At 35.8% G+C, this 72089-nt stretch overlaps 3 protein-coding genes across 10 annotated transcripts; 1 reads left to right on the forward strand and 2 right to left on the reverse strand.

The window, feature by feature from the left end:
- Positions 1–371: 371 nt before the first annotated feature.
- On the forward strand, positions 372–6714 carry LOC121878338. 2 transcript variants are annotated; one of them, XM_042384498.1, is made up of 6 exons: positions 372–465; positions 1907–1990; positions 4105–4288; positions 4760–4910; positions 5657–5803; positions 6302–6714. In XM_042384498.1, exons 2-6 carry the CDS (start codon positions 1930–1932, stop codon positions 6488–6490), a joined length of 732 nt encoding a protein of 243 aa, XP_042240432.1. In that variant the 5' UTR covers positions 372–465; positions 1907–1929; the 3' UTR covers positions 6491–6714. The 2 variants fall into 2 exon arrangements, with proteins under 2 accessions (XP_042240432.1, XP_042240431.1); XM_042384497.1 differs by having other exon boundaries at positions 377–425.
- Positions 3225–33146, reverse strand: LOC121878339. 5 transcript variants are annotated; one of them, XM_042384504.1, is made up of 6 exons: positions 32871–32982; positions 32313–32337; positions 28461–28793; positions 27830–28039; positions 26906–26982; positions 3225–5340 (listed from the first exon to the last, which is right to left on the reverse strand). In XM_042384504.1, exons 3-6 carry the CDS (start codon positions 28725–28727, stop codon positions 5319–5321), a joined length of 576 nt encoding a protein of 191 aa, XP_042240438.1. In that variant the 5' UTR covers positions 28728–28793; positions 32313–32337; positions 32871–32982; the 3' UTR covers positions 3225–5318. The 5 variants fall into 5 exon arrangements, with proteins under 5 accessions (XP_042240438.1, XP_042240435.1, XP_042240437.1 ...); XM_042384501.1 differs by lacking the exons at positions 3225–5340; positions 32871–32982 and adding an exon at positions 33030–33146 and having other exon boundaries at positions 23508–26982; XM_042384503.1 differs by lacking the exons at positions 3225–5340; positions 32871–32982 and adding an exon at positions 33030–33097 and having other exon boundaries at positions 23508–26982; positions 32297–32337.
- An 8390-nt stretch (positions 33147–41536) lies between these two features.
- On the reverse strand, positions 41537–62124 carry LOC121878392 (diacylglycerol kinase epsilon-like). 3 transcript variants are annotated; one of them, XM_042384600.1, is made up of 11 exons: positions 61999–62124; positions 60248–60407; positions 57113–57284; positions 51286–51437; positions 50660–50801; positions 48457–48677; positions 47299–47479; positions 46826–46959; positions 44983–45160; positions 43544–43680; positions 41537–43040 (listed from the first exon to the last, which is right to left on the reverse strand). In XM_042384600.1, exons 2-11 carry the CDS (start codon positions 60401–60403, stop codon positions 42927–42929), a joined length of 1587 nt encoding a protein of 528 aa, XP_042240534.1. In that variant the 5' UTR covers positions 60404–60407; positions 61999–62124; the 3' UTR covers positions 41537–42926. The 3 variants fall into 3 exon arrangements, with proteins under 3 accessions (XP_042240534.1, XP_042240535.1, XP_042240533.1); XM_042384601.1 differs by having other exon boundaries at positions 51286–51416; positions 60248–60404; positions 61999–62118; XM_042384599.1 differs by having other exon boundaries at positions 60248–60404; positions 61999–62118.
- Positions 62125–72089: the final 9965 nt, after the last annotated feature.

Raw genomic sequence — 72089 nt, forward strand, 5'->3', positions numbered from 1 at the left:
GAACGATGTAAGTTGTCAATAATAAATCAAAATAATTAAACATATGTACATACATATTAACCGTAGATAATTACCTTTTAAAGACGAAAGGTATCGCAAACTGATCATTGAGAATACAAACTTACAAAATGTAATTGTTTATTACCCGAGTTTATATACTGTAAACACATTTATTTTGTTACTGTAGTCCCTCACCGCTGTACATCAGATCAGGGTTACATAATGGTAAACGATGTATAAAGTAGTTTTCAGTTAATGAGAATTTATATTGTTAAGACATAAATAAACACTAATATAATAATATTTTCATTGAATTAATGTATTTTATAGAAATTTAGTAATTGTATATAAGAACATAAAATATAGCAACACTTTATAAATGTTTGTTTATATGGTACAACTACAACACCCAGGACAGACTCCCGGTGAGGCCGTCTGTGTGGAGTAACCCCCAAAATGCTTGAGGTATATCAAGATCTAAGTCTCCCATATAATCTTTAAGACACATGGTACTTTTAGTGCAATGGAATTCTAGATATCCATTCACTGTTTATTTTGAATAGCCATTGTGAATGAAGTTACTAGGCCTGTTTATCCAGATCTTATTATTTACCTTATCTAAAATACTCGCTGGCCATCCCACCTAAGATCTCATTGTTCTTGTCAAGGGTTAGTGAAAGCAAATTTTCATTCTTGCTCCTATGGCTTGTGTTGGTACACTCCCTTATGTCTACCACCCTCTGGACAACCCGAGCAACTTTGTAGTAAGTGCTGGACCGCTGGAAATTTTTAAAAGGAGGCTAGATAGATTCATGGATGATAGAGAGTGGTAGTAACTCTCGACAGGAGCTGCCATGCACAGGTCAACCGGCCTATTGCAGACTCCTTATTTTCTTATGTTGGACGAAGAAGTACTGGTAATGGTTTACAATAGTTGCAGGCCGGAATCTGCAACTGGAAGACATTTCTCCATTTAATTAAATGCTTCCATACGTCATGAGAAGACTAAACAGTGGACAAGGAAATTGTTTTCTAATTCTGTGCGAGTTTTAATGATTTTATCCAAGTTCTGACATTGCAAACGATCATTTGTTTATATCCAATGTGGTAATACTTGACAAGTGTAGCCTGGCCTTAGCAGCAACCTGAGGATATTTCTCCTGAGAAGACAAACTGTTTCTTACTTGGAGAAACATACATACAAAAAATGCAAGACGAATTCTTTTTGTGGACTTAGTTCTCTACAGAAGAAAAATTGGTAATCCTGGAGCAGGTGGCTAACACCAAAATGCATTGCTCCGGTATTACCAAAAATATTCTAACATCAAGAAAACTGCATATATATATATATATATATATATATATATATATATATATATATATATATATATATATATATATATATATATATATATATATATATATATATATATATATATATATATATATATATATATTCATTCATTATAAATGATGGACATGTATCTGCTGCATCAATCCACTGCCATTTTTTTGCTTGATCTTTTGTTGATATACAAACACTTAACAGTAACTGAACACTTCCAGCAAATGCTACATTATATCACTAATCCAAGATAAGATGAACCTAACTTAATGTTAGTAGAATAACTTTTATAAACGGTATCATAAGTAGGTTTGGTTGGTTCATATTGGGTACTGTAATACAAATCTTGATGTGTGAATAGGTTTTACCTCCTCTTCACATGGGAAGAAATAGGCTTCTCAGTTTTCAAATACTGCAGTTTTGTGATTCCTTCCTGAAAGTATAGACTATATCAAAGTATAGACTATATGAAGTTCTCAAGTGTTAAGTGTAAAAATAATTATAGTGCTTTTTTTCCCTTGTAAATATACAGTGTATATACTATATGTTTTTTTTTTTTAGATTTGTCCAAACTTTTAAGGACTATGGCACACCTAGGACCAATGATCAGAGTAGCATCATCAACCCGCATTGCTGCCCGTTTAGGTGAGAAAAGAAATGAATATGAAGAATGGCATCACCTGAAGAATAGGCACCTCAGCTAAATTCACCTGTTGCTTAGACACATAAATGCTGATGGGGTGGGGGTAGTAAATTGGGTTAGTGTTAGGGATTTTAATCATCTGATAAAATAAGCTGGGGTTCCTAATCGTCAGGTGATCACAAATATGATCATTAATGTAGTACATATATGCCCATGACAATTACAAAACTTTCACTTAACCCTTCTATATCAGGCTTCCTATGTCCTGTCATTATTTTTATTCAGAATAAGGCTTCACATAAAACATTATACAAATTGACCAATACTTTTACTGTATTGACTATTGCTGTATTTAGCTAGAGTTTTTGGTTTGATAATACTGTATTCCAAACATTTTCTACAGAACTCTATTTTACTTTATTTTTCTGTACAAAATCAGAGGCTGCCTTGTATAGGAGGTATCTGTTCTTGAGATAGTGTCACTGCCCTGTCAGATTAGTGTGAATGCTGCATTAACAGATGTATGCCAATCTAAACCAGGGTTGATAAAACAATCACTGAGGTTGTACAGGTACTAGAAAAAACTTGAACTTAAGTTGTTCATTTGACTTAACTCTTTAATCATTTTCCAACCCCTTGACCTACTGTACTGTCAAGAAATGTTGCCTTTGTTTTCTGGTGCTCCAAACTTACCAATACTGTAAATAAATGCATTCTTTTTTTATGAACTAAGGGGTGTTTAGTGGCTGATATGCAATCTAGTTTATTCACTGTGCGAGTGACTTAATTATTTTATTTGTATACGATCTTAGCAGATTTATGATGGTGTTTCACTTGCTGAACTGACTTTTCATAGATGTAGCCAATGTGTGGATTTTCAATTTCTATTTAAAATTTAATAAACATTGGGTTCCCTCACTGTAAATAGAGCACTTTTTTAGTGCCAACTTCATTGTGCATAACCTTGGCCTGTTGAGAAGCTCTGGACATAATATTGTATGGGCTAATAAATTTTGCTTTTAGAATGTAAAGTACCGGGTATGTGACTTTTGGCAAACAAAAATAATTCAAGGAAATGTTTAGATCTTCCACCACTGGTGTCACTTGAATTGTCAAAGGACACATCTAGGAGTAATCTGACCTCAACCTGCTAGACCTAACTCCCACCAGTGTGAACCTTGCCTTGGCATCAGTTTCACATATGCCTTGCACCCTGAGGAATAATAAATCCAAATATGGGTTTCATACATTTATAAAGCTCCTCATTTGACTTGGTTTTTATATAAATTGAGCAGTGGATAGTGTTCCTGACTTATAATTTACTGGATATGGCTTCTGTCCAATTATGAGTGTATGAGAGTTTGTTTTTCTGGTGAAATTCATACTTGATTACAGTAGTTCAGGGTTCACCCAGGTTTACCTGCTGGCTCACGAGCTTTTGAAGCAACAACTGACCCACAGTCAGAGTTTGCTTTTTAAACCCCTGATTTGGTTGGCTGAGTGATATTTACCCTGTTTGACAGAACAAATTCCATTCCTGAAAAATACAGACAGATCCTTGAACAAGGTAGGCTCTGGCAAGAGCAGTTCTGGTAGGATAGTCTTTTAATCAATTGTCCCATCTTCTTGACCAAAAAATGAGATATTGTACTCAAATCTTTTGCTATTTTTCTGAGTACTGTATTTAACAAACCATTCATGTATGTGAAAACATTTCAGTTTGTAAAAAAACAGTCAAATTACTAATACTGTACAATACTGTATAGTCTTAAGGAAACATTTAAAACTGACTAATATGTTTTCACGCCTTTACCTTTTAATATACAATTCTTCATATGGTCTTTCCTTTTAACTTCTCTTACATTCACATAAATTCATTTTGAAGAAATATTTTTTTAATACAGCTGTATCAGTATGCAATTTGCTCATGTGACCAAATTGTTGAAAATTTTGAAATTTAGATTTGTTAACATAACGGTATATACTGTACAGTGCTGTAATATCATAGGGAACTGCAGCTCAAGTACAGTACCATATCTTGAAATTCTCTCATCATTTGGCAGGAACAAATTAGTATTTTGTGTAAATTTTATATCTTCTTTGTATTTCTGACTAGGAATAACTGTAAATGCCTTGAAGATCTCACAAAATGGAAATTCACCTAAGTCAAAAGATACAGATGACCTAAGTGCAAGCTTTCGACGACTTGGAATATCTCCAGTGGAGGCTCATATGTCTGCTGCCTCCTCAGTGTCAATCACCACATTCATAGGGTCACTACACAGCACTCAGGAATACAGGTGAGAGGGATAAGTAAAATGTGTACAGTATTTGAAGTTATCCCAAAGTTGCATTATCACTAAAAAAACTAAAGATACATACTGTACCTGTGATTGTTCTTAAGCTATAATATCAAGCTCAGAAATTTCACAAGATCAACAAGATAAACATCGGATCCAAATCAGACCAAAATCGATCAAGTGTTGCAATGATAATGGTTCACAATATCATAACACATACAATTTAAAGAAAGTGATGGCATGAAAGTCTCCAGCAATGACAACATTAATTTACAGAAACAGCATTATTATTTTTATATATACGTTGCTATGGTAATGATTTGCAGGCGGGGTTTACATTTGTAAGTACAAAATATTACTTTGAAAATATGATGGATATTTGTTTAAACTTGACTACCCATTCACATTACTGAACAGTCATAGTTATGAAAGCAATACGCCTTGACCTTGGTTTTATTTATAACATTCTAGACTACCATCCTTGGCAAAGCCTGTGCGTATCACTGTTCCAACCTTACACAATGGAGCAATATTAGAGAAAGATCTTCCACCTATTCTTGATATTGTGGAGAAAACTGAACCACTCATCAAGAGGGAGATTCATGAAGCCCCATCAGATCAGGTACTGTATGCAAGTTTAGATATGGTTGTTAAATGAAATGCAACATTATTTTAGTGATGAGGACCATATAAAAATGTTTACTGCATTATTAAATGATCCATAATGTTCAATCAGATTATCACTTTAATAACTTAGGTAATGTGTGACATATATATAAATTACAAAGAATACTCAGCAGTAAATTTTAAGTCAAATTGCATATTGTCAAATAATATTATACAAACTAAATATGAAGAAACAAAAGCACTTACTGCAGCATTTTATACTAGTCCAGATAACAGTTGAACTTATTTTTCATCAGTGATAGAGCGGAGAGGCATACATTTTCTCTTGGTGCAGATGTAATTGAATCATGTCCAGACCTATGGTATTCTGATCCCTTATACTTTAAATGGCAAGTTTCACTTCTCAAGAATCCTTAAGGACTCGGCTGTGGAAGGAAAGCCCGACTATAGTACAGTATTTAATGATTTACCATTATATCTTCCCAGCTAATGTTTAAGAGTGTACCTACCTAGATTTTCATATTTAGATCCTGTCCTCAGGTTAAGAAGAAATCTTAATACCCTATGGTACTTGTGCTTCTGTGTACATGCAGTGATTTAAACATATATCCTGCATAGCATTATAGAAATGTGAATTGGTTTCGCTAGTTATTATTTGAAACAGGTGCCAACTGCTAGGATTAAGAATTTTATTCATTATCAATAATTTTATATTATATTTTTCATTATTCTATGATGCAGGTAATTGAAAAGCATGCTGCACGCCTCATTGTTATAAGAAGACGGAAGATGAAGAGGCATAAGCTGAGAAAGTTACGCAAGAAGATGAAGTTTGTGTGGCTGAAGGCCAGGCAGAAGAGAGAGTATCAGAAAGAAAAACTTTTTCAGGTACATTACTGTGCAGTACAGTAGACCCCCACCAACCACAGATTTTGGGTATCCACAGGTTTTACTGTGTACTAATTCACCAACTACGGCATTGAATTTTGAGTATCCGCAGATTAGAGTTGCATTTTTATCCCATCACAAATTAAATGAATTTGAAGCTCCCTCTATCTTCCCTTCAACAATACTTCTCCAGGGCAAATGCTTTGAGGGGGTCAGTATGTCACCCCAACCACCATCCATCACACATGTCATCCACCACCACAATCTCTAATTTTTAAATCATGACACTGTAGACATTATTTGGGAAATAGGACAAAGTTACCTCAGGAGCTTTAGGTAATTATTTCCATATTAATCAAGTGTTCATATAATGCAATTTTCTACAATGCAACTTTGTATAAGAATGTAACACTCATGTGGAATAGATATATTTGCAATTGTTTCTGACTCCATCTTTGCAGATATTTGCATAAATTAACCTATAACCTTCCTTTTCAGGCTGAGCAAATGGCAAAAGTTCGTGACTTTGAAGCTTTTGATGCAGCCAATTATGTAACAGATGTGCTACGACGTACTAAAGAGAAGCCTATTCCAAGGTTCTGGAAGGGTAAGAGACTTCCCCAGCCTATTATTCAGCAGCTCATGGAGGAAGAGGAAATAAAAAAGAAGAGGAGGCAGCAAAAGTAACATTATGTTAGAAATTGTTGTCATTGCCGCAGTTGAAGTGTTGTTGTGGCCATTAAGATCACTGTCACTACTTTAGAACTTTGTATTTATGAAACATTTTAAAATATGGAAAGATTTACTCCTATACATCTTTCATGTCAATGAAAAGCTTTTTGCTGTCATGTTTTGTTTTGCAAGTTCAACTGTATATATTGTACAGTAGTCATATAAAAATTATGGTGAATCTAGAAACTATTATTTTTCACTCGGCATTTAATTTTGAATATTATCCTTTTATTACATAGCAGTTGTACTATTTGACACAAGTGTACTAACGGCACGCACTGCGAGAAGCTGGGTATGGGCTACCCTACCTCCTAAGAATAAAGTTAGAGTTGATTACTTGATAAACTTTTCCCAATAGTATTAACAGTTAGTCGAGCTTTACACAATAACACATCTTGGATAAACCTCATCGGTTACGATACTGTCACAGTCAAAACTGAGGAGGATGCAGTAAATACTACTGACAGGTATAGGAGAAATCCCAACACCAGCAGACATTTGTAACAAGAGAGACTGAGAAAAAATAAGTTTCCCCAAATTATTCCTTCCGGATGTTCATACTCTCCTAGCATACGAAAACCCTGAGCAATTGAAAACCTCAAGAGAGTTAAGCTTAGGCAATTTCTTCAATTTTAGTCTTGGTAGAGCCTATTAACATTTTAAGATACTGTACTGTACTCCCTAGGGGGTTGAACATGGCACAAGGAATCTTCACTAAAGTTTCAAGTCTAAGGTTGAGACAGTGAGTTTTCTGTCTGGTGTATTTTGGCTCTGTTACTAAGGGCAGTTAAGGAAATAAATGAATAAGTTACCAACTAACTTAAGCTGGATATTTAACAAGTAAGGAGAAGTTGAGGCTCTCCTGTAGATGTGTTTTCTAACAGGTAGATTTTCAGTGTACACGAGAGATACTCGATAAGGATTACAGCTATATCACCTCCATGAGACGCGCATTTTCTTCTCTAAAGAACAAATTTCTGCCTTGATAATGGGAAGCAGTGAACAATTTTATATAAATATTAAATATTTAAAAAAAAATACAAGTGTATGAAGATGATGCATCATCAAACTATGGATTATCAAACTAGAATAAAACATGAGTTTTACTTCACATGGGAATGTGAAAATTTTATTTGATGGATATGTACCAAATTAAACTCTACATTTCACAGTATATTAAAAAAATGTGTGTGCATTCCTGACCACAAAACAATCATTAAACTCAGATTTATAATCTGAGTTAATTCTAATTCACATGAAACTGGTGGCCTTTGGCCAAAGATAACCTTTCTGGTGACAAACTAATAAAAATTACAACATGTTAGTGTTATGAAACTAGAAAACAAATATTCTGCAATGGCTTAACCCTCTCAGCCTCGCACGAAGCCATTGTGGCGTCGAACATAAAAGGCAAAAAAAATTAAGCTCAGCCTCGCGACTCCAACGTGGCGTCCAATGAGCTATATTTTCAAATAACTAAAAAACTATTCAGTGAAACTGACAACTTTGGACGCCATTTGACAGACGGCTTTTTCTTTGTGTGAGCCTTATTACCTTCCCCGAAATGGTCTTGGTCATCGTGTCCATGGCAGTGCAGCATGAAGCCAGTGTCGCTCTGGCCATTAGAGTGAGAGGAGGGTGTTCCGCTCGGCCTTTTAATTATTTCATGAGTTTTTGTGTTATACAGTATTATTTTCCTTTTACCACGATATTCTACATGTTTTGTTATTTTTTGGGTACCCTATATTGTACATATCAATGAACACCATAATACAAGGAAAATTTGAATGGAAATTGAGATGTTACTGAATATTTAACTAGTTTTTCAGCTTAAACTAAAAAAAGTGGCTTAAATGTCAAGAAATTTTCAATTTTTTATGGTTTCATACAATTTTACGCTAGAAGAGACCCCATTACAATTAATAAAACAATTCCATAGCAGTAAAATGAGCCCTAAAAATTTATATAAATTTTTTTCAAAGATTTTTCTGCAAAAACTTCCGAGGCTGAGCGTAGGTTTTCATGCCTGTATGTGTCTCAGGCTCTGAGGGTTAATAATCCATTATTTATATGACAGAACCTTATTTTATGGTTTTAGAATGGGAACTCTCACTCATTGACACACTCTTAATAAATGCATAATTACAAAAGTTACAAATGGAGCTAATACACAAAAGTACAGTCATTAAGAGGAAAGTGATGAATCCCAAGTGAAGTTACAAGTGTGGATTACTTAAATACACTAACACAGTTTGCACTTACAAAAATTCAACAGTTCAGTGATATATGAACACTTAGGTCCTACTGGACAACTGACTGCTGGAGTCCAGCTTCACTCACAATGCTGCTGCCACAGCACTCCATGTACAGTACACTGGTGTTCTTGATACACATTTGTCTTTCTCTGACTTTGGAGGATAAACATTGGTTTATTCAACTGGACTCGAGTTACAGAAGAACTCCTTATTTACAGCACTACCAACAGAGACTCCTGTTTAAACTTACACTATCGAAAGTGAAACAAAGAAAAAAAATCATTCATACATAGTTTATGAATTTTCCATAAGAATCATTCTCTTTGGCTCCATTAAATCGTGCTTTGATATCTACAGATACTTCAGCTACCATTATTTTCAGATATACAGTAATTCTCATACCTCTTGAAACACTTTGTGGAAGGCATATATAGTACTGTACATATCTCTCTATTCCTAATGAATTAGCTATTGTAAAGTATTGTACAGTATACTGAACCCTCTACCGAACCCCTCCTCAACTATATCAAATATAATACAGTACTGTACTGTAATACAATTCTTAAATGTGACTTAGAAATAAAGAAAATATAAAACTATAAAATAAGAAAAATTAATCGTGAGAAGTTAATTGTGTGTGTGGAGAAGATGAGAAAGGCAGGTTGCTGGCTGGACTGAGCAGAATCCCCAGTCCTACGACCCCCTTAAAATGACAGTACAGTATGTAGTTTCACCATAATTCCTATATATATTACTATATTTAGGTTCATTAGGTGCAGTTAATAAAACATTATTGCAAAACAATCAGTGCCCCCTCCAAATAAAAATCCCACACTCAATCCCAGATGAGTTTCTGTATCATATTAAATCCTGGTGTTATACTTACATAGACAAACAGCTGACCAGCCAGCAGCCAGGAAGGGAGCTGTTTATGTGTTACTGTATTTTTTATGTACAGTACTAATATTATGTATGGTATTTATTGTACTGTTTCTTAAAGTTTAGTGTTACCAAAGTATAATTTATACAGTATACTGTACTGAACCCATCATCACATATCTCAAATATAATACTGTACAGGTATCCCTCAATATACGAATGTGATAGGTTCCTGAAAGACCATTCATTAAGTGAATTTTCGTATCTTCAATAACAGAACATGTGGGAAAAATAGGATTCGGTTCCCCAATGACAAGAAAACCCCAACATCTTTACCCTCAAAACATGAAATTGGTTCTTAAAAAAAAAAAAAAAAAACTACAGTAAAGACAAATACAGTATGTAGTACACAACTACATTATTTTACTACCAAACATTAAAAACATTAATAAAATACAATTTAGATGAAAATATACAGCTAAAACCATTAAGGAAAAGCTAAATGAAAGTTTAATACAACTGCCATTTGCATACAAGCTGCTGCATTGCCTCAAACCTTGCCATAGCAACACAGGTCAGCTGGGATGCTGCCTCTGCCGACCCTTAGCAATGGGGCTCCGACATTCTGCTTACCCCTTTTGCACACAATTTTTTTTTTATTCTCTTAAAATTTTTTAACTTATATTTGTTTTGTTTTTTGTACATTATGTATGTAGAATGTACTGTATGAAGAAAATTTTGTGTACTGTATCTACCCAAAATTATGAGTTGAAAAATAACCATAACATAGCTCACCTCAACCTGGCAGGGAGAAGACTAGAAGGTGGCTGCCCCAGCTGACTCCCAGAGCATGCAATTTGAATTTATGATAGGACCAAATTTGTATGTCGGAACATTCATTAAAAGAATAAAAAAGACGGCCTTAATTTAGAAAATTCGTACAAGCAAATTTTTGTACCTTGAATGTTTGTATAGCAAGGGATACCTGTACAATGCTGTACTGTATTAAAGTGCTGTAATATGACTTCTCTGGACTAAATATACCAAACTTTTTCATAGATACCGAACAAAGTTTGCAATTGGATGAAATTTTCAAATTCATTTTACTGTATACAGTAGACCCTTGCCATTCGCGGCTTTGCTATTCGCAGTAAGCAGATGGTGGCTATGGTGGTTAGCTTGCGAACCTCTCCCACAGTGCAACACGTCACCCCAGGCGCCCACAGCGTCTTCTCTCCCTCTGTCCGTGCTCAACTATTGCCTGTGATGCAGCATCTCTTGTGTTGTACTTTCAAAATTTTAGTGTTTCTGTGTGAAAATGGCCCCTAAAAGATTGCCTAGTGACAATGGTAGTGAAGCTAGTGGAGTGAAATGTAAAAGGCAAAAAGTCAGTGATGACCCAGACAAAGAAAGTTGAATTATTAGACAAGTTAAAGGAGGGGATGAGTGCTGCCGCAGCTGGTCAGTTGTTTGGTGTGACCGAATCCACAGTGCAATACATAAAGAATGAACAAGCAATTCGTGATTCTATTCAAGTGAGTGCTCCTGCAAGTGTTTAAGTGGTGCAGGTTGTTTGTGACATGAACATAGTAAAAATAGAAAAAGCACCAAACATTTGAATTGAGGACCTGCACCGCAAAAATGTTCCGACCGACAGCAACATGATTCATGAGAAGGCTAAGAGTCTTTATACCCATTTTTACGAGACAACAGGTGGTAAAGGGGCTAGTGCGGCTTCTGAACCAAGTTTAAGTGCCAGTAAAGGGTAGTTCAAGAATTTTAAGAAAAGATTCTCTCTCCATAATGTGAAAGCTGACTGGGGAGGCCTCATCAGCTGACTACACAGTTGCAGATGCATTCCCCCAAAGTTAAAGAAAATAATAGAAGAGAAAGGCTATAGACCAGAACAAGGATTTAATGCTGATGAATCTGGTCTATATTGGAAAAAGATGCCTGGTAGAATGTACATAAACAAACAGAAAAGGCATGTCCCTGGGTTCAAGGCAGCCAAGGACAGAGCAACACCCATCTTCTGTGGCAGTGTGGCTGGCCACATGATCAAACCTTGCTTGCTTTACCACTCAGGAAACCCTTGGGCTTTAAAAGGTAAAAATAAGAACCTTTTGCCAGTTTTTTGGCAGTCCAACAAAAAGGTATGGGTAACTGTGCAACCATTCCTGGATTTGTTCCATAAATGCTTCATCAAGGAAGTGGAAAAGTACCTTGCTTCCAAGAAGATGGAATTCAAGGTGGTATTATTGATAAATAATGCACCAGGCCACCCAGAAGTTTGCAGTTTAGCCATCCAGGTGTAGAGGTGGTGTTCCTACCCTCTAACACCACTACTCTTATTCAGCCTCTCGATCACGGTGTAATATGCACCTTCACGGCATATTACACCCACTGCTCTTTTAGTTGTATCCGTAGTACCATAGACACAGACCCTGATCTTGATGTTGGTAAGTGTTGGAAGGAGTTCAGCATTGCAGACTGCATTACCAACATCAGTGAAAACAAAACAGAGACAGTGAATGCTTGTTGACGAACCTTAAGGCCTGAGTGAGTGTGAATAACTTCGAGGGATTTCCGTCCATAGTAAAGGATGTGAATGACATTGTGAGTGTTGTTTGTCAATTGGGTGATGAGAGGTTTGTGGACATGGCTGCTTGAGACATGGAAGAGCTGATTGATGGACATGGAGGAGTAATGACAGAAGAGGATTTGGAAGAGTTGGTAAAAAATGCTGAGGTAGATGAAGCGGAACAAATTATGGAATTGCAACAAGAAGGTTTGGGGATTGAATAATTTTGGTGAACTATTTCGACACATGAAGGTGTTAACTGATTTCATTGTTGACCATGACCCATGGAATGGAGCCTTGGGATGATCCAAGAAATCAACTGGGTATTGTTCCCCTACCAGGAAATGTTTAAAGACCTCAAAGCCAAGAGGAAACACCTACCAATCACTATGTTTTTCAAGAAAGAACCAGCCGCTTGCCCAGCTGATTTGTCTCCCTCCCTCACTCAGTCAACTGCTGCCACCACACCACCACCCTCCTCCCAGCCATCTGTCACCTCACCACCCGCCTCCTGGCCATGCGCCTCCCCACCAACCACCACTGCATCACCCTTTTCCAACAGTGATCCTGATGATCCCACTATACTTCAGTAACCAGATGTCTCCCTATTTACAGTACACCACCTCATCAGGCTCCAAATTTCCACATACGAATGAGAGTAGTATTGGTGACTTAAGTTTCTCATATGCAATACTGTATAGGTATACAGTCATGCACTAAGGTAGTATAAGTTACTATTCGCGGTTTTGCTCTCGCCATTCCTTGAAACCTAACACTCGCGAATAGCAAGGGTTTACCGTACACTGTACCAAAAATCTCCTTATACCGAACTGGCTGCTCGCCAATTATTTCAGTACCTACAGTATACAGTAGTGGTAATATTGTACGTATTAGTGAAAGTAATGGGAATTACTGTAGTCAAAAATATTTGCCATTTAAATTTTTTATAACAGCATTATGGATAGTTTTCCTGATACAAATAACATATGCCTCCATATTTAGAAGTACCCTGTACCAACTTGTATAAAATCACACAATATGATAGTACTGGATTGCAATACATTGTGAGTTAGGTAAATGCTGTACTTCAATTTTTCTCAAGATTCATATTAACAGATATTTAAAAGTGATTTGTTTAACTCAATACTAGGAACAAAGAATCTCCCAAGTGGACTTGTGGATAATATCACATACCTTTATGATTCAGAACCTAGCCAAAAAATATGATTAGTCAGTATTATGCTAATACAGTATCTAATATGTTAATTAAGCTCGCTCATAATTATGAATAAAACTAACAATAATAACAATGTCACAATAATATACGCATTAAGTGTACTGTACTATAGAAAACTAGAAGTCAACAAAACAGTGTCTGAACACCTGGAGACCTATAGTTGTCTGGATAATAGAATGGTTCCTATATACAGTACAGCAATAGACAGAAGAAATAGAATACAATGTTACCAAAATTTCATGAAAAGAATTTACTCAAACAGATGTAGAAGTACCTCTTCTGGTCTTCATATATTGTTTATAAGAGTTGGAGACATTACCTGTACAGTAGTTACTAGTTGGATGGAGTAGGGGTGCCATTCCCACATAACTTAAAGAGTAGCTTCTAAAGTTTGGGCTTACTAAGTACACCACTGTACTTTATGTTCACCCATGCCCTTAACACTTTCACAAGCATCATAGAACTTAGATAATTTTTTTGTCCCTAAGTGTCACTCACAACTGATTTTCCAATATTAAATTCAACAAATTTCTACTCTGTGCATACCATGCTCACCCTGTCGGATGATGTCTACTTTTTATTCAAATACTGTACAACAATGAACACCTTCCTTTCCCTCTTCTAATAAGAACCAGTCTAAGAAATTCTTAAAGCTATGTTAATGTTTTTGTCTTACTGTAAAGGGAATGATCCAATTTCCAAAGAAAAACACCAAAGGCCAGGCTGGAGGCTGGTTTAACTGGTGCCAACTAGATCAAAACAAATAAGACACCATTTGGTGACTGAGTTGCAAATGTTTTGGGGTAATAGGTGTTCAGATACCATGTTGTTGACTGTAGTACCCGACCAGAATTCTGCAAGTGTTCCCCCCCCCCTTTTGGCTTTTAAGGAATTTGTATAGCGCCAAGCCCTTTCAGCACCTCTCTGAACACATTACTGTACAGTATTAAACTATTTTTTGAGCATTTCATCTTGAGTTTCTCTGGTGACTTGTGCTACAATGATTATCACACAGAACTGAAGGTTTTAGCTTGTCGATGCTGAACTTTATGGGTCATCAAACAATTTCCACCCTACACCATTGTGAATGTTTTTGGCCATTTAAAATACAAAGTTGGAACCTTATTACTACTTTTGATATCTTTTAAGAGGTTTCAATCTACCATCTTGAAGGTAAGGAAGCATATCCTCTATTTCTTCTTGTGGCTATGTTTTTAACCCAACCCTTCATACCCTTTGGCAGATACCCTTCTAGCTGACTGGTTATGGATTAATGGCATAAATAAAACCCCACACCAAGCCCATTATCATATTCATTTTGGTCACATTAGAACATCTATTAAAAAAAAAATAATATATATATATATATATATATATATATATATATATATATATATATATATATATATATATATATATATATATATATATATATTTCATGTAAATCACAATGACACAATGTGGAAACAGCGTAGCGTTTTATTCAAGACATCTTCAGTTGCCGCTGAAGATGTCTTGAATAAAACTTGAGATATATATATATATATATATATATATATATATATATATATATATATATATATATATATATATATATATATATATATACAGTATATATATATATATATATATATATATATATATATATATATATATATATATATATATATATATATATATATATATATATATATATATATATATATATATATATATATATATATATATACTTAAAATTTTTCCGTACTTTACTTCAACATTCATTAAAGTACTTTTCTGAACAGTATTAATTATTATTATATCTCTTGTCCTGCTGGGGTTGAATTGAGTTGATTAGTCTAAGGAGCGTGGAAGTATGATAAAACTATTAGTTTAAGCCGTATCATTCAATTGCACAATCCAAGCTTTTTTTTTCTGAGTCATTGATTCCAAGAACTGTATGTAAAGCTTGTATTCAAATAGATGGCATCATGAAATCACATCAGACTACAGGGATTCAATACACTGCATAAATTCACATCTTAATACTGTACACTTAAGGATGAACACCTACATTATAACGGGAGATAATTCAGAAATTAAATTTGAAGAGCTAAGTGGTTGGTAAAACTACAAAGCATTTCGAGGGGGATACTGATGCTGAGAGTGACACTTTTCATGATGCCTTTATAAAGATTTAATATATGGTTTAGACTACAGATGGTACTGCCCTTATCAGTAAAGACTTGTTAGAATTATTTGTCAAAGAAGGTGGACTACTTTTCATTCCCCATCCTAATGCCAAGACTAACCAATCATAAATCCCTTGCAATATAGTATAATGTGTAATAAAAATAAATCAATGAAACCAGTAATACTGTACATACAGTAGGCTCAGCTATAAAAAAAATACATATATTTTTGGTTACCACTTTCTCAGTGACTCAAACTACTGAAAAAGATACATCTTTGGTGTGAGAGTTTTTGTAAAGCATGTACAGTAGTTAGTACCATTCACCACTTGCTAACAAGTTCTTAACCCTCTTGCGCACGAGATAAGTTTTAAATTTTCCAGTTCCAAGATCACATCTCTGAGGCCCCAAGGGCAGGCGAGACAGTGCACGGTGAATAATTTTTTTGCTTTATCAATTTCCCCCCAAAACTTGTTTTTAATGACATAAACCAAATATTTTTGGCTTCATAACTGATTGCTCTGCAACATCCCCCCCCCCCAAAAAAGAAGAATACAAGTACGATATATAGCTATTTTTTTCACTTCTAATAAAAATTGTCCGAGCCAACTTTTCAATTACGTACTATACACTGCTATAAGCGGAATTTTATGAGCTTTCTAAAGCAGTAATCAGAATTCTGATATGATCAATAGTTTTTGAGGAAAAAAAATCTCAAATGGCAAAATCGTTTTCGATTATTTTTGTGCTTATGTTTTATATCGATATAAATTATATTGCATCTTATAATCAACATTATAACAAAGAGAATGGTACTGATAAAATTCATGTAAGTCTAGAAAATCATCCTCTTTCAGAGACTTTTTTGAGACATTATCACTATAACGAGGTTGTATAGCCTGATATGGTAATGGCTTTTGAAAACTAAACACTTTCCCTGTAAATATGAAAAAAAAAACATTACATTACACAACCATCACTTTACTTCTCTAACACTAAAAAGAAATTATTTCAGGGAGTAGAGTAAGTACTGTAATCCAGGAGTTGAGGCAGTCTGCACGGAGTTATGGAAATTTAAATGGACACGGCTCACACTAACGGTCTGACTGCTGAGATAATACTGCACATTTATTGTTTTGGTCTTCCCTTCCTATGGGCCTCGAGAGTTGCCAATTAGTTTATTGATAGAACTTACTTGCTACTATGACGCATCAAAATTTGACGCAATTCTGTTAAAAACTTATTTTTTGACAAATTTTTTAAAGTTTGGCGACTTGATATGTGTCACAGTGAAGTTGGTCTTATCATGAATATGACGTGAATCGCATCATCATGTGTGAGAGGGTTAATCTTTCTACTTTAAACAATGATTACTGTTAGTTGCCTCTATAGATTTTTAATATATCTGTTAGCAAAATCTTCACACAACAAATGTTCGTTCACCACATTATTACTGTAAACATCACGGTGCATGCACACCACATACTTTACTGACACACTTATGTAGAAATTAAAGGAAAACATTCCACATGTTCATGCATGAACAACATGTCACAATTCTGGTACAGTACTGTACAATACTATCAAATGTAAAATGCAATACAGTTGGCAAGATTAAGTATAAAATGAATTCGGCAAGTCACTACCAGCTGGACAAATGTCTATAGTCTCATAATACACCAATATTTGAAGATGTATCATAATTTTACTAAATATTTACCTGTATATACAGTCAATCAAAAATCTATTCTTACAAAATTTTGTTAGACAATACAGTGCAGTACAGGTATACCTTTTTACTTTTATTCTCTTAACTACTGATCGGCTCATTAGCAGCTTGGGTGGTCGGCTACGTCTTTGTTATGCACTGTTGACAAGTACTGGCTCCAGAATGTACCTATCTGACACAACGGATGAAGGATTTTGGCAATCCTACCAAGACAATAGGAGTTGCAGTGTTCATTCTGAATTTCATCGATCTCCCCAAATACAGATACAGGTAGTTTTTTTGATTGCCTGTAAATACTTCTTAAAACAGGTCAGCCCTAAACATTACAATTCATATTTTGCTTAGCCATTATACCATTATCAAAGTGATGGGTCAGTACATTGAGCTATGACAAGTATCCAACATAAATGTGCTTTGCCTAAGATGGATGAAAAAACTTAGCACTGATTAACATTTAACAGGAGATATTTAAATTACACTCTAAAGTTAATGATTAGTGAGATTACAATTACAGATAACAAGTTTGAGCATTTATATTATGTTAACATGGAAGGGCAGACTTTATGACATAACCTGGATTAAGCACTAATGGAAGTGCCACCAACTTGAATGAGAAAAAAGTACTTGTATATTAAAAAAATTTCAAGTTCAAGTTTCTATGTATTAGATCATAATATATAAATTGGTAAAAAATGTTATTTCATACAGGTCTGTCACTGAAAATCAAGAAAATTTCATGGCAATACAATTCAAACAATTATAGCATGTCCCTCGCAATAGATTTACTATAACAATAACTAATACACAATCAAAGTTTAAAAAGAGAGTGACATTAACTACAAATTGTATTTTTCATGGACAGACAAGGTTTTACTGATATAAGTGAACAATATACAGTATTCACCGTTTCTTACTAAATCACCAAATTATCCATGGCTATCTCTCTCTCTCTTTTATTTTAAATTTAAAAACAGTTGGATAAAAAATGAAGGACTGAACCTGAAATCCCATTGTATGACCAAACCTAGACCAGGTGATTCAAGTAATGCCCTGACTATTCTACCGAGTCAATATCCAGGAAATCCTTAAACAATATCTGCTTGTATTAATTACCTCCCTGTTGCAGCCATACTATCCCTCAAAAATTTATATTTAGGAGCAAAAGCTACCATTAAAGGCTGGAGGGTAATTTGTCAGGTACCATTCAAGCCGTGAACATTCTATCTCTCACTTTAAGACTTGGCCATGAACCAGGACAGGATTTACCATGTGTTTCCATCCAACTAATCAGTGATCCCTAGGGAGAAGGCAGGGACCTACTGGTAATTCATCTGGTCTAGGCTCATTCCTAAAATGGGATTTAAGTTCAAGCCTTCAATTGTGAACTAATGAATTAAGCAGATGACTGGTGTAACTGAAACCAGCTACAGAAAAAGAAGAAAAGGCATCCAAACTGCTAATGTGACAAACACATCCCACTAGGGGAATTTAACTAGCAAAAAGCATATAAAAACACAAGGAAATAACATTACAAACTTCCCTCAAAACAAGTAGCCCCACAGTGTCATTCTAGGTACTTCAGTGTAGCCTTTGTCTAACCAAAAACTCAGTGCCTATTGTATGATGGACATCACATGCCCCTTAAATGGTCCCAACTGGATTCAATGGTTTTGAACCAAAGTATGATCAAGGTGCGAAGGTCAGTTGTGGCAGAGGTCTACCCTAAGAAACATAGGAAGCTCCACTTTCAGGGCTTGAACCCTAACAACTCAAGGCTTAATTTAATGAAGCCATATAAAACTTTAATGATTATGAAGCACTGACACTCTTCTCACCTAACATAGATTTTACTTATTATAAAGCACCAATACTCTTCTCACTAACCCCACATACTTTACTGATAATGAAGCACTGAAACTCTTCTCTATTCTTAAATTTGGTAAATAAGAACCCATTAATTTTCATTTAAATATATATTTCTGTATGTTTAGTGCTCATTAAATGTTGAGGCATGCCATCCAGTAGCCATGGGCATCACACAGCATACATTTGAAGTGGGAGGGACCCATCTGTTTCAGTGAATTCTTCAACATGTAACTCAATAGCTAAAATTTGACTAGTGGTTAGTTTGTACTGCAAGGAGTCATTCTTGTACATTGTAAAAAGTAAAATCTAACATTTAAAACCATACCAAACTCCGATCTATTTGTGGAGCAACGCACTGTAACTTATCCAATGAGAACAACCACACCCAAGCCAATATGTTTGACCTGCATAGTGCTTTTTAACTGAAACTTATCTTTCCAAAAGTGCTTTAAAGATAAGGTGGAAGCATTTATCATAAGTCTTCCCTAAACAAGAAGCTGGATGAAAGCAAGTGGTTGATCCTAAACTCCCAATTCTGAACTGAGCCTTCAAGTGATTGAAAGAATGTGCACTGCTAGTATGGTACCTGACTTATTACAGTATTGTACTCTTCAGCCATCAGTACAAAATTTTGCTTTCAAGTATCCATTTTTTAAGGATTGGGCTGTTATTAAGAAATTAGAACAAGCAGGCACCATCTTGAAGTTTCTTGGGTACTGACCCTGTACACTTGCCTGGATCATCTGCTCTAGACAATAGGTCATAAAAAATCACATCAAGTACTTTTTTATATAACACTACAACAACTACGGTAATAAAGCAAACATTAATATAGGATTTTACTAATTATTAAAAATGCAAGCATAACAAAGATCACACTTATATTATGCAAAAAAAAAAAGTCCCAGAATTCTTTAGGAAAGTTATTGAAACAGATGACTATTAAACTGTATCACCAGTTCAGTCAAAGACGAAGGTAAACAAAGGATATAGATAAGTACTGTATAACAACAGCTGAGAAATATACTCAAAGGATTTTGGGAGAATCTCTTGCCTAACTGACTTTCCTATTACCATAATCGACTTAACTACAGAGCCAAAACTATGATTCTGGCACTGGACAACATATATACATGAAAATGGGTTCTCAGAATCCTTTGATATTACTTATAATTATATAAGCTATATATCTTAGGATGAAACGCTGGACTAGTTAACAACATACTGACAACACTACAGTACAGTATACTTACATTTATGTGACTAAGACAAAGTACTGTTTGTCAATACAAAACATTTTCTGTTTGTGCCCCATTGTGGCCATAGTAATGTACATGTACATAAGGAAGATACTTTCAATAAACTAGATGAATATCCCTGAATAAAAGTATCTTCAATAGCTTCTGTAAACTTATGATAAACCTTGAGAACAAAAAACTTAATAATATAAATGGTTTAACTGCAGAGAAATAACTATGTAGAGGACTTTCTAAAACAAGAAGACACTGAGATTATCAATTATGACAAAGTATTTTGACTTCAATTCTGAAAAAACCAATAATCAGTTTTTGAGTAAAATAAGATGAAAGTTTACCAAACTTCATTTCACACTATCTAATTAAGTACATTCATAATGTTTTACACCATAGAAAGCTGGGCCATGTGGTGTTCATCTACTTCTATTATACTACAAAAATAACTGAGACATTATATTCACACAAGTTCAGGGAAGAGTTACCGGGTAGTACTTTTTTAGGACCGGTGAAGAGTGGAAAATAACTATTTCAGAATAATAAAAATACATAATTTAATTTGAGGATAAGTAACATACACAATAACAACTTCTCAATACCAAAATGGTATACAGTACAGAGGGTCCCCCAAATTCACAGGGGTTAGGTTCTCAAAATGGCCGCGAATCGCCAAATCCGTGAAAAACATTTTTACTTGTGCACAAATAAATGTACTGTATATTCCCTTTATGTGTTTGCCTTTAGGACAATTATTAGGACAATTATTTCTTTTACCTGTACAGTATTATATATATATATATATATATATATATATATATATATATATATATATATATATATATATATATATATATATATATATATATATATATATATATATATATATATATATTATATATTTCATGTAGATCAACAATGAAAACGTGGATAAGACAAATCTTGTAATCCAGTTGCCTCTGAAGATGTCTTGAATAAAGACGAAAGTTAAGGTGCTCCGTTGTTTCCCTTTTCCCGTGTGATTTTATCGATATATATATATATATATATATATATATATATATATATATATATATATATATATATATATATATATATATATATATATATATATATATATATATATATATATGTGTGTGTGTGTGTGTGTGTGTGTGTGTGAGTGTATAAACACACACAAAATGCATGCAAATAAATAATAATGGGAAAATCCTCTCACAAATAATCAGAAACAAATTTATTAAAAATGTGACAGTCTACCCTAAAGTTCCGTGCATTATTAATAAAGTAATAAAGCACGGACTCGAGGATAGACTGTCACATTTTTAATAAATTTTTTCTGATTATTTGTGAGAGGATTTTACAATTATTATTTATTTGTTTGTGTGTGTGTGTGTGTGTGTGTGTGTGTGTGTGTGTGTGTGTACACATAAACACATATTTACAATACAGTACAGGTAAAGAAAATTACCATCTCTAGAACAAATGGCTCCCTCCCACGAAAATGCTGGCAACTTTAAAACTACAATACCCACAGACATTCTTGGGTACATCCAAGGTGTCATCCCCGAATAATAGAGGACCGCAAAATAAAAATCCGCGAACTTGGGGGCCACCCTGTAATTGTGAAACAGGAAAAGGGGCTACTGTAGGTTACAAAATATAGGCTCCACAATAGAAGAATAAGTTAATAACTACAGTATCACCAAAATATGAAATGTGGTGAGCATACATAAGAATACATTATTTGATTTACAGTGAATACTGTAAAATTGGCCTTGTTACTCTAGAATATATCTCACCAACCAACAGATCTCATTGCTACTATCACTAATGTCAACAAAGTTAATCAAATGCAATGAGTATAAACAGTAAAACATTGAGGCATAAAATCTCATTTTATGACCAAAGGCCAAGTTGAGTAACCTGTGAGTTGTCACCACACTGATCATCCCATGAAGGTGGTTGATGTACCAGGGTCTGATCACTCAGCAGCATAATACATTATTTGTGTGAATAATGCAACTACTGAAAAACAGGTCTACCTAATCACACCAGGAGCATTTTAACTCTTTACTATACCATGGACGCCCTGATGAGTTAATATTTTCCCGTCTGCGTCTGTATATCAGATGACAGAATGCATAAATTTTTTGCTGATTTTTCACGCGAAAAGCCAGGGTCTAATCGCAAAATTATTGCATAATTACCCCAAAAATTTCACAAACGGTGAAACTGGTATAATGTATCATATGGTTGGGTGGGTATACTTTATTATACAGTAGAACCTAGGTTATCCAGCACCTACAGGAATTGAGAGATGCCAGATAAAGAGATTTTCCAGTTAGTTGAACCTCATTCTTAGGATCCCCCAATAAATCCTATATCGTAATGCGGTGCTACAGGCTGACCTCGCAAATTTGTCTCAGAAAACAGACTTTTTTAACACATATTCCACTCAATAAAAATGATGTGACTTAGAAATAAAGAAAATTATAAAACTATAAAATAAGAAAAATGAAGAGCATAGGTGTGAACAGAATGTGTGTGCAGGAAGTGGGCTATAATTGCGTGGCCTACTTGACAGCCCCGCCGCCTCATATATTGTTACATGTAATGAAACCTTAAAAGTTGTAAAAAATCATTACAATACTCTAATGTCGCTGAGAAATAATGAAAAAATAATATAAAACTATAAAATAAGAAACATGAAGAGCACGGGTATGTATGTGTAGAGACGGTGGGCTATAAATGCATGGCCACACTCCCTCCTGATGTGACATCATGGCATACACATCTGTGAGGCAGCAGGTTGACTGCCTGGCTGAAGTGAATCACATCATCCAGAGGATGGTTTGAGTGTGGAAAGAACTATTTTTTGTACATACAATATTGTATTTTATAAGCTATGTATCAATTTTATTGTTTATCATAGCAATAAATATGGCAATCTATCTGCATTGTGCATGGTGTTCAAACTTATGATTCAAGCTTATTTTGGAGGAATTTTTATTGTTTTTTTTTTCATTTTGGCGCGACTTAGTTGAATCTGCCGGCTACCAGGACTCCAGATACCTGCACTCCAGTAAGAATATAAGTTTTATGAGTCAATGGTCACCACAGAGTTGAAATGCACAAAGTATATTGAAAATATATTATGCTGCATGATCAAAACATAAAATAATTAATAATTGTATGTTTTCTGGGTGAAAGACCAATTATTTATTATTAGTTGCAAAGATATTTTTGAGTTGATATTCACCACAGTGAGTTGAAATGCACATACTGGTAGTATAATGAAAATATGTTATAACTAATGCATGTTAAAAACATAAAATAATTTATAAATGTACATTTTTTGGTGAAAATTGTATCCCATTTAGAAATTACATAAACATTTTGCTCTAAGTTTTTAGTGCCATAAATTTAATGATAGCCCGGACGGAAATATTGATGCACTAACTGGCAACTCACTCCCATATGAGTGGGGGACTGCTGGCTCGCTTCACACTACAGGTATGTAGGAAAGTGTTTAGATATCCAATGTTGTCATGAATGAAGAGTTTAGGTCAGGAGTTCAACTTTCAACATCCCAATGCATCTTATAAATCCCTGAAACTTAATGGTGGGCTTTAGAGATGAAATCCCACAGATTGAACTGATCCAGTGTGAATCTTTCGGATGAGGGAGCTAATCTACATCACTCATTTCAACCTTCAGCCATAAAATTGGAATTTTGTCTTTCATGCCTTCATTTATGGCCCCCAGCTATTGAGTGAATGACCTACGAGATCTAGGATCAGCTGAGTATTGGAAGGCGAAGGTCATGCCTAAACAAATGCACACCAACTAATAAGTAAGCAGAACTTAGACAAACATTTGTTACTTCCAATAGCCATAAAGTCTGTGCCTGGATGGTCTGCCACCTTGAGACATTATATAATCTTCCACCATTTCAATGCAAAAGAAATCTTCCACAAATAATTTAATAAAAAATCCTTGACTTTCACAAACTGTACAAGCCTAACCTTTTCCAGTCTCCCAATACAAAAAGTTCAGTTTAGTAAGCAGAGCAAAAGGTAAAACATATCACCCTGACACAAAGGCCCTTGATAAATCATACTAATAATCATGAAAAACAGAAGTAACCTCTGTGAAAATCTCATATTCCCCCTTAGTCTCCTATTTTAACCACTACCTTAATAATATAACTTGGCATTACCTAGACTTTCTTAGCCCTTAAGAAATCTGGAAATTAGTTACGTGTTAAGTAAAGATCAATCATCCAAAGATACAATGCATAAAATCACTCAGAACCTAATCCAATAAGAACTTCATACAGTTTCAAAATTATTGTTTGGTACTCAAACAAGAAGCATACCATTCCTTTCTTTTAAAGCTCCAGCCTCCAGTAAATGGAAACTCCTCAAGTCTGTCAATGTATGTGGACTAAAACCACATCTCCACATCGAAGTTCAGCCTCATTGCATTATTGTAGTCATTTAAGACTTCTGATCCACAGAAGACATGCTCAAGGTCTAGAAATCTTTATTGACCCCTTATGTCTCAAGAACATGAAAGGTCCAAGAATATTAATTACAGTATATGAATAACAGCTCATTTGCTATAAGTAGCAGATGATCTAAGACTCCTTTTTAAATGTTGAATTCCATGAGACAACAGTAGAGAGTATAGTAATTTCAAGGATACTGATACTTGTTGATGGTACAGAGGAAGTGTTAATGAATGTCAGTGGAGGGTGGAAATTATCTTAGTTATGGGAGACATCTCTATATCATGGTGACACTGTATGTATGTTATTTGTACACCACTGAGCTTAGAATATCCTTGGGAACAGGAAGCATTGTGGCAACTGCTAAGGTAAAATGACTGGCATACTGGTGAAGGTTGGCTTACACCCTGACCCAAGCTAAATGTTGGCTGTCGAGCTCACAATCATGGTTCAGGATACAAGGTGCAGTGGATTGCTGAGCATTTTACTCCTGAACTAAATGTGGTACTGACCATGTAAGCATACAGTACACCACACTCTTTAATACCTCAAAAGGTCCCTGGCTTGACTGGATGAAGAGCTGTTTTATAGTAATTTTATTATTTACATGACTATGTCCTCCAGCTAATTGATCACATCCTATGCCTGGGATTTCACAGATTATTCAGCATAGGGCCAATGGCCATAAAAGCCCAGCTATCCTGGCAGTATCCCCCCAAAATAAGGTACAACTATAATAACTAATGTGCTTTTCATAGTGTTCAGTAAGGCTGTAGAAGCAAACAGACATGACTAGATGACATTAAGAACATGAGATTTTAGGTACCCTGTAGCTCTGGCCATACCCAGAAAACAAAATTTCAAATGAGGTGAGCATCCTGAATTTTAGAGAAATAGAAAAAAGTATATACAGTAAATGAATACTTTCTCAACAAATAGCAAATCACCTGAGTGTTCAAAATACATAAAAAATTTATTGTTTAAACTAGACAGTAAAGCAAATTCCAACAAATTCAACTTCCTAACATGTACGATCTACTATAATCCAATTATGTGCGCCTATTTGTGTGCAAATAGTGAAAAACTGTGATTTTTTATAAAAAAAATTAAGTTATTCTTTACAAAAACTAATGAATCACTTGAGAATCAATTTTCAACATTGGTCATTAGAGCAATGGAGATACACATATCTAATGCAAAGAAGAGACATGCAAATTATTAGTAGCAACAGGGCCTATATTCAAAATGCAGTGAAATTTTGCAATACCCAGTACAGGTTTAATAGAAGACTTCCCACTCATGCAGTGAACATACATTCAACTACAAATTCTATTGATTCTTCCATAGTCCCCATGATCATTTGTGCCTATTACATTTCTAATGCCCTTTGTGCTCCTCTTCTTTTATTGTACTTAAGCTTCAGCCATAAGTAGACCATATATATTGTCCAAAAAGTAGTCTGCATAGAAGAAATGATAAAACATAATGAGATGTATACATGTGCTGCCAGTGCATCATTGAGATCAAATAGACCTCTTAAACACAGGTTTAGGGTTTATGACTAAGCACTAAGAGAACAACAAATGAATCTAGACAAAACAACAAACATAATAATGTATTGGTTATTCTTGTGAATGCTAAAGTACTGACGATCCTGTACTGTATTATACTGCCATTTATATCTCTCACACTAGCACCTTTCCTAATTCTATAAACCATCCATAATCTCACTGGAATCAGGCTCAACAGTCTCTTCTATTAAAGTGTCCCGACACGTTCCCAAATGCCGAGCATTTGGATCCACTCCACGGAGAACGGATAAAATTGTATTTACAGATTTCCGAGTTTTGATATTGATACGGTGGTTTTCTGGCTCAAATTCTACATACCCCATTCCTTTGCGTCGTAAACGTTTGAGAAGTCGACGTTTCTGCTCATTTGGAAAAACCATCTCAAACTGATGAAGCTGAAAAGCAAAAGTAATAATAATGATGACAAAATTTATTGGAAGAGAAATAAAAAATTTCACCTCTCTATAGTTAAATGCATATACAGTACCCTGTAAATAGAAATTCTATTCTTGAAACAAAGTTACTTACTCCTCCTCTGCCACTCTGTGTTAGGCGAGACAAGAATTTTTGTTCTCAAAATATATAGGATTCATACATCTACCTATTATCAAATTACTGCATACTGTATTTATTCTTCAATACTGGTCTAGTCAAGAAAATGTTGACTGTAACATAACTAATCACCAGAAGGGTATGTTATCCAACTAGAAAGCAAATGAATGAGACAAAATGGTTTGCTCATATTAATTTTCTGGTTCACATTTGCATACTGTACTATCATGCCACTATATTATGTTTTACCAACAGAACATCCTCAGATGGCAATGTGTTAATTCATCACTCCCTTTCAAATGTAGAATCATTCACCTTCTTTGTCAAATTCTTAAATTACAAATTTTTTGCGTTTTAAACCGTCTCCATACACTGTCATTTCTATTAGTTTCAATGATTTCCTCAGCCATTATCATCATTTTTATCCCACAAACATTACACAATATATTAATGTACAGTACAGTATGTAGATTAGCTGGGGAAGATTTAAATTAGGCAAATGAAAGCTAAAATCATGAAAAGTGGGTTGGGTACACAAACTACCATTTGCAGAGTTTGTGAATAGGTACAGTATAACATCAGTTGTTAGTGCAATAGTTGTCAGAATTCCCATCACAATAAACATGGTATATGATGTGGATATGTTTTCATTTTTTTTTAATACAACCTGAAGCACTCTGAAGAACTTACCCTACATGGTGTTAATCGCTGATGTCTTGTTAAACATGTCCGGTGATTAGAATTCGTGAGAGTTTGTCCTGCAGGGGTCTGGAAGTTAGGATCATTTATCTGATAAGCAGAGGCAGCATTGGTAGTTGGCACAGATGTACTATCAGCAGCTTCACCAACACCACTGGCCTCACACCACTCCTGATTGACTAATCCACTCTCTGCAAGCACCTGTTGAAATAACCCATTTTTACAGCTAAATGAAGGAATTGACATAAGCACCCACATATATCTTGTTAAAGTACTGTAGTTGTACCCATATTTCAAGTGGGTGTGAAGATGCTGGATATCAAGTATTCAGTTATAACTGCTGGTCACTCCCAGAAATCTTTTAAGTAAGATATGTTAAGACATCTGTGTTGGGTGAATGTCACGCATGTACTTAGTAGATGAATTATACTGGGTGAGGCAAGGTTCCAATATGGCTATGAAAATTGACCCAAGAAGTTACAGAACTCTAATAGTTTTACCTTTATGTTACACAAATAAATTAATAATCAATGATTCTTTAAAAACAAGTACTGTACACAGTATTGCAGTCAAATAAATATATGAAATTTACTTACTAAACAAAAAACTGACAACCACTAACCTGTTGTATGTCATGAAGAGTATTCTCATGCGCTTGAGAGAAAAGCTGCTCTCGTCTGGACTGGAAGTCCTCACTCTGTGTTGCCTCATCTCGTGGTGGGTCCCCAAGAGTCCGTTCAAATACATGATAGACTTTACTACCATCAGGACGGGGCTTTGCATCACTAAACAATACAGCCTCAGGACTTAACATGATGACACCATCATACTGGGGTTCTATAGTCACTGCTTCATCTTGCAGAGGAAGCATATCAGAAGCTGGAAGCATTATAGTGAGTGTGTTGGACTCCTCCAGCCGCTACTACGAGGACCACACCTACATTCTCGTTATCACCTAAGAAAGAAAAAGTTATCAAGTGAGGATTTTCAAAACAATTACCTTAGTTATTTCAAATACATAACATTTATGTTGTTTTAAGTTTCTTTATGTCCACAATTAAATTAAATACAGTACTGTACATAATAAAAGCTAACACACTTTGCAGACAGTAAAATTTATTAAACAAATCACAGTCCTGTTTAATCTTAACAATTCAATAGGTCTTCTTATGTTTTCTGCATTAGAGAAATCATTTAAAAGTGTATGCAAAATTATTAAAATAATGATTATAACAACATTTAACTTTATATGGCAATATTTTACTGATATAAAAATATAAACCAGTGCTACATAACTTGAAATTATTAAGGTTAAGAAGTGCCGATAAAACACAAAGAATGAGAATTAAAATGCAAATTGAATCTTAGCTAAGGTATACAACAGAATGGCCACCACTTTCCTACTCTAAATTTACAGCCTTGCCTCAATCTAAGAAGTCTTATGTATCTACTGTATGTATCAAGCCTACAGTTTGCAACCCAGACCAATCGTTGTACTATTTGAGAATAAACCCATCTCAACTGTAACCTCAGTGAATACCTTGGACTGACTCTTGACACTTGTTTGACCTGGTGATTTGATTCTATATAATATAGTTAAAAATAGTAATGCCAAAATAAAAATTATCTATAGAAATGGTAAATGCCTCTCAGCTGCTGCCTGTAGGACCTTTTGTTTGGCGCTCATACAATGGCACTTGGATAATTCCTGCTCAACATGGTACTCTGCCTTAACACAAAAGCTAAAATCCAAGGTACAAATTTTTCAAAACAAGGCAGTAAGGATTATTTTTAACATGAAAGTAAGACATCACGTTGATTACAAATTTCTTCAATCACTAAACATGCTAAGTGTGATGGATAGAGTGAAGCAACTGAGGCTGAATCAAGCTTACAGGATTTTCAGTGGACTGTGCCTAGAATATTTATCAACAAACTTTGCAAGGATTAGGGATATGAACCAGCAGGCCACTAGAGGGAATGAACATAATTTTATGGTACTTGGTGTCAGCAGTCAAGCAAAAAATACTTTCTTCTTTAATACTATATCAGCCTGGAACAAATTACCAGACCACATCAAAACCAGTTACAGTATTAAACAATTCAAGGCTAAAACAATAAATACTGTACACAGTAGATGAAGCTCCAGCAAGAGAAGAGAGTGAGACTTTATATTATTAAACCACAGAACGTAAAACTGTGGTAGTGATTCACCAGCCTCGGATAGACCAAATGCAATGTAATGCTTGTTGAATCTATCAAATAAACTTTCACTAATACTCCTGCAGACTTACTATTACTGATGAGAGACCAAGCATAAGCCAAAGCAAAGGACCCTCCTGGAAATAAGCGCCTGACAGCTTTGTCGGTTATCCTTGGCCAAGTTGTTTACTGTTTGCCATTGTTGTATACCTGAACTATCTCAGCACACAGGAAACTATACTCCCATGTGCTTACATGCACTGTATACCTACATTCTCTATATTTATGCTGAACTGTATACCTGCATAGTTTATAAATATGCTTATCCAATTGTAAACTTATACGACAATTTTATTGAATAAATATAATGGTCATAATGGAGAAGACAGCTAACACCAGACAGAGTTAATTTTTTCCACAAATGTTGTTTGGATGACAGTAAATAATAAAAACGATATGACAACTTTTTTTCTTTTTTTTCTTCAAATTTCTCTATGATCATAAAACACCTGTCGTGAGCAGGGCATAAAAGACGTGGGCAATTACAGGGTAAAACATGCCACAAAACTGATCATATGGCAACAACTTGAGATCTCTACATAATTTGTAGGCCCCCCAAATATTTTGTTACCATAAATATTACGCCGATAATTCTCCCACGGTGCTGCGTATTGTCGTCTTGTCGTAAACTATAAATATGTGATTTCGGTCTTAGTAAACATTAAAAGCAGCAACAGAGGCTCTCATCGGGAGTTTTATCACCAAATATATTGGTTTGATTCTCTTTTATTTTCAATTCCATAGGCTTCACTTTCCTGGTTTTTTGCATGTGGTCTTGAGCCTATTCTATATTTTGTATAAAGGATGAGAATCAAATATATACTATATTTGGAATTGAATCCCATATTATAATGGATCTGGATACATTTCCAATCTAATTCGAATAGCATTGGAGTCTAAGTGAACTGTTTGTTCATATATGGGTAATATTTAACTTGTTCCCACTAAACGAATCTCGGTAATTTTATACAGTAGTTGCAATCAGTAATTTTGACAATTCTAAGACACCTTTCCTCATTGGCATTTCTGGCGCAATTTACATTTAAACGATATATTTAACATTTTATTTTGTGTTCGTACATGGTGGTACACACCCAGAACATCGAACGACTGTGGAGCTCCCGGTTAGGTTAGGCTCAAAATTATTTTCCAAAGCAAATATCTAGATTTTGAGATGGGAGGGGGTGGGCTATCTCAGAAACTATTAATTTGCGCCAGAAATTAAGGTAAAATACGTTCATAACACATAAAAAAACACGGGAAAAACAGTTTCAACTTCAATTTCTTATCATGGCAAGAAGTGAAAATTTACCCATTTATGTACTTACTGTTCTTCCTCTAAAAGGACGGAAGAAGAAAGCCATGTTTTTAAGGGCGTTGTTACCGTATCGTGTTTGGTATTGTATCACAAGTTATCTGGGCTTGTGGAGGATGAAGAATTCCAAGAGATCATCTGTAAACATAGACCAGTTGGCAGGACGTGCAAGTGTTTCAAAATGCGCCAGAGAAATGATAGTGACGAAGAAATAAGTGTTTCAGTGCAACAACCAAATTCATTGCACCGTTACATAAAAAAAAAGTAAAATTAAATCATTGGTACCTGATGTCAAAGTAAGTTCTTTCGGTATTATTTTAGTTTTGGTCATCCGAGGAATCTTAGGAATTAGGTTAGGTTAGATTAGATATCTAAGCTACATTTTTCTAATGGTTTTTGATGTGTTTTGAACAATTTGGACCTTCATATCTGTCGGAAATCACATTGTTTGGATATCTAAATACAAATCCAGGAAAAAAAGTCATAAGAAAAAAGGCACGGAAAAAACCTAACCTAACCTAATCTAACCTAACCTAACCTACCCGAACTTAATCTAACCTACGTGCAATGCCATCATATATATATATATATATATATATATATATATATATATATATATATATATATATATATATATATATATATATATATATATATATATATTGTGTTGTCAATGTGTACAAGTCATGTGACCTTTTTTCCTGTGACTTTATTTCCATTCACCCTAAATACAGGGATGACAAACTAAAATTTTACTGTTCTTTCTGCTTAATATGCTGGGGAGTCCAGTGGACTCTGCCCCCTGCTTAGGAAGGTAGGTAAGGTTAGAAAGGTCTGGTTGAGTTAGGTCAGGTTCTATTAGGTTCTGTGCATTGTCGTACCATTTTTAATACTTACTGCCATACAATCATCCAAACAACATCTGTGGAAGAAATGGACAAAATCAAACAACTGCTTCTGGTGTTAGCCATCTCCTCCACTGCTAATATTATTATTAGTGTAAGTCATGCAACTTGAGAGTCCTAAAGCTCATTTATTACTTCTTTGTTTTCATTTATTGAAGTGAGCAAACATACAAGGACCATTATAATAATTACAATGTGGCCTTGACTGTACTTGGCCTTGGAATATTTTGGCATATCTATAAGATTTAAATCATTTAACTCATCATCGGTAAAGATATAATGAAGTAAAGGGGCACCTAAAATAAATCCCGAGTTGCCAGTACAGTAGGTTATTGTAGAAAAAAAAACGGAAACAGCTGATTTGTGATAAAATAGCTGTCAAATATATAACTAGGAAAGCTATTTCCTATTCGGATATTCATATCATTAAATATACTGCAGTATATTTATAAGATTTAATATATCACCAAAGACAATTACAAGTAATATATTGAAAAAAAAAACTCAAAATAAATTAAATCATAACAAAAGCTGAAACGTGGTAATTTACCCTTAGAGTTGTACTATTTCAAGTGGTAAAACATCTCTCGAATCACCCTGTTCTCTATCACTTAGTTAGCAGCTCTTTATTTACTACGTCTTCGGATAAACACCTCCAAGGGGAAACGCCAATTTATGATAAATAAGGTATGGAGGTGTGAGAACCAACCTTTGAGGAGTCATCTGGGAAAGCGTCAGACGACCCACCACACGACCATCCACGCCGCGGCCACTGCTCCACGCCTTTTTTTTTATTCATATAACAAACTACGGAATCGTTCGCCTTCTATAACCTAGAATGAAATTAGGTTTTCTCAAAATATATAAGTATTATTGAATTACAACTAGTCTGTCCTTCCTGGAAATGTTATAAATTTGCTTAGCTGGCTACAGTATTACATTTTATATGAGACAAAATTCTGTCACGATTACCAGAGGTATCCCCTTAAAAGTCCTAAAGGAACTTATCAGACCTTTAATATATTATCTCCTCTAATCTCCTCACTATTAGCCGTCACTTTTTATATTTTGAGGGTAACGCCAGATGACTTTGTTTGGCACTACTGACTACAGATACCTCGAGTTTTCCTGTAGGTTCTTGTGTTACTTATAATGTTGTAAAGCTAATTTTTGTCAATTATTTCAAACTTGTCCAAAACTTCATGATATCATACTAATTTCTTCTCTTTGTATTCATGGCTAAAGAGCAATGATAAAAATAGTAATACTCTTCTCGTACATAGAAGTGAGTGTACAATACATGGCTGCTGTACTAAACACTTCAGAAGGGTGACACATTCCTTGAAGTGGTTGTTCATAACCATACAGAGTGCAGTCTAATATAAGTAGACCTTCAGTTGAATCATGTGACTAGTCCACTTTAAAAAGTCATAGTTAACAGTCACCACATGAAGTAGAGGCTCGGTGGCCCAAGAGGCACATCTGGAGCCTGACTCACAGCAGGTGGCAGAAGCCAGCTGAGGAAATAACGTCCCTCCACTGCCAGAGGAACTGACAAAGGAAGTTCCATGGCGAAGTGAAGCCCGAGGAGGCACGAGCTGCACATGCTGCCAGACCTGTTTTTGCTCTCCACCTGCACATACTGCTGGAACTCCCCAGCCAGCAACCCCAGATGGCTGAATGATATTTTTAAGATGCTGATATAATTTTTTATTGTACATGTTAGAACCTTGACTTTTGCCAACTACGCCCCAACCCTATAACTTATAGTACATACCAGAAAAATTATAATGAAATACTTGTATAATGAGACACAATAAACAGAGAAGAAGAAGATATTACATATATAAGGAGAGAGTAGGAATGCAAAGATAGGAAACTTGGTAGCGTGGCCGGGATGTTATTTACTCAGCGTCAATACGCTTATCTTATCTCGTATGTCAATACACATATATCACTTCTTAAAGGAACAACTTGTTAAACACCTCTTCGATACAACTATTTATTAATTCACTCAATGACATGGACACATTAATATCACTATTATATCGGGGTACTAACACATTATGTTTTACGTTACTCGACACTGACTCTCATAAGAACATAAGAAAATAAGGAGTCTGCAATAGGCCGGTAGGCCTGTGCATGGCAGCTCCTGTCGAGAGTTACTACCACTCTCTATCATCCATGAATCTATCTAGCCTCCTTTTGAAACTTTCCAGCGGTCCAGCACTTACTACAAAGTTGCTAAGCTTGTTCCACTCGTCCACCACCCTATTTGTGAACCAGTTCCTTCCTATCTCCCTCCTAAACCTAAACTTATCCAACTTGAATCCGTTGCTCCGAGTCCTATCCTGCTCGGATATTATAAGAACTTAATCTATATCCCCTTTATTCATTCCTTTCACCCACTTAAATACTTCTATCATATCTCCCCGCACTCTTCGTCTTTCTTGGGAATGCAAGTTAAGTTTCTTTAACCTATCCTGATATGGAAGGTTTCTAAGTCCCGGAATCATTTTAGTCATTCTTCGCTGCACTGACTCTAGTGAATTTATATCCATTCTATAATAGGGGCACCAGAACTGAGCCGCATAATTGAGGTGCTGTTATATGCGACATAATTCTGGGCTGTAAGCTTTGGTCTAACAATCAATCATTACACTTGCCTATACAGTATAGTATATCAGAGACAAACTGAAACATCCAGGTTCATCCTTAAACATGTTGAAAATAGTTTACTGTGCTGTATCACCTGTATGTTAAAGTGAAAAAATCAGACAGAGTTCCTCATAGGTGAAGAGCAGATTGTATACAGTATTGTACTTTGTATACAAATGTAAATTAAATTAAATTGGGTTCCAATAAAATTCTCCACTTAAGCATTAAATCAACTATTTATTTTGATACAACTGATTTACTTGCAATGAAAATACTCTTCAGACAGATCTGTTTATAATTATTATGTACTTTACAATACAGTGACATATTTACAGATTCAACAAGAATAAACTCTACTGTACAGTATACATATATTCTATCAAAAATGATTATTTTTCCGATAAAATTTTATACTTGATTAAACATAAGTTTGACCTCGGTACAGTGACATGACGAACACAAGTACAATACAATACTGTTCATTATACAGTACAGTAAATCATTAGTAAACTTTATGGCGGAGGAAGCAAGAGGTATTTGTTGTAATGAAACACAAGGTGCTGGTGGCATTAAAAATTCCTCAGGACTCCTCAATCATAGCTAATGGCCTCCTACATATTCTAATCCTCAAGGAAACTCTTCTATGAACTGATGAACCCATTAATGGTGTTAAGTACTGTACTGTATGTCAAAACCCTCAAATAAAATTTAGATTAGTACATGAAAAATTAAAACTGACTTACCAAAACTATTATTTAGTTTTACTTTATTTTCTAAAAAAAAAAAAAAAAATCAAATTCATGATGATTTTTTAAAGATGGTAAGTACCTATTAATGATTAGAGAAGCGAAGCTCCGAAATAAATTACCCTGTATCACAAAAATAACTTAAGGACTGTACTACACTATGTAACTTCTCTTTTTAATAACAATAATAAATATGGCCGAAAGTTCCCTTTAATGAATAATGTCAAGATATCTATTGCCAAGGATTTAAAAAAAAAAATAAAAAAAAAATAAAAATTAAAAAATACTGTTTGCTCTCTACAAATGGTACAGTATAACAAATGACTAGTTGAACAAAGGCATAAATCACAAACAATATACTGTAATTTATTTAAGTCACTGCTATTACAGAGTAGATGCCTCTGTAACAATGAACATCTTTCAAAAGATACAGAAGAGCAGAGGTGAAACAGAACTTCAAGATTTTTGCAATAGTAATTAATATTTCAGAGAATTTTTCAACATTTAACAATGGTCAAAAATCCTAATAATTTTATTTTATGATAAAATGAATGTTTCTATCATCAAATTGAGTAATACAGGTAACTATACATCATTAATGGTCATGGGAATTAACAAACTAAGATATAATGTTATCTGGCACTGTCTACATATCTTTGAGTCCTTGTTTATTCTAAGGCTGGAAGAAAGCCACACACAGTACAGTATTTTCTTAAAAAAATTTGATCAATTACCATTTCTAACATTTAAAGTTAAAGACTATGAAAAAATAGTGAAAATTTTTGCTGAGTTCTAATTAACTACATGTTTATCAGTTGACTCACGCTAACTCTGAGCAATTGTTCTGCCCCAATAAAATGGTAAGTCACCAAATACTGTACTGTATAGAAAACTCTTTAATTTCTGACACTCGGTACAGTAATCTGGAACCCTCAAGTAAATGGAATTTTCAAGAACCCCAATTCAAGATAATATTTTAGAAATGACTGCATTCAAGATGTTGCAGAATATTCTAGCTTTGTATGATTGATTACTCCACAGGTAAAAGGAATCCACAATCTTTCTCCAGGCTTTATGAGATCAGAAAAAAATTGCACTTCCAAAATTCAAATCTGGTAATAATAATGTTTAAATATAATTAATACTGCATCAAAATTGGTCAATTAAATAATACTCCCAACAAAGCAGCATTTTTAAAGTATCCAGCACGATCTCAGCCCTGAGGATTCCAGACATTAAAGTATTTACTGTACAGTACTGCACAGTTCTTGACAACAGGCATAAATTTTCTCTGGTAAAGATTGGGTGAAAAAATTACCCTCTAAACTCAAATTCACTACAGCATTCAGTCAAGAGTGTTTATGGAAGCCTTCATTTCCTGACAGACTAGTTAGTACTGTAGGTACAGTAGTTGTACACCATCTGAAAAAGACCAGTACAGTACTTTAAAAAAAACCTTAAATTGTGTTAACCACCTGCATACTGTATTGGACTAGCAAACAATTTGTTATAAAGACTGGCAGAATGCTCCCTCACTCAGTAGTAAACAATACTTGTCTTCAATGAATGAATACCCAGACATGAAGCTGCCAAGACATTTTCATTTATGAAAAATAATACTTACAGTATTGAAATTCTTAAGGTAATTTACAGTTGTGGACAAAATTAATTTAGCAAGCAGGCAAGCAAGGAGGTGGTGTAGGGTAGGGGGAGACTTGGCATCATTGTAGAGGCGATGATTAAAAGTCTGTGATTTTCTTTTCAAACCAAAAATAGTTTTCAGTTTAATTATGAGGCAGGAACAGCTTACACTCCCTCCCTCCCTGCCAAATTCTTTTTTTCCACAACTGTACATTCTATATAAAGTTCTTTTAACATTCAGTCCTTCACAGAAAAACAGACACTCACTGTTTAAGTTTGTCGTGGACAGTTGTAATTCTGGACACCAACAATTGAAGGTAGTGAAAAAGATCTCACCCTACTTTATAAATGTGAGCTAAAATTAAGTTTACATTCTCCCCCTACTGCAAAGTTGTGTTCTTTAATCTATTTCCTCATTTCTAAATAATGTTTTGTTTTAAAGACATCAGCACCGACTTTTTCACTTGTGACATTTACTACGACTGCACTCTTTTATTAACATTGTTCAGTTTTGTACATTTTAAATCTTTCTTAAATACAATTTCCTCCCATACCTAATTAATACAACTTTCACTTCCCCTTTTCAACTGAAGGCAATCTCAATGTAATGCATTGAAAAAATTCACTGAATGACCTGTATGAAGAGCCAGTTCTCTTTTCAGAATACATGTTGTTTTTATCTATTATCATAAAAAACATCATATCATAAGATTAAGAATAAATAATCAATTACTGTGCTCCTGAGAAGAAAAGCTATTAGGACACGTAAATACACAGCAGTCGAGTAAAACAGTCCAGTGAACAAACAATCCCCCCAAATTACTGCAAACAATATACTGTATGACATGGATACACTCACACTATGTCCAACTGTGAAGAGAAATTTTTTTAAAAAGAATTTGCTGCATTGTGAGATGGAAGATTGACTGACAAGTGACTACATAAACAAAGAAAGTACGTACTACATGGTTATCCTGCTGTAAACTTGTTTAATGAGAATAAATATCACCTTGAACTGAAATCTAGTAAATACTGACTGACATAATATTTTATGGAAAATATTAGTCTGAGTCTAATACTTTGCTGTACTACATATGTAACAATAATTACAGCTATCTATTCTATTACAACTACAAACAATATTACAGATTACTACAAATAATGTACCTGTACTTTTACTACTATTATTATTATTTTATATTTAAACACCCAAAGCAATGATGTGCATACAGAAACTTTCAAAAAGTTTTCAGAAACCACCAAATCAAGAGTACAGTACAATTTACAATAAGATTAACAAACTACTGTACACTCAAAATAGTTACCAAAGAATTAGAAAAAGTGACATGATACAGAAACTTCTGTTCTTTGTACTAAGACACAGTATAACAAGTGTTAAGAGACAATGAAGCTTACACACAGATGCATCTGGATAGTCTAATACTGCTTCCACAAACAACAAGCTCTTTTGAACTTCTTGAAGGCAAACTAAAAATCATTATCAATGTTTTATGGCCTTTTCCCATGCTTGTGTATCCCCCTTCACTTACAAACCTTTATAGATCTGTGTATATCTTCTATTGCCTATAAATTTGATGTAATTGGGTTCTGTGAGAGTAAACTCACTTACGATATTGAACATTTGTATAGCATCCCTAATTATACTAGACACCGCGTCAATGTCATAACACAGAGTTGGTGTTGCGCTATATGTTGATACTTAGTACAGTACAGTACAGTACAGTATAACACTTTTCTTAAGAGATTATTTAAATAAAAGTTCCGGAGGAGTTCATGGGAGTATTTTTCACAGAAATACATAAGGACACACAAAATATTTTGGTAGATGTAATTTACAGATGGCCCCATACCAATGTAAGGAACTTTCTTGGTAAGTTATTGGAACTATTCTCTATCATAAGTTCGGAGAGCAAACTTTGTTACGTTACAAGAGATTTCAACCTTGATCTCCTAAAATCAGAGATGGAATGTGAGAGAAAAATTTTAAAATACTGTAATCTAAGTAGCAAAAATCATAAAACAAAAAAGTCATTTCGAGCAGCCTTGCAACTCAAGAAGAAAGAAAAACTGTACAACATATAACGATATAAAAATGTTTTTTGGCCTAAATAAGATTAACAAATGACCCAGTGAAACCCATCAATAAATATCTCTGAGTTGAATCTGCCGCAACAACAGAGGTGCAATTGCTTAGCAAGAAGGTATTATTATTTGGTGAGTAATGTTTTGTAACAATCAGTGATTTCATTGCATCCTCACCAAGTGGATTCATTCAATGATCCATTAGCTACCTCTGTGAGCCAAGGAACTAACTAGATCAGCCTTCTGACAGCATGACACACTCCTCAAACCTTGTGACTAGAACTGCAATCATAGAGAGAAGAGATAAGTGGTTGTTTTACACTTTAATATATTCCTGATTTGGTTTTTCTAAAGCTCAAACTAATTGCATAATGTTCTACCACTTTCAATGAGTGTTAGATATGAATTAAATGATCCAATCAATTGTTATAATATTTCATAAAATCATTTTGTGGAAGATTACAAGTTATGTATATAAAAAATTTCTAAAGTAATTTGGGGAATCATAAAGAGAGAATTTACCACAGAAATTACAAAGGTATTAATAACAAGCAATTAAGTATACACTAGTTGAGAAGAACAACTACCTGGTATTGGTTTCTCCCACAAAGTCTAAATACTTATGTACCTTATTTACTTAATGTACACCCAAACTAGAGGTAGTCATGCCAAGAGGAAAAAAGCCAGTGGCCTGTGTAGGATCCCTCCATTGTTCTTGATAGTTTCATCAAGGGATATTTAGAAGCCTAGTAATGTTCTCAATTCCACAAGTTACTTTGAGCAAAGAATTTTCTGTCTGCAAACCCAAGGTCATTAAATTTAGACCAACTTCAGGTAATTGCAATTTTTTCCTTGCAAAATCCAGTTTCTCAACTGCAAATCATCAATATCATTTAGTTTAAAAAGCTCATATTCCTAATCTACTTACAAAATGAACGATCATTCAATGCTTACAGCAAATCCTGGCGGGTTGAGGTGTTGATTGTGTATATATTACAGGACCCCTTGTTTAATCTAACGCCTCGGGTTAATGAAATTTCAAGTTAACGAATCCGCTTCCATAAGACCTTGACCTGTTAATCTAAAAAATTCGTTAACGAATTTCACGAACCGAATTTCAACATAGCCAGCTTTTGTAATTCGTCCGGGCAACCAGCTTTAGTATCAGTCCGCCAATACAGTAATCGGTTTTAGGGCTTAAATTCCTTACTATTTTAGTAAATATCAAGAAGTTTATACTATCCAATAGTTTTAAAAGTTTAATATTAACTTTTTTAGTCATTTTAACAATTATTGAGCATAATTGAAGGTAAAGAAACTAGTTTCTGGCATGCCATCCAGCCTGTTAGCACACCAGACAGGCGTTAGTCTCTCTCTGTTTTCACTGGAGGTAACATCTTGCTTGAGACTCTCTTCAACTAATCGCTTTTTTTCTGTGTTTCCAAGCAAATTATTGGTCATTTTGAAATATATTTTATATATTGACAATATATAATGCAGTGCAGTGTTGATTTAAAGAAAATAATCTTGAAATACACCAAGAGAACTAAAATTGTATGGGTGAAATGGTGCCATGGGGTGACTTCTCTTCCACCCCAATGCCTTCTCTTCTTCCTTCTCCAACTCTATCTCTAATCTACTATCATCATCATCATCCAGGAGCCTTTCTACATTAACACACCTCAAAGTAAGTGGTAGAACTTTTCTACCATTTTTGTTAAATTTAGAAATTTTCGCATTAACCAATTATCCAAAACCCATTGAAACAATGGTTTCACATCTTAACCCTTTTCGGTTAATCTAATTCAATCTTCTGGAAATTTGATTGAGTTCAAGAATATATATATATATATATATATATATATATATATATATATATATATATATATATATATATATATATATATATATATATATATATATATATATATATATATATATATATATATGTATGTATATATATATATATATATATATATATATATATATATATATATATATATATATATATATATATATATATATATATATATATATATATATATATATATATATATACATATACGTAATACAGTGGCCAAGGCCACTGGCTTAATTAAAACACTACAAAAACTACCTAGTTTCAGGCTCAGCCATAAAATGCTGCTTCAGGATTAATTCTCCATTTATTCCATTGTCTACAAAAGAATAGCACCCTAAGAAAAGCATGCCATTGTAAAATCTCTAAAGGTCCATGGAAAAAAAAATTAACAGCAGCATAAGGTGCACATCCATCACTCTAGCTCAGTAATACTCATCAACTACAGACCTCACACATAGAGACCATTTTTTCTTAAAAAGTTCATCCTCACCCAACAATTTTATCACAATACCTGCAGCCTTCACTTCCAGACAGATGACCCCAATTCCTGCACAGATCTTCAGTGTTGAAGAGAAAAACTGGTCATGAGCTTTAGGAAAAACTGAACATATAAATATTAAAAGTGAGGCAAGTTTACATACACATCTACTAGTGGAAGTATATATGATGTAAAACCTAACTGAGGAGCTAGATAAGTGCAGTACCCAGGATCAAACTTGGGTTCTGCTATTACAAAAGTAAAGCACCAACAATTTAGTAATGAAAAGTAATTAACATGAAATATAACTTAAAAAACTGTAACTAATAAATATGCAATAGCTACTTTAGAACACTTCAACATTTTACAGAAAAGCTCCTAAAGTTAGATGAACACATTCAGGCAAAATTCTATTCTCCACAGATTATTAACCGACTCAATACTGTACACACAAAATATGTTACATCCAGCTCAAGTGCTCGTCATTATTTCAATTTGAACAATTGGTCATGAAAGAAATACTGAGGACATAGGAAGTGCTAAGCCTATAGGGTTAGCTATGTCACTGTTCACAGCACTCTTTCAAGGGGTTATATTCATTATCAAAACTGGGACAATAATAAATATAAAACTCAGTTTGAGAAAAACTTACATATACCTTGAGTTCATCAATGCACTTTGGTACATCAGCTACAAACAAATTGAAGGTATGATTGATATCATGCATTCTAATACCAGTCATTTTGTATAGTGTATAAATATTCTCCACAGAAAATTATTGTTAAACAAGTCATCAACAATTACCTTAGTATATTCTTGTACACATAAAGATATGACTTCTAAATGACTAGAGACCAAGTCATCAAGAAATGGCCCTGAGTTACTATTTTCCTGTCTAAGACAGTTTGATGTACATGTTATGACAGCCACATAACATAATACAATATTTTAAACATCACCAATAAATGCTCTTTAACAAATAAATATTGTCAAGATAAATAGGAAATTATATGCTAATATACTGTAGTATACAATGAGGTATCCAGTACAGTATATATGACTGTTACAAAATATACTGAAGAGCCCTCAACAATATCAATATATGTTCCTTTAGTATCACTCTCTGAGAAGAACAGATGCCTGATGATGATGTGATAACATAATGGTGCCTGGGTGCTGCTCCCATGGCTCACCGTCAATTTGCATTGGTGCAGTTCCTTTCAAGCAAAGCTGTCAGACAATAGGAGATAATATAAATTTATTATAGCTTTATTCTAAACTGGGAAATATATGAGTAAATAAATCCATAAATAAATACTTTGATGAAACTATAATGAAACAGAATAAACAGGTGGAATTTGGGATAGATGACAGGTTGATGAAAAAGTTTAGTCCTCTGTCCACTAACACAGTCTAACAGCCCTTAATATTATCATCTGCCATGATTCCATATGCACACTTGATGGTCCAACTGTGCCCCCCCCCCCTCCCTCCCCGTCTGGGTCTGGCCCCAGTTCAAAATTATATACAGTCTGTATAAGTCTATTACGGTTTATATGATAAAAAGATCCCACTAGTTTTCATTATAAAAGGATATATATAACAAAGTATAAAAAAGTAAACATAGACACAATGTACGATGCCCAGCTGTCTTTTCCCTATTTATCCTCACATCAAAATTACTAAAATAATAAATTACAGTATATTTAATCATCATACAGTACAAGTATTACCTTTAAAGAAGAGCACTGGCCAAGTCTTATGGGTTCACTAAGTCCAAGCTGCAACTGGGCAATGTGGAATGATGACACCAGACAAAATACTTCTAAAAGTCCATCATGGAAGTCTTGCTTTGGAGCATTAGCTCCTCCTGTAAGTTAAAAAAATGAAAGGATTATTAAGATAAAAGTTGCAAAGCAGCATCAAAAACTTATAATAAACTTATCAATCCATTATCTTTACTTCCCTCCCACTTTTGTATGATATAGGTCAAGGGATATTGACGCCTCAAGAAATGCAAGATTTGCACAAGTGTGTTTTAAGTGTTTGTACTTGTTGATTTGCACTTTCTTGTCACTATACAGGCAATCCTCTTTATATGCACTCCCACTATATACAGCAATGGGTCCAATCAATATATTTGTAGCTTGAACACATATGCAAAACAAGTCGCTGTGTAAATATTCCCGAGAAAAAAATGATTTATTGCTAGTTTCTTTCAAAAAGTGTGCATGAGGCATTTTCAAGCAGATCCAATCCAACTTGGCAGTCTTGGGATTATTGTGGAAATAGAAGAATCTTGCTTTTTCTCATAAACAGAATGTATCATCAGGGACGAACATCACACACTCTTGTATGGGTCTTCAGTATCACAGACACAAGCACCAAACCAGCAACTGACTACATGGAAATAGTCCAGGCAACTTATGCTGCCCTTCTTTTTTCCAATTATACAACAGTGATTCGTCCAATCCTCATGTAAATACAATACCGAGATCCATCGTCACCTGAAGATTAGTCCTCCAAGTAGCGTTGGGGGGTGGTTAAACATCTGAAGAGTTAAGCTGGAGGTGAATTATACATTCAGTAAAGTTCAGTTATGATTTATTGAGTCTTTAAGTCTTTTGTATTAAGACTGGCTGAAAATCAGTGCCAACTAACACATGCTCCATAGGAGAATTAGTTTCTCTAAAAAAATAATCACTTTATTCTTGACTTCCATGGAATGCATCCCTTTCATATTATATAGTAAGGAATGCCTGTATACAATTTGGTAATTGCAAATAGTGACTAAGAAAATGTAAACATTAAGTACAAACACACACGATCTCAGTAACCAAAAACTGCCATCTCCTGAAACTGAGGAAAACTTATATAAATACATAAATCAAACAGTTCATGAATATAATAAGGTTAGCTAATAGTCCATGTAGAAAAACATTCATGATTATTATACAGTACTATATTGTCTTATGTATGTTTTGTGCAATCCTGCTAACAAATTGGTGTTAGACAGAAGTATGAGTCATGTCTTTATAGATAAACAAAGGAAAATACATATTCCTTCTGCATATATAGGAAGATATTAAAAATAAAAAAGAAATGTTTTATGATATAATCTGTGCAAGTTGGAAAAGATAATAATTTAGATCTGAGAATAAAATTTACTAACCAGTGCCCAAGGTCCAAGGTCTTACTCCAGCACCCCAACTTGCTATGTTGAGAACAACCACAGCTTCCAAATTAGGCAGCTCCACTTTTTGGTCATCCATATACAGTTCAAGCTTCTGGTCTAGGTCCTTACACTCATGCTCAAAGACATCCTTAGTACCAAATGTGAAGTATATCATCTGCAAGTGTTTAAACTTCTTACACTACTGCACACTACACAATGAAGCTAAATGAACACAGGTAGTAAACACAGAAAAGTTATATGAAGATAATAACACTCACCAGCGGCTGTATTAATTTAACTATACATTTTCTTTCAGTGAAGTGACTACTGTCATTAGCTGATCATTCACAGAGATTTTGGTGACCTTATTATGTGCATTACTGCAGAACCATAGGTGAACATAAAATATAGCTGGACTTAAAGTAAATATCACAGAAAAGTGCCAAGGCAATTTTTTTTCAGGGAGGTCATTAATGTCATTATGACCATGAAATTTGATGGCTGTAGCAAGTTCCATTTGTATAGAACCCACATTGAATATAAAATTTAACATGACCTATATTTACTCAAAAATAGACCCCAGCAAGCTACTTTTCCAAGATCTAATTGTTATTACATCATACATATGAAGTTTGGTGACTGAAGGAAAATCATGCAACCCTTCCATAGTGAGTTCCAAGCTAATCTAGGACAAATTAATAGAGGATTTATGATGCATTATTGTTGAATATAAGTTGGATATAATCAATCCTTCATGGAATAAGTACATTTCTTAGTTTAAAAAAAAAAAAAAAAAAAAGCTTTATATTTTTGACCAAGAAGGAATTATATCTTAAAAGACAAGGCAGATGCTTTGTAATTAAATGTAGAGAAGTTGGAAAAGTGTATTAGTACACAAGCATGATAGCAACTCCCTTCCGCTTGAAAGAGTAATTACAGGGTGGCCCCCAAGTTCGCGGAATTTTATTTTGCGGTCCTCTATTATTCGCGGATGACACCTTGGATGTACCCAAGAATGAATGTAGGTAGTTTTATAGTTACTGGCATTTTCACAGCTGAGACAGGGAGCCATTTGTTCTAGAGACAGTAATTTCCTTTACCTGTACAGTATTGTAAATATGTGTGTGTGTGTGTGTTTGTGTAGACACACACACACAAAACACATACAAATAAATAATAACTGGAAAATCCTCTCACAAATAATCAGAAACAAATTTATTAAAAAAATGTGAGTCTACCCTCAAGTCCGCGCTTTATTACTTTACAGTATAAATAATGCACGGACTTGAGGGTAAACTCACATTTTTAATAAATTTGTTTCTAATTATTTGTGAGAGGATTTTCCAGTTATTATTTATTTGTTTTGTGTGGGTGTCTACAAACACACACACATATATACAATACAGGTAAAGGAAATAATTGTCCTAAGGGCAAACACATAAAGGGAACATACATTTCTTTGTACACAAGTAAAAATGTACCTCCCAGTCCGCAAATGTTATTCATGGATTTGGCAATTCACGGCCATTTTGAGAACCCAACCCCGCGAATTTGGGGGGCCTCATGTAAACAATGGTGACCAGGGTGTGCCTAACTGCAATGAACTCTAGCAGCTTGAGGTATGTGCTGTGAATGTTCACTGAAAAAGTATCCTATCATGCACCTCTTATATGGTCACAAAATTACAAGACCAAAAAATAGAAATAAAGTCTCATGAAAATGGTTCAAATTGTAAAATAAGACTCACTATCATTTTCAAGGACCAGTGCTCATGTATACCTATTGTAAGCATATAAAACTGAAAAACATTTTGATATATACAGTACCTGTACTACATTACCTTATTTATCAATCGGTTGCTAAATATATAAAATGGTGACTGGCGTGCCCAATCAAAGTTGAGTGTAACGAGGGCATCCACACCAACACTGAGATAGTTGTTCATAAAATATTCCCGAGCTGGCATGCGTATTCCTGTTGGAAGATTAGGGTTTAACTTCAGCAAAAATTTGGATTAGTATATTTATACTGTATAGTGTAAGAGTAAAGAAACGATCAATTTCTCTGAATATCACCATCAGGAGCATAAACATTATTGTTTGCTTTGTACCCATGACAGCAACACAAATGATACGTCATAAGTTTATCATGTTCAGATGCTCATAATCTTATGTCTCTACATTATCTCTACCAAACTTGTCTCCAATAATAATAAAATATTACGTTGCAAATAAAATTTTTGACAAGAATACTGGACCTACTTTACTTGAGATTGGTATGAACACAGTTTAGATAAAAACAGTAGAAACTAACCAAGCTTCCTGTTTGGAACAAAATGAACCTTCCATCTATCCAATTTTGTTGGTACTGCTGAGGCAAGTTCCTGTAGATACTGAACTACATCCACATATCTGGAGTGACCTTCACCATAGCCAAGAACACGGGAGAGATCATTGCCTGTTCCAAGTGGCAAAATGGCAACCAAAGGATCTTTCTGTAAGCAATTTTTTATTTTTGTTTAGATAAAGGTACAAATTACTTTATACCCTGTATCTACCATACCAGTAGATCTGCCTAAACAATATACCATACCCAAATCAATTTGAAATTGCACTCAAAATAAAATTAAACTTATGATTTTGTATCTAACCAGCTATATAAAACATTCTGTATGAACGGTTGTGTGTGCGTGTAACAGTAAAAAAAAAAATAATAAAAAAATAAAATTACGTAGTATACTGTACAGGTATTTATCCAAAAATATGAGTTGCTCTGCTAGGGGGATGTAGCTACAGGGACAGTCCAATGGTACTCCCTTTCACATAAAGACCCCAAAACTGGTTTACCTATTGCTTCAAATAAATTAGAGCCTGCCATCAGCATCACATCCTTCCCAAAATGTCACTGAATGCTAGCTAGTACTTCACTCATACATACTGTACATGCATACTGCTGATTCCTAGATGTTCACCTCCCTCACCTTCAGGGCATCCTTCACCCCATCCATCCATCTTCTTGGTGGCTTCACCCACTCCCTCTTAAATCTAATTATCCATTTTCTTTTTAACCAATCCTTCGAATCTAACAGGGCTACATCAAATCTTTCCTGAGGTACCTTTATTATAAGCCAATGAATGAAAAATAGATAGACAGACAACTTGGTAAGAAGACACGACTCATCAATAAAGTCTCCCCAAGAATAATATAATAAAATGGAAATAAAAAAGTTGCAAAATCAAAATTTTCTTAAGCCTGATACTGTCAACTTCAAAGAAGGGGTACAGTACTATAAAGGCTCAACTACCGATCTTTTGAAGAATTAATATGGGAATCATTTAAAAGGTTGCTTTTCCTACAATATTCAGATTATAGAAAATATGACAATAATACTGTATGCCCTAACTGGTGAATATATAAAGCTATTTAAATTTTCTCTCCGCTATTTAAAGTAAGGTATGACTATATTTTTACCTTTAACTTCATATTGTGAATGGCATTGAAAATCCATGCCACAGTACCATCTCCACCTGCTACAACAACTCTACATGTAACATCAGCAGGCAGCAGACGACACCATTCCAGAGCTTCCTCTGCAGGATAATCCGCCAGATCTCTTACTTGAGCAGGATTCAAGACATTTCTAAATGATGACAAGACACTATCTGCCTCACTGCTGCCAGATTTTCGATTACCTGCAAAGACAGTTTAAAGTCAGCCAACAAACCTTTTTATCACAAGAAGGTATAGTAGCAACAGTTACTAAAGCATTACTAAAAATAACAACTACAATTAGACATTTTTACAATCTGAATAGATATGAGGACTGATCTTAAAATCCCATTTGATTGCAGAGCCTGAAGCTAAATGACTTGAGTAATACACTCACTACACCAGGGAAGTCACTAACCCAGGTTAGTCATGTAACCATAAGCATTTGTGGCTGGGTAGTAGTATCCACTGCTGAGATCTGCCCTCACATAACCCAAAGACTACTCTCATCTCTCCATAACAACTGTTGCTCTTAAAGGAAGAACTACAGAATTACCTCTCTCTACCGACATAATTGGTGAGCAGCCAGTTTGTTATGGGGAATTTTTCAGTATACCTGCACAGTAAAATTAATCTGTAAATCTCATTCAATACCAAACATTGTTCGGTATATATGAAAACGTTTGGTATGTTTAGTCCAGATAAATTGTCACAATGCTGGATTTTTTTATATAAAATATAGTTTGGTAACACAAAATATTAATATACGCCATATATCATACATAATACATAAAAAATACAGTAATACGTAGATATTGTACAAATATATTTCAATATTACATAAACAGTTCCTTCCCTGGCTGGCTGGCTGGTCACAGCTGTTCATCTATGTAAACAGATCACCTGGAATTTAATATGACATAATAACTCATCAGGTTGAGTGAGTTTTTTTTTTTGGGGGGGGGGACTAATTAATTTACAATAATGTTTTATTCACCCAGCACCATAAGAAATTAAATACAGTATCTATAATAATATAGGAATTATGGAAAATTGCAGGCTGTTGTTTTAACCAATCCTCCCAGTAATACGAGCAAGTGAAAAATCGACTGTAAGTAATGTTTACAAAGTGTATGCTGTAGCTTTACGTAATATTACTAACCCAGAGAGAACAAATGCTCTAGAATCATAGTCTTCAAAAAGGACAGTCCTACAAAATGGGCCAATCAAATGTTGGTACAGTACATAACCACAAGCTCGCCAAATTATGCAGAACGAATACTGTACTGTATAAGGTAAACAATTTCACACAGAGGGTGGTAAACCTATGGAATGGTCTACCAGCCCAAGCTGTGGAATAAAGAACAGTAATGTACTGAACTTCATAATAGCCCTTGGCAAAATTATCCAAAAAATAGAGGGATCCTACACAGGCCACTGGCCTCCTCCCCACAGCATAGCCATGTCTAGGGTGGCCATTAGGTTAATAAGGGGGTTGCAGGACAAGAGGGGAGAATTTTAAGCTCAATCCAGCCAACAACCTGCCTTACCTAACATCTCTCTCACAGAGAATTAAGTTCCCACACCTAATTGTTCTTATTTTATACTGTAGTTTCATATTACTGTAGAATGTATTTTCTTTATTTCTAAGTCACATTAAAGTATTGTATTATAGTATTATACAGTACAGTATTGAATATTTGAGGAGGGGTTCAGAAGAGGGTTCAGTATATAGTGTACAGTACTGAATAGCGAATCTGTTCGGAATAGAGAGGTATTACTGGAATCTGAGCAGCAGTGCGGTATACAGTACAGTATAGCAAATTTTGGTTTAGAGAGGTACACTGGTAATACTGTATAAGCAAAAGTTATCATGACCTGACAACACAAATCCTATACATCTTATTCATCCCATACCACAGAATCAACATGTGATTCATAAACATCAGTGTTACAGCCATAACCACTTGTGTATGAGGTACCCTGTGTGCTGAATAAAATCGTCTGGCATGAGACAAATAAAATATTAAAAGTGGCATCCCCATAGTGAAGGGGTTAATAAAGCAAGGCTTAATTTAACAGAGAGAAGAGAGTAGGGATCCCAGTCATGGTGTGTCTCTTCAATAAATATTAGTAATCTTTTCCCAACAATCACTCACCTACTATTCCTGCTTTTTACCCTTACCTATAACAATGACTGGACTCCAATTGGTGCTCTCTGGTTTCAACACTTCCTTAAAAAGGAGATTTTTCCTCATCCTCGACAATTTCAAGCGAATGCAGTTGGGTGGAACGATGTACTCTCTGAGCTTACCCAAGTCACAGACCTGAAAGAAGCATGTACAGTACTGTATACAGTATAGTATAAAATTTGGACAAACTGCTGCACTTATATTAAATTAAATTGCAGAAAGTACTTTGCAAACATGCCAGCTTTGGCAGTGTGGTTACAATGATTTTACTAATAAATAACTTTGAATTTGAGGAAGTGAAGAGAGTTGATTGCAGTACTTAGCCACACTACTACCTTGTGTACCAAAAAGGCTTAGCTTACAATGTGCTGTACTACCCCAACCAAGCCATCAGGCATACAGGGCACACTTTCTATTTCAGTGACTAAGTGTATGTAATATACCATTACAGTAGTGCGAACATATACCATTTGAACTTGATATTCAATTTAGTACACATTTCAGGAAGGTGTGTAGTCCTCTCCAGGTATAGCTAACCCTTCATAAAACCACACTCCTCCACACCCACAAAAAAGAAAGGTGCACACTGTAGAATGGTTTCATAGAATTATGTTTTTACCTCTGTTATGTTTTTGACACAGGCATCATGGGAAGACCGGTGGCACCAGCAACACCACCAGTCACACAGCATGGGGTCTGTTCCACATTCTCTCTTGCACATTTCACAAACTGCATTAAGTGGTAGATTTCCTGGTGACAAAGTAGACATATCTTGCAATAAAAATATTAATATTAGGTATACTGTACTGTACTTTTTCTCAAAGATACAAAAACAAATTAATAATTATTAAATATGATAAAAAAAATTTGTTAGCGTAAAATCTATATCCTTTAAATTCCTCTCCAACATATCTTCCTGAATTTCAAGGATAAACTCTATAATAAAATTGTAAATAAATTTCTATAAGTACTATACAGTATTATCTATCTAAAAAAAAAGTCAATTAGCTATCCTCATAACATGACAATGAATAATTAGAAAATACAGTGCTCTCTATAAGTACAATATGTCATTATCAATCCTGGGTAATTCTGCCTTAATTATACAAACGACATGACCACAAAATTTGTTTGATGGAGTTTCAAAGCAGTAAAAATGATGAATATAACTTGAAATCCCATTTGATAACCAAGACCATATTGGACAACCCATGTTGTTCAGCCAGCTAAGTCCATAAAGTTAAAACCCAGGCTAACCCTTGACTAAAATGACCAGGGACAAATCAATAGATTAGCCCCAGGATGCTTAAAAATTAAGTATTGCTTTTCAAAGTACGTAGAACGCTATCAGGTCACAACCACATCAGCAGTGTGCAACTCTCCAATCATTTGTTTAGTCATACCAAAGGACCAAATCAACAAAGTACTTCAGTGCCAGCTATTCTGCCACATAACCATAAGAGGAGGGCAACAGAGTTCACCAGTAATTTTGGTATAATAGAAATGGTTAATCCTGGAAATCTCACTTTACAGTCAAGTCAGGACTAGTGAACAGTGTCCATCAAGTTTAGTATTATGGGTTGAAAGCTGCAACCCTATTAAACTCCCAGTATCGATTGCTGCCACTCATCAAACTATTCCTGAGACAGGAGTCCAGGAGACGAAAACCACCATTCGTGGTTGTGAGCTTAAGGAGTCTTGATGCAGTTCTCCCTCATTTAATATAGGTTATGAACCCATTATTCACCTGTATGATCTTCAGTGAGTTGGAAAAAAAATTTGTATGTTGGAATTCAGTTACATACAGACTATATATATTTTGTAGTTAATAGTACAGTACAGTGGGGTATGCTATAACGAACGGATCCTACTACGAATATTCCTATAACGAATGGTTTTACCTATAAAATTGAGAATGCTATAACGAACGAAACTCCTACAACGAACATTATTTAATTTTTTTTTCTTTTTTTTTTTTTACTAATTTATTGTTTTTTTATTACAAGTATTAATGATATTCTTTATTTCAGGGGTTTAGATCCATATTTATGCACTTTTTTACAATTTCTACAATTTTATATTATATTTTTCAGTGTTAAGTGGTTGTATTTGGGGGCCTGGAACGGATTAATCCTATAACGAACAAGGTTCTAGAACCAATTAGATTCGTTATAGCATACATGTTTTAGCCCAGGTCTGTTTGGACTCTTTTTAACAACAAAATCACACAAAGACATCTTTATAACTGCAGCCAGGATACTCCACTTAACAAAAGAGACGCTGCGCTTTAATATTTTGTTCTAGGCAGCACAAATGACTTCTAACAGAGAGATACATTATTATTAGAAGGCTCTTTCCTTAAGTCTGAACACCAGCCAGACTGAATTAGTAAATCCTGGCTCACGCTTTGGACACAGAAACCCAGTCGCTCATGAACAACCTGAAGTTCCCTCTCTTGTTAACAAACTTACCAAACAAAACAGCAGAATTATTTAGGTAATTTGGAGTTCTTTTATGGAAGAGGAGAATGTTAGGCTCCCCAAACTGATTTACCCTTAGGTTAATGTGTGTGTGTGTGTGTGTGTAAAAAAAAAGAAAAAAAAAAGTAGTTGTGTGCCTTTCTCGAGAAAAAATAAATGTCTTTTTATCACCCCCTCCCACACACAAAAAGCTGTGACTGTATAACTTAATCATAAAAGTGTCAATTGTAAAGACAGATATGAAAAAAATCATCTGGCCCTTGTTGGAACTAATGTATTCAGGACAGATACCTCTACACTCTGTGAGAATACAGCTATGAATGAAATGATCCAAACAAGTAGACCAGGTTTTGTTGATGTGCCTATGACCTGATACCCCCCTGCCTTTAACTGCAACATCATTTACCAAAGAGCCTTAAAATAGCTTTTATTATTTTTCAAAGAAGTTCCAAGCTGTGGATATATTGTACCTCCTATATTGATAAATCCCAGGACACTATATTGAGTGCCTAATCTGAGTTCCAATCCCTAGAATTATCTGGATGAATAATATGGGTTTTAAGGAGTCATAAGATTAGAAACAAATATTAGGAGGTGCAGTACAATGAATAAATCATTATAAACTCTTAGCAGCAAATTATTAAACTATAGCAACTCTGGAACTTCTCCACTATTGCAGAGAATGATAAAGGATTGATCCTGAAATCCCATTTTATAACTGAGTCAGGATCAAGCAACTGCACAATTAGCAAGTCTAGAGGTTGTAATTTCATGCTTCAAGGCCCCAGCATGTGACTGGAATCTGAAAATAAATTCATTGATGGAATTATTCTTCACATTGATACAGCTGTCCTGAAGATATCCACTTGATAAGATGGTAACAGTACCCTTAAAAGGGAAAAGGCTCGAGTTTTACTATGAGCATAATAAGAGATGCTCTTATCTGTTCATTTGTTTTGAGACATCAGTCTCAAATGTTCAAACCTGGTCATTCATCCAGACCCAGCTCACATTAGCACCCACAAAGGTAGGAAGGAGGGATAATGAGTTGCTCAATCCCAAACTTGGTTGTAAAATGGGATTTCAAGATCAATCCTCCATTAACCATTGGGTACGGGGAGTCTCCCTATGCCAAGTAAAATGTTCAGGTGTTAACCAAATAAAAATTAAAATTGGCATCCCATAGTGAAGGGGTTAACAACCTCAGGTCGGGATCAAGCAACTCTCATTACAAAACCAGACAGCATGGGAATACCTTGACTTGGTAATGATTTTTACTTAGAATGAAAATAAGGTATTTCCTAAATTGTTTATGAACTGACACATTCTGTACCAATGAGCATCCTTATGGTTTACAGAAACACACCAAAAGTACCTTGTCAAAATCCACCACTTCTATTTAATGGTGGATTCCTGTTATTCCTGAAGATTCTAGAACATGGAGCTAACAGATGAATATTCAGTAGTTTTTATTTAACCTGCCTGATTTGGAAGTAAGTTAATTATAAGGCTTCTCCATCTTCCATCTCAAACCTCCAGAATGATTTAAATATTTCAGAGATTCTTCCTCTAAAATCCCCCAAAATGCGACGACTGTGATGTATCTGCCAACCGTTAGAAGATCCTTGGCCCTTCTTCACCTATGCTATGTACCCTCAGAAGAAAGCAAAGAGGAACCCATCTTAAACTTTTTAGTGAACCTGAGAAAGGCATTCGCAGGATCCTGTGCTTATCATCTCTAGTCATCATTGACAAGAACCTGAATTATGTATCATCTCAAAAAACCTATACTGTACACTGTATCACCCTCCAGTGGGTTAGTCACAAACAATCTAAACCAACTTAATAATCACTAGACAATTTGGACATAATTACTGTACATTAAATCGGTGAGAAAACAAGTAAATAAAATATTTAGCTCGTCAACAATAGCCGTATGAAGACATGAAGCTACCCAGCTGTTCAGGAAAAAATGGACTAAACCATAACATATGCAAACTATCACTACTATCACTCAAGAGAAACTGCTTCTTTGAAACTTCCACTGCCAACCCTTGCTGCACCAGGGGATGGACATTATATTCCAGAATCAATTTCATCATCATGTGTTTTAGAGTTATTTTCCACATTTACATGGGTTAGCCATCATTACCTGATGTCATCTCTCCAAGCTGCATGTTCTCTTGTAGTCCCCTCTCATCAGATTCTTAACTCTATAGTATTGTCATGTCTTGTAACCTCTCCTTACATCATTCTTGCTCAACCCCTTACCTCTCATCCCCTATACACTTAAACTCCTGCATCTTTTAACCCAACTGGCCTCCTTCATTCTCCCCATATGTCCAAACCATCTCAGCCTACCTCTATGCAAGAGTTTGCCAATCAATACCCAACTGCCCTCTTAGCAAAAAACAGGGTTTCCCATCTTTTCGTGTCAAATTGCACATCCACTTCACCATTCCCGTATCAGATAGCTCAAGCCTGTGTAAGTCAAACTCTTTAACCACCCATGTTTCACTGCCAGACAACATCACATTTCTCATGATAGTCGCATATACTGTATATGGAGGGAAGGTCCTCTTACCATCAATTAAGATAGCAGCTCCCAAAACATCAGCATAAGTTATTATTTTATTCTATTTTAAATTGCTAAACTTCAATTTTCTTTATTTTCTGCTTTATAGTAATTCACCACAATTCTAGCATCATAACATACTCAATATGGTTAGGTTACAATTTTTGTTTACATAAAATGTCCTTTTACATTTTCTGACAGTTCAGTACAGTACTTTTGTAGGTTAAAATGTTTTTATTTATTTATTTATTTTGTATCATGCCTTTCTGCCACATGGAGGTTCAACAAAGTAACTTGAATGAAACTGTTTGTTACAGTACACATGTTCATGCAAGAAATGTCATAAATTTCAAAATGCAACAGCTTGTCAGTCAAAAATTCACAGAAACTCAATGACAGCAATTAAAATAGTGGAGCAAACCCTTAGGTTCTCTCCGAAGAGGTGCCCCAAAGGACAAAATAAGTGGAAGGGTAAGTCAGACATTTAAGAAACAGGACAAATCACACTGAAAACAACTTAAATTTGCTCTCAATGAACTACCTAGTTTCATTGAGCAGGTTATCAAATTCACTAAACCACAATACTTGATACATGATGTAAACATCTGAGGCTGAATCTTCCTGATCTCTTTCACAAAACAAAAATAATCTATCTTATAAAAAAAAAAACTGATGTATGCACGGGCTTCATTTCCTCAGTGTAAGGAGATGGCCCTGGAACCAAATTATTAGCTAATACAGTGGACACTCCTACATCAGCAACTGGGACTGCATGGCCTTTTTATCCTTTGTGTCCAAAAAAAAAAAATAAATAAAAAAAATAAGAATAAAAAATAAAAAAAATAAAAAAATGGCTGTCTGCAAGATCACAGCAGGAGCAGAAAGTCTATGTTGTGCAGAGAGTGAATGAGATCTGAAGCAGTTGATCAGGTTCAAGCACTTTGTAACTGATGTCAACAAACAAATGACTGAATTAAGGCATCTTTTGCTTTGCTCACAGCAAAATTGTCAAGCCTTTTATTTATTGAGGATACTTTCTTAATAAGTGGATATCCTTCTGGACCTTGGAATGAAGATGAAGGATAATCTATTTATCAGAGTTTTTTACCCCAGTCACAAGTTAGAGCCCTAGGAGATGGCTCAAGCCTCTGTACTTACTGACTATATGCTTGATCCTGACCTGAGGTTATAAAATATTTAACAAGGATCATACCAACCCCCTTGCCTTCATTTAAGTAAAAATTATTTGACTTTTATTATCAAAAATTGTATACTGTAAAAAAAAAAAGATTACAGAGAATTACTAATCCTTTCAACTAAAGAGAATCTGGTTGATTAATTTTGGCCAAAAGAAGGCTAGGTGAACAAGAACAGGCAACATCGAGCATCACCTCTGATCCAGTGATGCTTGTGTGTACGGGCCTTGGTGGTGATGACCTTGCACGGCAATGTCTTGTCAGCCGCCTCAATACATTCAGGAGAGTTGGCACACACTCCACACGAGTCACAGAATACCCCATCACAAACCATGATCAGTTTCTCACATATGTTGCAGAAGCTTGGCTGTTAAGTACATGTGGCAAATCATGGAAAAATAACATTATTATCAATGTCATATGCCACCTGCAATTTGTTTCCTGTTTCTTCCCCTTAGAGATCATGCAAAAAATACTAACCAGAACATACATTTTATGACTGTCGTAGAATCTACTCATTCAGAATTCTGCAATTTATTCAAATGCACACTCCATTTACTGTGTTTGCATGCTATTCTATACACTTCACCCATGTTTACAATGCAGGACTTATGCTCTCTCATACACTCAAATCATCATTTTCAAGATTAAATAAAATTTCACCCAGTGAATTCTCAGTGACAGTGTTTTCAATTTATACTATGACCTTGCTTAAACTACATAAAAAAAAATTGAAGGTGTAATGGCCACTTCTATGGCCTGTTACAGATAATGGTCACAAGAGCAAGATTAACACTAAAGGTGGACAATTCCCCAACTGTCAAGTCCAAGAGGCCATAAATCTGGTTATTAAATGACAGAAAATGCTAATTGTTTACTACTCTAAGACCTTATTGTGATATATCCGCATGCTGAATTTGGTTAAAATCCATTTCTATTTGTTCAAGTCATAACATTCACAATCCCAAGGCATAAGGAAAGAACACATGCATTCCTATGTCTGTCTCTTAGGACAGCAAAGGACAAGAACCATATTAACTGTGACCCTGGTTCATAAACGGCAACTGACTAATGCTGTCATGTGACTGCATGGGATGTCTGTGATAGGATGATACTTCTCCCAGCTTATCCACTCTAAAACTAGCAACATGACACACTTAGTTCATAGTCTTCTGCCATTGTACAAGGTTGATCCCTCGCTTGCTGCTGTTTTTGCATAAATTTCTTTTCCGCAGTACAGTACTGTACATTACTGTACCAAGACACAATCAGCCAAGAATACAGTGTTAAAGCAGTGTTAAGACAAAATGTGATTACCGTTACGTATACAGTACAGTACTGTACATTACTGTACCAGGACACAATCAGCCATGAAAACAGTGTTATGAAGTAAAAAGTGATTACAGTTACTTATACTGTACTGTACATTGAGCAAAATGGACAGTGTATGCCAACTGTAGGATCAAGATAACAGCACCTGCTGGTGAGTACAGTACAGTAATAATATACATTACTTTATTTATAATATATTGTTCGTGTACAGTGGTGTTTGTGTAAATAAATACAGCTCGTGACTGTCCGTGTGAGATGCATACAGTGGTTCCTCGGTTAATGAACTCAATCCGTTCCAGCAGGTTGTTCGTTAACCGAAAAGTTCGTTAACCGAAACCATTGTTTCAATGGGTTTTTGGGTAATTGGTTCCAGCTCACCGAAAATTTCCTAAATTCAACAAAAATGGTAGAAAAGTTCACTTACTTTGAGGTGTGTATGTAGAAGGCTCCTGGATGATGATGATGATGGAATTAGAATGGGGGTGGAGGAGAAGGAAGAAGAGAAGGCATTGGGGTGGAAGAGAAGTCACCCCATGGCACCATTTCACCCATAAAATTTTAGTTCTCTTGGTATATTTCAAGATTATTTTCTTTAAATCAACACTGCACTGCATTATATATTGTCAATATGTAAAATATATTTCAAAATGACCAATAATTTGCTTGGAAACACAGAAAAAAAGCGTTTAGTTGAAGAGAGTCTCAAGCAAGATGTTACCTCCAGTGAAAACAGAGAGAGACTAACGCCTGTCTGGTGTGTTAACAGGCTGGATGGCACGCCAGAAACTAGTTTCTTTACCTTCAATTATGTTCAATAATTGTTAAAATGACTAAAAAAGTTAATATTAAACTTTTAAAATTATTGAATAATATAAACTTCTTGATATTTACTAAAATAGTAAGGAATTTAAGCCCTAGAACCGATTAATGTATTGGCGGACTGATACTAAAGCTGGTTGCCCGGCCAGTGCAAACGAAAACATGTTGAGGTCGGTTCGTAAGAAATTCGTTAACCGAATTGAAGATTCTTATGGAAGGCAGTTCGTTAACCGAAATTTCGTTAACCGAGGCGTTCGTTAACCGAGGGATCACTGTAGATTAATTCTCAGGAAAACTTTCCCCAGTACAGGGTGGAAAATTCCAGTCTTGGTTGTGACACTCAGCTCCATTCATGCCTTGCATACCTGTAATATATACAGTGTATATATATATGTGTGTGTGTATATATATATATATATATATATATATATATATATATATATATATATATATATATATATATATATATATATATATATATATATATATATATATATATATATATATATATATATATATATATATATATATATATATATATATATATATATATATATATATATATATATATATATATATTTTCTCAGCTGAGCACTGAGTCAACAATCTCCCAACATATGTTGAATAAAAGCTTAAACATCACACATGCTAATCTCATCCACTTGTCATACTATGCAACACAGTACAGTACTGTGCACAGAACACACATGCAATTAACAAAACATCCGACACAGCTATGTCAGTCTCGCCTTGAATCTTTTCTGAGTGCACATCATTGGAGACAAGCAACTTTACTCACAACTCTAAATTAATGAGCTCCATGTTAACAAGATTACTTTCATTTAAAAAACAGTACTACAATTAGCTATTTGCAATTTACAGAGATTTTCATAAATAAAAGAACAAAAGAAATGGTAAAAACTTATCATACTGTATGAGCATCATAACCAATCAAGATAGTTCAGTGAATATCAACCAATTCAATTAAATTTTAATAATTTACTGAACAAGTAAACTCCCTCTAACACATTCCATATTCTTTGTTTACATTAGTGGAAAGAGTTAAAACATTTAAAATCAATAAGACTCATACAATTCTAAGTATACCATATATGAGCCAAAATGCATTTGATTCTACAGGGTAAGTACTTAAGAGAGACACTGAAATATCTCACTTACCCTGGGAAACATGCCTGTTACACACCACCGATGTCCCTTCATAACGTCTCTGGCGTGGAGTTCATGGTGCAGGCGTCGAGTGGTAAGCTTAACAATGATTATGACTCCAATGGCAAATATAATGCCAAACACAATCTGTCCAGTTGTGTCACTCATCCTGCTGATACATACATGTCCATCAGTTAAAATGTCATTCAAAAGGAATTACAGTCATGTATAATTAGAAATTTTATGCCTTCTGATTAAGTTATGCATACTGACAGTCATATATAGAGAAGCACCTAAATAATGTTGATTAGTTCAAACTGACAATATGTACTATAGTGTTCTGTTATAAAACTGCTAGGTAATGTCTGAGAACAATGCTACCACCAAAAGTTGTTCGATTACAATCATCTTTTCCACAGATGTTCTTAGCATTATAATAAGTACCCTGTACAGTATTTTAAAAGAGGAAACAAACTGAAAAGACAACAACACGAGCCGACACGGCAGATTTTTAAGGAGTATTTATAGTAAATAAATAATCTCTTTATGTATAAAGCATGTAGAGAAATTATTTTAGTGTCATATGATCAGTTTTTCACTGTGTTTTACCCAGCAATTTCCTTCATTCTTCATGCCCTGCCTACTACAGATGATTTATGGTCGTAGAAAAAAAAAAAAAAATAAAAAATAGGTTAATGTTGATGACTGACCCGCGGACGAATTAATTGTTTTACAGTATACTTTCTTACTTTATTTTCATCAGTGAATTCTGATATGATAATCATTTCTTGTGCAAATGCTTTGCTTGGTAGATAATTAGGCTCCAAGGCACACAATACTTTGTCTTCTCAGCAGTAATGTGGCGGTGACGTCTCATCCCAGGATGTAAACGGCCAATCATATTGAGGTATTTCAAAACACTCCACCGCCTGGACTGGATCAACGCCGATGCTCAGTGTGCGCTTAAGTACCATTCGGTAAGGGCAGCTGCTCTCACGTCCACAAAATACGTAAAATTACACCATATCATGGCAAGTTTTTTCTGTTTAATATACCGGGGGGTCTGGGAGGCTCTAAGTTAGGTAAGGTTAGTTTGGTTTATTTGGTTAGGTTGGTGAGGTCTTCTAACAACGTTCCTGCTGCGTGTTTTTCATATCAACTATGGTTAGGTTAGGTTTAATTTAGAAATAACCACTTTTTAACACATTTACACAAATAACGACAGTGTCCACTATAAAACACAGTAAAATTGTTACTTTTTATAACCTTTTTTTTTATTAAAAAATCGGCCACGGGTGATTCATCAATAATTACCAAAAATTATTCTTCGCTAATGATCAGCTCGTCAGCTGCTTGGGCGGTCGGTCACATCCTTTAAAATACTTACTATAATGGTGGAAAAAAAATAACGAAATCGAACAACTGGTGGTCGTATTTTCCAAAATTACCCACTGACAATATGCAGAGACAGAACCTGGATTTTATGAGGGGGTTAGGATTTTGGCCACACCATTACCCAAATTAGCAAGTTATGCAATATAATGAACGTAAGCTATCAGGTGAAATCATGTCAAAATAATTCGAGCAATAAGGTTGCACCTTTATTCTGAAAACTCGTCATAGAAACCATACTTCAATAACTTCATCACCCCAGCCACCAATAAAACTATCCATAAAGAAGTATCAATTGAAACCATTATCAATTACTTAATCTTAAATTACACTACTCGTGTAGTTGAAAATCAAGTAAGTTTACAAGTTACCTGTTTCAATGGGGATATCCAAAATTCAATGGAGAAATATACTAATAAATCAATATTGGAGACCCGTGGAGGCTCCTCCACCAGACCCTCGTTGTTGTCTGTTTACCTTCTTAAAAGACTGTGACGTCACGACAGGTTGAGTGTAGGGATAACGGACTTAAATGGCTATAAAATTATGAAGATTTGTAACCAGAAAAAGGGTTAGGCAATTATTTAGCTGAATATGATGGACAGCTATTGTTCCAAGGGACTTGACCTCACTTTACTAACTCCTCCTCAGTCTCTATTTACCCCTAAAGATGTGAAGCACACCAATGAGCCTGGGAACTTTGTATTTTCGTTTTTGTGTGGTTATCACTTTATATATACTGTACACACACAGCTCAAGGTTAAAGAAGCCAAAGCCCAGAAAAATGTGAGGGGTAACTTGTACGGAGTGAGAGTTGTGAACTCTTGCAACAATCTGCCAGATAGTGTTGTGATGGCACCAAGTGTGGGCCGGTGAAAGTTGTTTGAACATACTTCCTAGCCCCCATTAGTCCCTATTCACCTAGCAGTAAAGTAGGTACCTGGTGTAAGTCGAAAGTTGCGAATTCGTATTCAGGGACAAGTTGTTGGAGCTTCCAATAACTTGATAACATAAACCACTGACTCTTGAGGCTCATACGCCCTTGACTCTTCAGGCTTCTACGCCCTTAACTCATGAGACATAAAGGCAAGCATGAACTTAGCATGCTTCCCTGTTGGGCGCTGTAAACGCTTCTGCGCTTCACCTTACACAAGGATGTAGGGGAGTGCCCAATAAATAAAAAAAAAGCTCCAGGTAAGGGCTCTCGACTGAGTAGTGCCCTTTGAGATGTTTATACTGTAGTGGAGTCCTCCCCTACAAACGCCGTGTGTCGCTGACTGGACGACCCCCCGCGAATCTACCGGCGTATCCCTCGTGGTCACGGTCAGGTAACCAGTGACGCCGAACAAAGCGGGGGCCTACCATCAAGCCACGCCTACCGCGGTTATATAAGACCTCACCTGGCCTTCGTCGCTCTCTTTCTACTTACCGCCACCAGCAAGCAACATCTCTCAACAGCTCCATACACACGCTCCCTCAGAAAGCTCCTCGCCCTACAGGAACTCTGAGCAAGCTTCGCCCGACTTAGTATCTCTTTAACACTGTGCTGTGCAACAATATATATACGAGAAACACTGTGATTTTCTATTTCTACCTCAATCCTGAGTGTTGGATACATTTCATGTACGTACGTTGTGAGGCCAAATAAGAGACCCTGACAACCTGCCACGACAGTACGCTACAATACACCTCAATTTGGTTTCCCCTTGCCCGTCTGTAGTATAAACTAGGCAATTTCAGGCACTCTAATCTCTCAGGGTAGCTGAGGTGCCGTAGTGCAGGTACCAGTCTGGTGGCCCCCCTTTGGACATTTTCAACCAACTGACAGTCCCAAGCATATCTCGGGAACCAGACGGGGTGACAGTACTCCAGACGGGGAAGCACTTCACTCTTGAAGATCGTTACCACCTTCTTATAAGACTTCATAAGTTAGTTGCCTGATTTACCTTCTTCTCGCAATGGCCCGAGAGCTTTAGCTCATTGTCAACGTACACGCCTAGGTCCTTTTCACATTCAGTCTCAATTAATGCAGTTTTTTCGTCCCGTTGTGACATAGGATACGCCTCCTTGCCGTTGGTACGTTCCGGGTGCAGTCTCTTACACTTCTTTAGTTAACTATTTTTTATCATTTACTTTATGAATGAGATACTTTTACTTCTACTTGAGTACATTGAACTTTGGATACTTTTACTTCTACCTGAGTAACATTTGGTCAATGTAACAATACTTTTACTTAAGGAACAAAGCCCGTTACTTTTTACAACTCTGGGGAGTTGTAGGAGTAGAAAAAGGTGCCGTGGTTTTAACATGGCTTGCCCAATGGCTCCGGCAGCGACAGCAGGGGTGGCGAAGGGTGGGTTGGGTTTCCTTTGTAAGACTTCCATCGCCAATAAAGTAGCCCAAAATATACAAAAAGGTAAACAATGCAGACAACACACGTAGTACGTCACAGTGGCGAGAGTCACCATCCCATCATTAAGCAAACAAACTAAAATAGATATCAAATGTCGCCAACTGCGCCACGCTAAACGCTTCGAGTATAACTTCCTTATTAGATATTCCTTAGATCCCCGACACCAGCGCTATAATTTGAACAAGCCATCGGCAAATCATGTAATTTTACTTTATGATGATTATAATTACAAATCGTTTCACTATTGTTACTATGATAAAGAGGTTACGTTACCTTACTAAAGCGAATACGAAATCTGGTCAAAAAGGCTGAAATTATTATACCAACGAGAATTAGTTATTATCGCACTGAAGGCGTCAATATAATCGAAACCAAGTGGCTAAGTTATCATAATCAAGGTTTAACGTAATACAGGTTCAAGGAATTAAAATGATCACACGTAAATAATTACATTCAAGGGGTTATCTCGTCGTACTTTGGTGACAAAATTATAGTACTCGAAATGTTGAATCCACTGCCACTCCAGAAACTCCCAAGAGTACAAGACTTAATGTTGTGGCAGGTCAGGTTGGTTCAAGGGGGCGTGGTGTCCCTTCCTCCTTAAATCCCCAGTGTGTGACCCCCTAACACTCACCCTACACCATCAGGTCTTGTAGTCGCCCTTATCACGACCTCAGTGTGAAGAAATGAATGAATGAATGAGAAAGCTCCCATTCAAGGCTCTTGGTTGGTTAGAGGAACGCGCGTGCTCACGGAAACATACACTGGTTTACGGTATATCACCCTGGCCTCATTAAAGTACAAAAGCACATATATAATGGGATTGTTTGAGAAATTATTAATTGTCTTTCAACTATACATAGACCTCAACATGGATAAAACAACAAGATTATATTAAACATTTATAAAGCAGTGTATTTCAGTGATAAGATTAAATGATGTTAGTTTTCGTCTATCTCAAACTGTATGTAAACGGATAAATATGGGAGAACTATGGTCAGGGTCGTCTTCTCGCTGATACTTAAAAAAATAAAAATAAAACAATATCTGAACAGGACTACCAGATGAGTGAAACTACAAACAATAAATCAATAATGGCCTGTAAGTATTATTTATCTGCGTTGAGAGCACAATGACTCCTCGAAATTTATAGTAAAGTGAAATAATATCAACACCTTAGTTAAGACTATGTCAAATGTGGAAGGATGTTAATCTGTTATGAAGGGCCACTGATTAAGGAAACTGTCTATTCTTTCCCGAGGTGTTCTGTGAAGTACAAAAAAATGAAGGAATTTCGTGATCTTCCCCTTTCCTCGCAGTCGGTTTACGTCGTGTGCCTGCATGGTTTGTCCGCCCTATTCCACAAATCAATGCTACTTATTTCAGTGTAAATTTAATTATAACAGTTAATCTAATAATAAACTCTTGTTACGAACGAGATCTTGAAAAATCAGATTAAGTATACATACAGCACAATCAGTATAAATCCCAAACTACAACTGTCTTTGTAACAAGTTCAACGCGTAGGTAGGTAAGTCGAGTGTAAACCTTCATAAGTCCTCATGCCTCAATAGCATCTTTATGAACATATAACATTAAATATTTCAATATATTCATTGGTCTTAATGTAGTTATAATTTGATTTTATGCATAAAATGGGTGAACACTCAACGTAAGTCCTGTACAGAATTACCCCCACTCTCCCAGGCACCTCTTTGTGCAAACAAACGGATCTAATTTGTCCTGTTGGTCGTTATTTTACTTTGGCAGACTTTAGTGTGTACATTCTTATTCTTGCTGAGTGGGTGAGTGAACAGCGAGGATAAACAGTGGTGTGTGTGTAGCCTCAGTTGGAGCAAGTGTTGAGGTCACCGCCACCACACACCTACAGGTGCTAATTAATCTGGAAGCCCTCCTCTCGCCTGGCCTGACCTCAGGTCCTGTGGGTTCAAAGGTCAACTGTGGGCAGAAACAAGCGACAGCGGTAGGACATCATTAATAAGACAATGAGACTTAGGAATTAAGAAACTTAAAACTAAGACGGGAGGTATGTAAAGGCCACTTAGCGTCCCCAGGCGTGCTGCCGCATGTTGACTCGCCCCGCCCTCCTCTCCTTCCCACCACCACGGTACACCACACTCAACCACCCAACACAAAAATTTTCCATCGGACAAAATGACGCCATAAATTTTTTCATCAGCAGAAACCAAATCAGAGAAAACCTAGCTGGACAAATGAACAGTATCTCACTCCTATTATAAATATGTGGACGACATTACATCACCTTACATTTCTTCTACTCTTAATGTTAACATAAAACAGTGATGGTAATGTAGATGAAAATGTTGATAACGCAATTAGTATATCCGACAAAATTAACAAAATTGTTAACGGTGTAATCTAGTTAGTGCTAACAGTGTAAACAATGTTCTATATTGTGTTGACATGTAGACGAGAATTATGACAAAACACAAAAATCTTCACAATGTTTGCAATGAACTCATAAATGTTGACAATTTACACCAGAATGTGGAAAAGACAAACGAGGATGTTTACAATGTACTCAAGAATGCGATAATGTACAGTACAGGGTGACCAAAACGTCCCTGTACACCTGCAATATAGTTGTTCCTTGTTATACCTACATTGTTATATACTTTGTTCTACTTACAGTAAATATTATGAATGGTATCCGCTTCCAACCTTTACTGTGACCATTCTTAATACTTCCTGTAAGACGAACAATAGTGTTAATTATTTTGTGAAGCTTATATTGACAAACTACACAACAAATCCACTCGTATCTGCGTTTTCTTAATTGGGTTATGTCGGGAGTGTACTTGATCGTGTTCAGTGTGAGAGCACCAACACTAGCTGATCCTCTCACTGGGTGTCAAAGATTCATATTCCTTATCGCTATAATCAGGCGACCCCCCTCCCCCGTCCCCAATCCCTGCTGGTCAATACTTGTCGACCTCTCCGCCTATAATTTTCTCTCTCAGGGCTCATTAACTCGTGTGAGGTCAGCTAGCTTGTGCTCAATTGCTGAATAGTGTAGTCATTTCAACAAGTATATTGTTGTATAAGCTATTCTTGGAGACTAATGTATACAGTACCATGAAGACTTTTGTGTGACAGAATAAAACATATTAACAAAAGCTTAAACGTTATAAAAGTGTTTCCGCTGACCACTGGAATATCGACTGAGTAAAACCTGAGCCCTGAGGTTCTCTGCCAGGGATCAGAACGTAGTCAAAATAGGAACCGGGGAAAAAGAGGCGATCCAGAAAATTTAACGAAGAAAACCAAGAAACGAAAGTCAAATAAGAACACCTTGGTGCCACATCTTACCAAAAGCTTTAAAATATATATCAAGAGCTACAAGACTCGCCCATGTCATCATGAGAATAGTGAAGATCACATGAGTGGTGTGGGTGATAGTGGTGCTCCCGGCTGTACCCACAATATTGTGGCTGTTGCTGCCTGTAGGAGTAGGTGAAGATGACATCATCCATGGGACTTTCTGGACGACTGTCAGGATCAAAGTCGGACTGGAGGGTGTCCTGGAGGTCGCTAACGTAGTCGATGACGCGCTCGATCAACTCCAGTTTGGTTACTTTGCGGTTCTTTGGACAGTGAGGCACGAGACGCTGCAGCTGGTCGAGGGAGTGTCCCATCTGGCTCTTACTGTATAAAGCTATTATGGCTGATTTGTTGACGGCCAGGGCAGCGACTACTGTGGCCGCCATCCTCCCCTCGTCCCTGTGGCTCAATATTTGATAACACCTGGGTAACTGCTGGGACTGGTGAGTGATGATTTGATGATAATGAAGTAAAGTGGCAAATAACTTTGCCATGAGAGAGGAGAGGAAAGAGAGAAGGAAAGAATAGAAACGAGAAGTAAAGTAGTAGGGAGTGGTAACAGGTGGGCTGTCCACCTACCTGAATCGAGATGATTGGTTGGGGTGGTGGCCATTCACAGCACGCGCCCGATGTGTGCTAATTTATGTTTGCTAAATGGTGGTGTTATTTGTTCACATATATGTATAAAGTGGGTCTGGTTATTCTATGTTAGCATGGAGGCTCTTGGGCCACCAGCTGTGTGTTCTTATTTTGCCTTCGTTGGAGTATTGTATAGGTTCGTTGTTGGCTGTGATTGGTGCTGGGTTTGTTTGGGCAATGTGAATGATCTTTAGTTTTTGTGTATAAGTTTGGATTTTCCACTTTTTTTTTATTTTTTAATTTGCTCGATGCTCTACCTGTCCTACTCACCTTTATATGGCCATCCCCATCAACACGCCCCTCTCTGACGTGGACCCATCTGATTAGTTGACAAGTACAGGAATTACATTTTTTTAGTTACAATTTTGTTTACGTGAGTACTTTGAGGAGACGCATAGTTTGAGGTCCATTATATGTTGCGTGGCATAATACGAGAATTACCCTCATATATACTACATTGCTAGTTAAACTATGGTGATATTGTACGGTATATGTGTATACAGCACTTATAAGTACATACAAGGTTTCTGGTGGCGTAAGTTTATAAACGTGGTCGATACAGTAGTCTGGCGAAAATTCATAACGACGATTTATAATAACTTGTAATGAAATATTATGCGCTCAGTGGTTCATATATTACTTATAAAATAAACACAAAGAACCTGAACGCTGGCGGGAGGCCCGTCCTCGCTGTAAAGTAACTGCCACAAATATTTATTCAACTCTATTGGCTAAATACACAATACGTCGTGATTAATCTTTAGCTGGGGTGCAGATTCTTCAGGTGATCCCAAATATTGGCTTTATTTTCGAGTTTTAGGGTAATGCTTACATTCTAACACCCCCCCCCCCAGCCTTCATAATGGTCATATCTACTGTAATTGTCCTTAAATGTATGTGACCTCGTCCTGACACCCACCCTGACCTGACCCGACAGTAATCCTGGAAGATGGTTCGAGGACCTTAATATTTACTCAGTTATACTGTCGATCTCCACACCACCAAAGAGGCCGCTCCGGTCACCCGCCACACCGTCACCAGGAGGATTAATACTCAAACGTGGATCACCTGAACATTATCCTCCCAGATTATTTCACCTGAAGACATACCACGCTAACCTAACCTAACCTCTTCCACCCAAATAGTGTTGGGGTGTTTATTCTTTTGCTGAAATAAGCTGGGGTGCAGATTCTTCAGGTGATCCGTATTATGAATCTTACCAAGGTACAATGTGTATGAACAAACTCTCTCTAAAAGCCAAAGCAAGTGTTCCAATGGTTTCTTTCATCTCTGATAATACCCGAGTCATTATATAGTACTAGGTGTAATAAGAACAAGAAGTAGTAGCAGTAGTAGAAACATTGTCCACGCCCGTCTTACCCTGAGATTAACAAGATGTAATTAAAAGCTAAAAAATAAATAAACAAATAAATAAACACCAATTTGCCAAATCAACTGGTCACTATTGTGTCCAAATTTCATCTTTCTCGCTCGACAAATACGTGAGATATCGCCCAAACAAGCGTGGTGAAAGGAAGGGGGGGGGGGCATGCACAGTATACTACCTGTAGGTTCAATATGACAATATTTTTATTAATAGAAAACAACACGAGGCTTAGTGTAGAGTAAACAAATTAATAACACGAGGTTCAAGTGAGTTTGGCGTTGGCAAGAATGTAAAGTTTAATATAATACTGTAACAGTTTTAAATAAAGTGAAGATAAGGCGAGGTAGCTCCTCTTTTTTTTTTCTTTTTTTTTTTAAGGAATATTACCTACGCGGACCTTAAACTAAAATGCTGGTCCACCCTAGCCCCTCGTGGCTGGGAGGTGAGGTAGCCCCTCGTGGCTGGGGGGTGAGGTAGCCCCCCGTGGCTGGGGGATGAGGTAGCCCCTCGTGGCTGAGGGGTGAGGTAGCCCTCGTGGCTGGGGGATGAGGTAGCCCCCCGTGGCTGGGGGGTGAGGTAGCCCCTTGGGGCTGGGGAGAGTAGAACAATCACTGTGTACAGAGTTTACTAACTGCCCCAGGTGACGATGGGTCACGTGTAGGCTGAGGGGCCGGGTCTGCCGCCCATCAGCTCACACCCACCCACCTTCCCTTGTAATAATCCACATTTAGACATTTACTGTGAGTCCCAAAGCCACTTAGTTTAACTAATGAGGTGAAAGACTTGGGCAAACTTGCTTGGGCAGTGCGTGTATGTGTGAGTGGTCGCCTCCAGTACTGTGTATATTTTGTTTGATATAATAAAGATATATCAGTTCGCTACACTGTTTTAGGATATATTTCTGAATGTTTCAAGGTGCTCTGGTCGGCTGGTCACCACACTTCACTGTCCACCTCTTTCTTCACTTTGCCTTAGCACCTTGGCTTATGGCATGTTTTATTAATAAAGCCTCAATTCTTAGTTTCGTGTGCAATATATATATATATATATATATATATATATATATATATATATATATATATATATATATATATATATACATATATATATGCTGATAACCACAAGGAAAGAAGAACACACGAAGTTCCCAAGCACTTTCGTGTAATTCACATCTTCAGGGGTGAGTATAGACCCCTGAAGATGTGAATTACACGAAAGCGCTTGGGAACTTCGTGTGTTCTTCTTTCCTTGTGGTTATCAGCATATACCTGGATCACGCGCACCCACAGTTGGCGAGTTGTCCGGTCTTCTCGGACTATTCCTTGACGCTGGGTCATACAATTCATTGTAATCTTTTCGTGAAATAAGTTGGGGTGGAGAGTCTTCGGTGACCCGAAATGTTAATGATTTTATCTACTCTTCCCTGCTCGGTAATGATTACTTATCATAGTAGCGGGTAATCCTTCACCTCGAGGTTAATTGATATTCTGTTCACAAGTAACTCGGGTCCAACTCCAACAGTACCAGTGTATTGCAGTCTGCAACAGCAACTGCAGCATACAACAAGAGTAGCGACATACCAACACAATGCAGCATACAACAACAGTAGCGACATACCAACACAATACAATGCAGCATACAACAACAGTAGCGACATACCAACACAATACAGCATAGATGCAGTTATTGCAGTGCAGCTCATAACATAAAGCAGCAGAACATAAACACTGTAGCATGAATTATAATAGCAACAACAGTATACATGGACACTTAGCGTATAACAGCAACTAAAGCAGACACATTTCAGCACATTGCTAAATTAGCAAGTAAATATGCAACATACAGCAGTAACAGCAACACAGAGTCATGAGCATATCACTTATAACAGCATCAGCATACAACAAATACAGTACCTGTATACACAAACATAAAAAGACAATGCAGCATACAGCACATGCAGTATATAACAGCAACAGCGGGATACAACAGCAAGAAACAGGTCTATTAAATATGCTTAATTTTATACTTGAAGGACGGTTCTACGCCGTTTATACAGTACAGCTTATCACTGAAAGTCAGACTTCAACAGCAACAAGCACCAAGGGAACTCCCCCCCCCCCCTCCATAAGGCAGCTTTAAAACACAACAAACACCTAGTAACCGCAGCGGCAGGAGCTCTTTTAAACCTGGGGGAGATGTGAACAAAAGGCTGCCCCTACCCGTGGTTAGGATTTGTTTACACCCGGCGATGGTCGACCATCGCGGCGGGTGTGATGATGATGGCGGTCAACACGCGGCCCGCTTAGTCCTACCTCCCTGGGGATTGTGTGTGTCAGTTGTCCTTTTAATTCTATGAAGCACTCTTTTTCCCTCTTCTCCTTGGGCGGCCTCACTACAGCGGTACTGTCTTACATCGAGAGTGGTGGTAGACTGTTATTGTTTTCGTCCACTCCGTGTGAACATGTGTCACATCTGTCCCATGTTACGTAGCCCTAACGGGAATACTTAACAGATCAATTTAAATACAGATACGTATTTACCTTATGGAGACTTTCGATTTTTACAACAAATAATTTTTGGTCATCGTCAGTAAATGAAGTTGTCTTATTTTCATTGTCGTAAACAGTATTACCGTGAAGTGGTTTGTTCACGCAAAAGCT

The sequence above is a fragment of the Homarus americanus genome, unplaced genomic scaffold, assembly GCF_018991925.1.
Source record: "Homarus americanus isolate GMGI-L3 unplaced genomic scaffold, GMGI_Hamer_2.0 scaffold41027, whole genome shotgun sequence".
Classification (NCBI taxonomy): domain Eukaryota; kingdom Metazoa; phylum Arthropoda; class Malacostraca; order Decapoda; family Nephropidae; genus Homarus; species Homarus americanus.

Excerpts from the sequence above, each read along its gene's own strand:
- LOC121878338 (XM_042384497.1), top strand. The coding sequence starts at position 380 with ATGTTTGTTTATATGGTACAACTACAACACCCAGGACAGACTCCCG. Across the intron at positions 4,911-5,656 it reads ATGAAGCCCCATCAGATCAG|GTAATTGAAAAGCATGCTGC; the intron begins GTACTGTATGCA and ends TCTATGATGCAG. Across the intron at positions 5,804-6,301 it reads AGAAAGAAAAACTTTTTCAG|GCTGAGCAAATGGCAAAAGT; the intron begins GTACATTACTGT and ends CTTCCTTTTCAG.
- LOC121878392 (XM_042384600.1), bottom strand. The coding sequence starts at position 60,403 with ATGAGTGACACAACTGGACAGATTGTGTTTGGCATTATATTTGCCATT. Across the intron at positions 57,285-60,247 it reads TAACAGGCATGTTTCCCAGG|CCAAGCTTCTGCAACATATG; the intron begins GTAAGTGAGATA and ends TGTACTTAACAG. Across the intron at positions 50,802-51,285 it reads GTGTCAAAAACATAACAGAG|GTCTGTGACTTGGGTAAGCT; the intron begins GTAAAAACATAA and ends TGCTTCTTTCAG.
- LOC121878339 (XM_042384501.1), bottom strand. The coding sequence starts at position 28,727 with ATGCTTCCAGCTTCTGATATGCTTCCTCTGCAAGATGAAGCAGTGACT. Across the intron at positions 28,040-28,460 it reads CTCTTCATGACATACAACAG|GTGCTTGCAGAGAGTGGATT; the intron begins GTTAGTGGTTGT and ends TTATTTCAACAG. Across the intron at positions 26,983-27,829 it reads AGCGATTAACACCATGTAGG|CTTCATCAGTTTGAGATGGT; the intron begins GTAAGTTCTTCA and ends TTTGCTTTTCAG.